This window comes from Doryrhamphus excisus, chromosome 7 (genome assembly GCF_030265055.1).
Source record: "Doryrhamphus excisus isolate RoL2022-K1 chromosome 7, RoL_Dexc_1.0, whole genome shotgun sequence".
Classification (NCBI taxonomy): Eukaryota; Metazoa; Chordata; class Actinopteri; order Syngnathiformes; family Syngnathidae; genus Doryrhamphus; species Doryrhamphus excisus.
The window spans coordinates 13,512,682-13,584,770 of record NC_080472.1 but is presented as its reverse complement, the minus strand read 5'-3'; the positions used below and the strand labels follow the sequence as shown (position 1 = coordinate 13,584,770).

At 42.2% G+C, this 72,089-nt stretch overlaps 3 protein-coding genes, 2 non-coding genes and 2 pseudogenes across 6 annotated transcripts in view; 3 read left to right on the top strand and 4 right to left on the bottom strand.

Moving 5' to 3' along the window:
• Window positions 1–2,476, top strand: part of LOC131132125 (uncharacterized) — a 2,614-nt gene extending 138 nt beyond the window's left edge. Inside the window, exons 1-2 of the mRNA XM_058077438.1 lie at window positions 1–1,850; window positions 1,923–2,476. The exon at window positions 1–1,850 is cut by the window's left edge and continues 138 nt beyond it. Coding sequence (XP_057933421.1) covers window positions 1,391–1,850; window positions 1,923–2,326 — 864 coding nt within the window. The 5' untranslated portion in view covers window positions 1–1,390 and the 3' untranslated portion in view covers window positions 2,327–2,476. The remainder of the gene's footprint in view (window positions 1,851–1,922) is intronic.
• A 4,385-nt stretch (window positions 2,477–6,861) lies between these two features.
• LOC131132250 (uncharacterized) lies at window positions 6,862–9,018 on the bottom strand. Of its 2 annotated transcripts, XM_058077715.1 has the most exons (5): window positions 8,455–9,018; window positions 8,020–8,343; window positions 7,829–7,948; window positions 7,721–7,764; window positions 6,862–7,649 (listed from the first exon to the last, which is right to left on the bottom strand). In XM_058077715.1, exons 1-5 carry the CDS (start codon window positions 8,765–8,767, stop codon window positions 7,497–7,499), a joined length of 954 nt encoding a protein of 317 aa, XP_057933698.1. In that variant the 5' UTR covers window positions 8,768–9,018; the 3' UTR covers window positions 6,862–7,496. The 2 variants fall into 2 exon arrangements, with proteins under 2 accessions (XP_057933698.1, XP_057933697.1); XM_058077714.1 differs by having other exon boundaries at window positions 6,862–7,764.
• Window positions 9,019–26,385: 17,367 nt separating this feature from the next.
• On the bottom strand, window positions 26,386–27,881 carry LOC131132386 (uncharacterized). The gene is made up of 5 exons (XM_058077975.1): window positions 27,857–27,881; window positions 27,742–27,813; window positions 27,469–27,675; window positions 26,519–26,842; window positions 26,386–26,429 (listed from the first exon to the last, which is right to left on the bottom strand). The coding sequence occupies exons 1-5, from the start codon at window positions 27,879–27,881 to the stop codon at window positions 26,386–26,388; spliced, it is 672 nt and encodes a 223-aa protein (XP_057933958.1).
• Window positions 27,882–35,069: 7,188 nt separating this feature from the next.
• Window positions 35,070–52,656, top strand: LOC131132385 (integrin alpha-6-like; annotated as a pseudogene).
• A 9,162-nt stretch (window positions 52,657–61,818) lies between these two features.
• On the bottom strand, window positions 61,819–61,927 carry LOC131133614 (5S ribosomal RNA; annotated as a pseudogene).
• Window positions 61,928–62,133: 206 nt separating this feature from the next.
• Window positions 62,134–62,251, bottom strand: LOC131132948 (5S ribosomal RNA). Its single transcript, XR_009130530.1, has one exon. It is a non-coding gene; the product is annotated as a 5S ribosomal RNA (ribosomal RNA).
• Window positions 62,252–62,860: 609 nt separating this feature from the next.
• On the top strand, window positions 62,861–62,932 carry trnah-gug (transfer RNA histidin (anticodon GUG)). Its single transcript has one exon. It is a non-coding gene; the product is annotated as a tRNA-His (tRNA).
• The last annotated feature ends 9,157 nt before the right edge of the window (window positions 62,933–72,089 follow it).

Below are 72,089 nucleotides of genomic sequence, written 5' to 3'. Positions count from 1 at the left end.
AAATAGAGTTGAGTAAAAACAGAGTAAAAGATGCATTAAAATACAATATCCATAAATAGAAAATGAATGAATGAATGAATATTAGACACACCAACCTGGATGTATGCTGGAGCCTATCCCAGGGATACACCCTGGACTGGTCGCCAGTCAATCTCAGGGCACATATAGACAAACATTTGCAAACATATTCATAACTATATACAATTGTATAGTGTATAAGTGTATTTTTTCGGAATCTTGGTGGAAACTGGAGTACCAGGAGAAAAACCATGTACGTCACATGCAAACTCTAAACCCTGGTCTTCCCGATCTCCTGACTGTGTGTCCAACATGCGAACCACTCACTGTGTGAGTGCCAGATGATCGCCTGATTCTTGCTGTAGATAAAAACCATCAAAAAAACATTGTTTCAATGTACTTTTGTGCTGATCTGTCCACCATGTTTTCTTCTAAACATCAATAGAGTACGTTTATGATCAGTATTCACACTCTTCTGGAGTCGTTGCAACAAAGTCGACGAACTTCTGTGGTCACACCTTTCTTTTTTTTCAAGGTTGAACCGCGATCATTTCCAGGCATTTGTGTCAGTGGGCCTGTAGTGTGTGTGTGTGTGTGTCAGATTGTGTGTCTTTGAGCCCACCTACACTACCTCGTCAGCATGGAACTGAATCTTAGACATTCCGCCATTGTGACCTTCAGGTGCAAAGTGAAATAAAGGTCAATTGAAACAAACAAACAAAAAACAGACTGTACATATATTTATACTGTTTATTCTGTATATTTTGTATCTTCATTCTTTTTTTAATAGATGTGTCGCACCTACTTCACCAAAACAAATTCCTAGTATGTGTTTGATCATACCTGATTTTTATTCCCAATTGAACATTTTTGGTGGTGAGGAACAAATGTGTCAGTTTTTTGTGAAGCTTTTTTTTACATTTGTAAATAAACATAAATGATTTTCTGGTAGTTTGATGTTTTTGTACATAGTGTATGGTTCATGTTTTTTTTTTTTTTATGATTTTTTTTAATGACTATCCTCAAATTTCACCAATAATGATTCAAAAAACTGTAAAAAATACGGCTTGTGAATGTAAATTTTTATTTTTAATGACAAAATGTCACCAGAACAAACTATGGTCAAGCATTAAAAATACATTTAAAAAAAATTAATTAACTTCAAAATAAAAATAAAATGCATTGACACGTACACTTATTGTATCATAGGACTGTTTTTTTTATTTTTCAAATCGATGACAATCTTCTAGGATGTGTATGCTCAGTAAAAATGGGTCAGTAGTTTGAAAGAAAAAGAAACAACATTTCAACCCATCACCAAGGTTTCCAACTTGCAAACCTTCGCCTCCTCGTGAGTGTGAAGAAGATTGCGATGATGGCAGGACTGACTGCACTCGTGCTTATCAGCACATTAGGTGAGTTCAGGTACCTCTATTTTGTATTTTCCACTTTATCAATGTACAAATTGTTTTTTTTAATTTTTTTTACAGCTCTGGTTCAAGCATATGATCTGAAACCGATGTCTTTTGTCGTGGTAGAAGTTGGCGTGAACGTCACATTGGTATGCCCTCACTTACATCATATGAGAGACATATTTTACTGGTATAAGATGAAATTTGGCTCCATGATCCAAACGGTTGCCGCGGGGTATTTTGGAGAAGTATTACTTCAAAGCCCATTCAAGTATGAAAGATTCGCAAGTGCGCTCACTGGGGACAGGTACATTTTAAACATCACCGATGTACGCAAAGACGATGAAGCAATGTACACTTGCCAGGCTGGAACGTCATACAACATGCGCTTCATCAGTGGCACACATCTGGTTGTGAAAGGTAAAATATCCTCGGAATTCTCCGTCGTGGAAAAGCGAGCGTTTGGATTTGACATTTTTATGATTCACGCAGATCAAAAGCACAAGTCCTTCCATGTGAAACAAATTCCACAAAGCAAGTCGGTTGACGAGGGCCAATCTGTGACTATGCAGTGTTCCATCCTCACAGAGAGTAAGGAACATCTCCACCAGTGTCCGGACCAGCACAGCGTCTACTGGTTGAAATCTGGATTGGGAGAGTCTCATCCACATATCATTTACTCCGACGGCGATGAAGAACAAGACAAAAGGAGATGTGTCTATCATCTGTCCTTGAAAATACATAACTCATCCGACATGGGAACATACTACTGCGCTGTGGCCACATGTGGCCAGATCCTCTTTGGCCAAGGAACTCATGTGGAGACTCGTATGTATTCATCTTTTACTTATTTTATCGTTATTGCCCATCATCCACAATCCTTATGTGAGACATGAACACGTCTTTCCCATTTCTGTGTGTTCTAAAGATATAAAAACAGATAAAAGAGGCAAAAAATGGTCTCACTTTACAATAAGTTAGAGTAGTTACTAAAGAACTAATGAGTTAAATAGGTTAATTCCTCATTGACTACAATACATTTTGCAGCTTATCCTCAGTAGGGTCCGGGGGGGGGGGGTATGCTGGAGCCTATCCCAGTTGGTACACCCTTAACTGTTCGCTAGCCAATCACAGAGCGCATATAGACAAATATTCATATCTATGGACAATTTGGAGTCGCCAATTAACCTAGCATGTTTTTGGAATGTGGGAGGAAACCGGAGTACGTGGAGTATCCAGGTTTTCCCGATCTCTTGGCTATGTGGCCAACATGCTAACCAGTCATGTAAAGTAATAATAATAATAATAATAATGGGCGGCACGGCGGTCTAGTGGTTAGCGCGCAGACCTCACAGCTAGGAGACCAGGGTTCAATTCCACCCTAGGCCATCTCTGTGTGGAGTTTGCATGGTCTCCCCGTGCATGCGTGGGTTTTCTCCGGGTACTCCGGTTTCCTCCCACATTCCAAAAACATGCTAGGTTAATTGGCCACTCCAAATTGTCCATAGGTATGAATGTGAGTGTGAATGGTTGTTTGTCTATATGTGCCCTGTGATTGGCTGGCCACCAGTCCAGGGTGTACCCCGCCTCTCGCCCGTAGACAGCTGGGATAGGCTCCAGCACCCCCGCGACCCTCGTGAGGAAAAAGCGGTAGAAAATGAATGAATGAATGAATGAATAATAATAATAATACATTTTATTTGTATAGTGCTTTTCAGAGTACTCAAAGATGCTTTGCAGTAGAGAAAAATAAATCAAAATAGAGTTGAGTAAAAAAAGTAAAAGATACATTAAAATACAATATCCATAAATTAATTCAGAGCTAAAACAAGGCTAAAAGTGGGGCGGGGCACAGCAGTCAGGTATAAAAAGTTAGACATCAAAAACAGATTTAAAGAGGTGGGTTTTTAGTTGGTTTTTGAAGGTGGGAAGGTCAGGGCAAGCACGGAGTGAATGGGGCAAAGAGTTCCAGAGGGTGGGGGGCAGCGATGGAGAAGGCTCTGTCTCCCCAGGTTCGGAGCTTGGTCTTACAAGGGAGTGCCAGGAGGTTGGAGTCTGAGGAGCGAAGGGGACGCAGAGGATTGTGTGGATGGAGGAGGTCTGTGAGATATGGGGGGGGCAGATCGTGGAGGGCTTTGTAAGTTATGAGAAGAACTTTGAAGTGAATGCGTTGGGGGCGGGAAGCCAGTGGAGGTTTTGGAGGACAGGGGTAATGAGGAGCTGAGGAGGCGGGCAGCGGAGTTGTGACTATATTGTAGTTTGTTGAGGGTTTTGGAAGGTGTATCATAAAGAATACTGTTCCAGTAGTCCATTCTGGTTGTGATGAATGCATGGATCAGGGATTCAGCGGCAGAGAATGGAAGTGATGGACGGAGTCGGGCTATGTTCTTAAGATGGAAAAATGCAGTCCGGGTTAACTGTTTGATGTGGGGTTCAAATGAAAGGGTGGGGTCCAGGAGGATACCAAGGTTGCGGATGAGCGGGGATGGAGTGAGGGTGGCGCTGTTGAGTCTGAGATAGAAGTTATGGGTGGATGTTTTGGGGACCGATGATGATAATATCTGTTTTGTCACTTTTAAGTTTAAGAAAATTTTGTTCCATTCAAGTTTTGATATCAGTTAAGCAGTTGGTGAGGGTGGAGTAGATGTTGGAGTAGATGGAGGTGGTGGAGTGTTAGCATTTACATAGTGTGACCTGTATATTGACCAAGATACCTGTGACAATAGCCACGTACACATGGACCCAAATATTCCAATTCCATTCGGGTTATTTGCTCAAACAGAAAGAATGTAACCTTTGTATACACCTCATTCCGAAAGAAAAATGCCAATCCAAATGAATATATAATCGGATTCCCAGAGTGGAATATTCCTTTCCCCAATCCGATTGAGGTATCTTGTACCCGCTCAATCGGATAGTTGTCAGACTGCGTTCTTCTTCGTGGTGTTTTTCTTCTTCTGTTGTTTATTGGCGGTTGGCAAGCAGCTTTCGTGTGCATTAGCGCCATCTGTGGAACAGAATCTAAACCCTTCTATACGCCATTCACAAGTCCAGTTTTATTAAAAAAAGAAAATACATATCTATATAAAACATGTGCTGAGCTTAATTATAAAGTAATAGCAAGATTGAACTTTATCTTTTCCTGTTCCCGGGTGCGTTCTTTCAGCGAATGCTGAGATATGACGTAACACGCAGCTCCAGACGTTCTTCCATTTAAAAAAATGGAGGTGAGCAATCGGCACTGGACTGCTAAGGAAAGTTCATTTTTGATTCAAACTAAATTTCAAGACTGGATGAAGGAAAAACTGGCAATACGGAGTTATTCCAACAAGTGAAAGAAAAACTCAAGGACGTCGGTATCACGTGATATTGGTGTTTACGTTTTACTGGGCATGCCCCATTGACTATGCTGGTGGATTATAGCGGCGCATGTAGACACAGGATTGGAATATTCCTTTCCATGTATACCATTGCTTTCAGAAAGGTCATTGGTAAAGAGAAAAACGTGGCTAATGTTAAGCCTCGCTACCCACACATTCGCTCACACATTTGAACTGCCGTCACTGCTGTGTTTTTGTGCTTGGATTTGGAAAACATAACACAAAGTGTAGCGTTCATTTCCATGTTTCTTGTATTACATGTTATCATGAAATTGTTACTACATGGTTTTTGAAGGTGTTTTAATAGGGTGTTTAATATTTTAGCTGTTTGTATATCTTTAGAACGCAAAGAAAAGAGTAAGACGTGTGTTGTTTCTGATATAAGAATTGCAGATGATTCCTGTTTCAAACTGCGCTTCTTCCTCCTCCTTTTCGGACATGTTGTTCTTTTAGTTGAACAAAAGAAGCTCAGGCGCTATGCACAGGTGCATGTTTTGATGCAAGGGCATCCCTTTTGTCTCGCTGTGCTCTTGCAACTTCCTGTTGCGGTCGGACTCTGCCATCATCTTAACTGCCTGACTGTCTTGCTATGAATATGAAGTTAGCATTTGGCTTTAGCAATAATAACTTCAAAGTACTATTATTCGATTACATGAATCCAAGTGTAAACTGTCTGTCATTTTGTATTGCAATACGAAGTTGTACTGTTTTTGTTTCCCAGGACAAGATGTGAAACTGGCTGCCATTTTGCTTGGGGTTCTGCTCGCGTCCGTCGCCATTGTGGTCACTGTTGTTGTTGCTTAATTCCTTTTGTATAAAGAATATTCAGCATGTGATATAAATGGGAAATACTTCAATGCAGTCATGCTATGCTTATTGTGGCTTAAAGCTAATAAATTAACAGATTTGCATATTCTTTCTTGATCATCAATAGATTTTTGATTTGCTAGATGATAGATGATTTGCTGACAGGTGGCACGGTTGTCAAGTGGTTAGTCACAGCTAGGAGACCAGGGTTCAATTCCACACTCTGCCATCTCTGTGTGGAGTTTGCATGTTGAATGATTTGCTGACATTTTTAATTTCACTTGTAGTTGCAATTTTCCTAACTTGTACCAATACTGCTTTTGTGTGTACATTCACATGCCATACGTGACTTGTTCCCTTTTTTGCTTGTTTTTCAACCAATCTTGCACAAATTTGACTCACAGGTGCTCGTCAATCCCCTAAAAAGGTGTGTACCAAATTTCCTAGTGAAACCTTAAAGTTACAGTACGCACGGAGCTGTGGGAGTAATGAACACATACAGTATATGCTGTATATAGTACATCATTTAAAGTAGGCATTCAAGTGTACTGCATATTTTGAGTGTTCCTTATGCTTTTTTTTTTTAATGAAACTAAAAACCAACTCGGGCCGCACGGTGGTTAGCATGTTGGCTACACAGTCAGGAGATCGGAAGACCTGGGTTCGAATCTCCGATTGTTGTGGAGTTTGTTTGTTCTTCCTGTGCATGCATGCGTTTTCTCCGGGTACTCCGGTTTCCTCCCCGCCTCTGGGAACTGAGATAGGGATAGGCTCCAGCATGAGAATATGGATGGATGAAAACAAACTGATAAAAATAAGACTACTGAATCCCAGAAATAAGTCATAGCAAAGTACAAATGTATCTTTTGTAATATAATTTACATTTACATTCATTGTATATTCTGTAATATAAAGATAGGAAACTTTAACACAGGTTGTAGAGTGAATAGCCACTGATGAGAGTAGAGAGTTTAGTTCTGTTACGAACTACAGGGAAACAATGTAGTCCGTAAAGGTAAAAGTCATGTTAAATAACCTTAAATATTTAAAATAGTACTGTACTTCAAGTACTGTATACAACACACACACACAAAAACTGTTTGTCACTACATTTTATTTTAGAAATCAGTACAAAAATACACAAAAAAAACAATATTTTTCTATTTTTTCTTTAGTTCACCAGTTCAGTTCATTTCAATTTTTTTAGATTAAAAGTGGGAATTAAAGACTTTGTTTTTAAAAGAAAACTACGACATCCATCCCAACTTAAAACTCTTCATTGTTTACAATTAAATACTGTCCTTGTGGTATTGTGGAACAATACTGAATATTATAGTGGTTTTCTTTATTTGTGCTTTTTAGCCTATGCATGTTTATTTCTTCAAAAACAAACAAAAGCCACAACAAATTATAGTATTGTTTCATGGGTCGGAAGCAGGAAGTCAATTGGGAGATCTAGAAAGCTTTCTGTGTGTTATTGTGTGTAGCTGCTCTATAGGAGTCCACAACTCAATACAAAGCACCAAAAATTAGCGTAAAAGCAGAGCATACAAAAAAGTACACACCAAGTACTTTTTTGTACTTGTACACACCAAGTGCTTTTTTGTAACGTTTGGCCCTGACCAGAGTGACAACCGACTACAACTACGATATTTTCCTGAACCTCTGTGTTAAAACTAGCGCTGTTAAATGATTTAAAAAAAAAAAAAATTAATCACATAAAAATACGTTTATTTGATGTTTGGAACGTCCCTGAATGCATCTCGCAAGTGACGGAATAAAGGGAGTAAAGACGAGTGACCATGTGAGGCATAAATTGCGTAAATTACACTTAAACATTGAACTACATTTAAATAAGAGACAACTGAGTTAAACTGAGTTAAAACACATTTTCATTTTGCGCTGCGTCATGACAACAAACATCAGCGTACGTGCTAAATTCGTCTGCTGCCATTGCAGTTTTCTGCCTGGCTTTGCCAGTTTTCCTGCTGACGAATGTCGGCATGGAATAAACCAAAGAGTCCTTGGATATCTGAGGAAGCAAGTCATGAAGGTAAAAATGGAGTAAAGAGGCGCACAAATTTCTACAAACTTTCTTCTTACCTGCTGGATGCAACTGGACCTTTCATCAGGTGTTTGTGGACCAGCTGGAAATTGAAAACAAAGCATGAATAAATCATCTAATGATTGATCATCTGCAGTCTCTATTACCTTTGCAGCAAGAACAGTTTTTTGTCCTGATCTTGTAGACGAGGAAGGCTGACATGATGAAACTTAAAACCAAAGCAGCACTCAAGACAATAATAATGTTTGAATCCGACCTGCTGACATCTACGATAACAAAAGAGTCCATTTATTGCAACTTATGGTGAATTTATCAATACTGATGAATGAATGTTTACCTTTAATGATGACTTTAATTGGATTTCCCGTGAAAATATTCCCACATGTGGCCACGGCACAGATATAAGTTCCAGCATCAGAAGAGCTGATGTTCTTTGAGAAAGTATGGATGCAATTCTGAGTGGACTTATCGTTGACCTTCTTGCATTCGTCATGAGTGGAAACAAAGCTGGGATGGATGTTGTCCGGTCCAGTTCTGAACCAGTGAAGTTTGTATCCATCCTGACAGGTTTCATTCCCAGACTGGGAGAGGACGGAACACTGGAACTTTACGGGTTGTCCTGGTTGGACTTCAGAGACAACAGACACAGAAGGTTCTGGTTCTGGGAAGGGGTGAAGACAAACTGAGTGACATGCTAACCACCGGATGAGAGGTCAAATGATATTTTATCAATAAATAAACCATCAGTAAGAAAAGTATTTATCATATTTACCTGAGACCTGAAGAAATGTTCCATTCAAAAACCTGACTTGTTGTAAATATACTTTGAAACAGTAGTAGACCCCCGTGTCACGCTTCTCGATTTGACTAATGTGCAGATCAAATGTTCCTGGTTGTCTTTTGGCTCTGATGCGATTTCCAGTTTCTGATGGTCCGTAATCTATAGACTCGAAATTTGAACTTCCGCCTAAAACTTCAGGAAAAGTTCCAGAAAGTCGGATCCAAAATGTTTTTTCAATTTGTGAATTTTTCTCAATGGTACATGAGAATGGTACAGAGTGGAAAAGCTGTGAGCTCCTGTACATGCTGAAGAGAAGAAAAAGAAGAGATATTAACAAGAGTCATGTACATCGGAACTGAGCATGGACTTGCCTCCATGTTGGAGCAGGAGCAGCAGATGAAGCACCATCCACATTTTCTTCTGGTTTGACCAAGTGAACAGCAGACCATCTAGACAGCATCATAAGGTTATTGACTTGAATCACATCATACCAAATGGGAGGGAACTATTTCACAGCCATCTCATTGGTCGTCATCTGTCCAATCAACCTCAGTGGAAATATGTCCACCAAAACTTTCCAAACTATTTGTGACCTCTTCTTCTTGTGGCTTATTTGTTTACTGCTTTTCTTCACAATGCAGTATTTCCGTGTCAGAAAAAAATCTGTATGTCGTAGTTTGGCAGATTTGTGTGCATCGATAAACCAATAAAGCATGTAATATTTGGATTGGATTTTACTAAAACAAGAGTTATTTCATTTGTTTTGGCAACATAATTAAATAATCTATATAAGATGCATTGTTCAATTCGATCCTCGGCCATCTCTGTGTGGAGTTTGCATGTTCTCCCAGTGCATGTGTGGGTTTTCTCCGGGTACTCCGGTTTCCTCCCACATTCCAAAAACATGCTAGGTTAATTGGCCACTCCAAATTGTCCATAGGTATGAATGTGAGTGTGAATGGTTGTTTGTCTATATGTGCCCTGTGATTGGCTGGCCACCAGTCCAGGGTGCACCCCATCTCTCGCCCGAAGACAGCTGGGATAGGCTCCAACATACCCCCACGACCCTCGTGAGGATAAGTGGTAGAAAATGAATGAATGAATTCTAGTAGTAAAAGTGTAAAAGTGTCATGCATCCTTCTTATACGTATATGCTTTTGTCCCTTTTTTCAGGAGCACTTTGTAAACAGCAGACCACATCAAATAACCAATTTGATTAAAAAAAAAAAAGATCCCTAAACAATCAAAAGGTTGGCTCAAGCCATGATGCCAGGTTGCATGTTAAGTTTTAAAGAAATACTTTGGAAAAAACGGGCGGGTCGTAGTTTGCCAACCTCTGTTCTACAGCGTTAGAAATCCATCAGACTTCACCACGGCCATTTAAGAACGCTTCCTTATAAGGTAAGTTGGAAAATACTCTGAAACAGAGCGTTGAGAGCCATCCCAAACTTCATTCAGGGCTCACTTCCAAATCCACAAACCTCATGATCTGCAATTTTGGCATCATTTAATATAAGAATACAACATTTATGGGTCAGAAAAGTGGAAAAAGCATAATAGAGAGATGACATTCCATGTGGCCAGAACGGACTGAACCACTAAGGTACTAAGGTACTTTCAGCTAGCACTCATCTCACACTGCACCCTTTGGCCCCTCATTGAGTGGCGAGTCCAGGACAGGGAGGGGCCCATGTTGCCTCTACATGTCAATTTTAGATTTGAGAATATGTTGGTTGAAAAAAATAATAATACAGCCTCACATGCTACATAGCTTGCTAGCTTACTCTCTCACACACACTTCAGGCCTCCAGACATAAAAAGGTAAATGCTGCATGGAAAGTGAAAGCTTGTTGTGGTTGTGGTTGAAAAACAATGTGCGACATTTTCTTCCTGTCCAAGTGTACTTGAACTTCATAAATAATGTTTGCAATGACACCACACAGCAAGAATAGTGAAGAATGTTCCTTACTTTATTTATTGCTTACAGCGGTAAGCATTGCATTAGCATCAGCAAACATGTGTATATTGGAAATAAACATGGCGGACATTTCTAAAGCAGCATAATTATTATTCATTCATTCATTTTCTACCGCTTTTTCCTCACGAGGATTGCGGGGGGTGCTGGAGCCTATCCCAGCTCTGCTCGGGAGTCTCGAGTGCTGCTTTGGCCTTAAGTTTCATCATGTCAGCCTTCCTCATCAGAAAATTCCGGACAAAAAAGTGTTTTTTGCTGCAAAGGTAATAGAAAACATACATTATCAAGCATCATTAGGTGGTTGTTTGACGCTTTGGTTTTCATTTTCAGCTGGTTCACAAACATTTGATGAAACATCCAGTCGCGTCCAACAGGTAAGAAGGACGTCTGTCGAAAAGCTGTGTGCGTCTTTGCTGCATTTTTACCTTCTTATGTTCTTATGCATGACTTGTTTCCTCAGACAGACGAGGACTCTTTGGTTTATTCCATGCCGACCGTCCTCACCAGAGGAATTGAGCACGTACACGGACGTCTGTCTCCGTATTTAAGGCCCTGTCATTCACACTCATGGGATGTGTATATATATATATATATATATATGTATATATATATATATATATGTATACACACATTTATTCATTTTCTACCGCTTTTCCTCACAAGGTTCGCGGGGATGCTGGAGCCTATCCCAGCTGTCTTTGGGTGAGAGGCGGGGTACACCCTGGACTGGTGGCCAGCCAATCACAGGGCACATATAGGGGCACATATAGACTAACAACCATTCACACTCATGGACAATTTGGAGTGGCCAATTAACCTAGCATGTTTTTGGAATGTGGGAGGAAACCGGAGTACCCGGAGAAAACCCACCCATACACGGGGAGAACATGCAAACTCCACACAGAGATGGCTGAGGGTGGAATTGAACCTTGGTCTCCTAGCTGTGAGGTCTGCACGCTAACCACTCGAACGCCGTGCCGCCCGCATAATTATTCATTCATTCATTCATTCATTTTCTACCGCTTTTTCCTCACGAGGGTCGCGGGGGGTGCTGGAGCCTATCCCAGCTGTCTTCGGGCGAGAGGCGGGGTACACCCTGGACTGGTGGCCAGCCAATCACAGGGCACATATAGACAAACAACCATTCACACTCACATTCATACCTATGGACAATTTGGAGTGGCCAATTAACCTAGCATGTTTTTGGAATGTGGGAGGAAACCGGAGTACCCGGAGAAAACCCACGCATGCACGGGGAGAACATGCAAACTCCACACAGAGTTGGCTGAGGGCGGGGACCGAACCCTGGTCTCCTAGCTGTGAGGTCTGCGCACTAACCACCAGACCGCCGTGCCGCCCGCATAATTATTATTTATTCTAAATTATTTAAATTATTGGTGCAATTACTGTTTACGCTGTACATTGTCGTTTATATTTGATGTTATCTATTTATTCACCACATTATTATTATTATTATTATTATTATTATTAAAAATATTATTATACGGGAGCCAGGTAACAACATTTCGTTGGCAATTTCACTGCTGTGATATTGTGCAATGACAATAAAGGAAATCTATCTATCTATAATAAATATTTCTGATGGTATGCCTGACTGTCACGCTGCGCTGTGACATGTGCTTCTACCTTGTGTTGCTGTTTGGGGGTACGTCTGGGTTTTGTGTTATTTGAACCCTTACTGCTCTCCTTATGCTGTTGCAGACGCGGACCTCCCCTGAGTTGGGCGGAGCTACCAGACGGGCGCAGCTGCTGCCAATTCATCCCAATTTCCGGTCTCCCTCATTAGGCACTGAGCTGCGGCAGGAGGGTGCTGGATTATTCCTTTGTGGACGTGACAGACCAGCTCTGAGCTGTTGCCGTGCTCCTGTACCCCTTCAGCACTGCTTACGCCTCTGCCACGCACCCTCCTACCCGTCTGGTAGCCCGCATGCCTGTAGGACTGCGTATTGTCTTTTGAGGTAATTTGTGTTGTGCCTGCCGGCACTTAGTCACGGAGCCCCCTCTTTTGTGCTCCGTCGTTTTTCGTTACTCGTACCTCACTCACTGGACAATTAAAGACTTTAAAGACCTTACCTGAGCCTGCTGTGTCCTGCATCTGGGGATCAAACCGCCGCGCACGCGCCCTAACCCTGACAGAATAATCCAGCCAATATCATGGATCCTGTGGAACATCAGCAGCTTGAGTTTGCCCTCAAGGCCCAGGGGCAGATGATTAGTGACCACGAGCGGACGTTACAGGACCTTTCCACGTTGGTCCGCGACATGCACGCCCGCATGACGAGCACGTCCGTGGCCGCCTCCTCGGACGCCGTTCCGGCACCGGCCACAACATCGTCGGCGCTCCAACTCGTCCCTCGGGAGCCCAATATCCCTCACCCTTCCAGGTATGAGGGAGATTTTGGCGAGTGCAGACTATTCCTCCACCAGTGCTTCCTCGTGTTTAGTCAGCAAGCGCAAACCTACGCCACGGACTCTGCCAAGGTGGCGTATATAGTTGGGCTCCTGACGGGGCGCGCCGCCAAATGGGCCATGGTGGTGAGTGAGAACAAGCCGGAACTCTTCTCCAGCCTCTCCCTATTCGTCGAGGAGCTCAAAAACGTGTTCGACCACCCGGTCAGAGAACGCGAAGCAGGACTGCGCCTCCTGGCCTTGCGCCAAGGCACGAACTCGGTGGCGGATCACTCCATCTCATTCCGCATTCTCGCAGTGGAGAGCGGCTGGGATGAAAAGGCTTTACGGTGCGTCTTCTGGGCCAGCCTTAGTCCCCGTCTGCTGGACGAATTGGCAGCCCGGGATGAGACCCGTTCCCTCGAAGAGCTTATCTCCCTCGCCATCAGACTGGACAACCGTCTGCGGGAGCGCAGTCGGCAGCGTGGTGGGGAACCGCCCCCGTTACTCTCTCTCCCTCACGGAACTCTTGCGCTTCCGCCTCCACCGTCGATCGCTCCACCCACCGAGAGCCTCGGGGAGGCAGTTCCTATGCAGCTGGGAGCCAATCGGATCTCCGCCACGGAAAGACTTCGTCGTCTGCGTCTCCGCCTCTGCCTCTACTGCGGCGCTGCGGACCACCCAGTCTCCCGCTGCTCCAGCCGGCCAGTCGCCCGACGTTCATCTCCCACCAAGAGCTCGTCGGTGGACGGACGTTCCCCCCCTCCCTCCTCCACTGCTTCCGTGGGCCGTCTGCAAGTGGAAGGTACGTTGTCATGGGGAGGGGAGGGGCGCCTTGCTATTTCCGCCCTGGTCGACTCGGGCGCTGACGAGAACTTTATAGACAGTGGCTTGGTAAAAGAACTTAACATCCCTACTGTGTGTGTTGAGAGATGCAAAAAGGTGCGTTCTCAGGATGGACGTCACTTAGCTAGCATCACGCACCAGACACGCCAGGTTTCTCTCCTGTTGTCCGGCAACCACCGGGAGTCCATCTGTTTTTTTGTTATCCCCTCACGCTCCGCTCCTGTAGTTCTGGGTCTCCCTTGGCTGCAACGTCACAGTCCTTATATTGATTGGTCCACTTTTAAAATAGTCAACTGGAGTTCTTTTTGTCATTCTAACTGTCTCCGCTCTGCCTCTCCTCCAGTCTGTCCTTCGAACCCTTCTCCTGTCTCGCCCGACCTCTCTCTGGTACCGGAGGAGTATCACCCCTTTAGGGAGGTCTTTTGTAAAGATCACGCTATGTCTCTTCCCCCCCACCGTCCCTACGATTGTGCCATAGACTTATTGCCCGGGGCGCCGCTTCCTTCCTCTCGACTATATAATATTTCCAAACCTGAACAGAGGGCTCTCGAGGAGTACATCTCCACTTCCCTTGCTGCTGGGCATATCCGGCCCTCCTCCTCCCCCTTGGCAGCGGGGTTCTTTTTCGTCCACAAGAAGGACAGTTCCTTGCGCCCGTGTATAGACTTTCGGTCACTCAATGCCATCACAGTTAAGAATAAGTACCCTCTTCCTCTCCTTGATTCCGCCTTCACTCCACTTCACACTGCCACCATTTTTACTAAATTGGACCTACGTAGTGCCTACCACCTCATTCGTATTCGGAAAGGGGATGAATGGAAGACTGCCTTTAACACGCCTTTAGGACATTTCGAATATTGCGTCATGCCTTTTGGTCTGACTAATGCTCCGGCAGTCTTCCAATGCCTCATCAACGATGTCCTACGCGACATGATTGGCCGCTTTGTTTTTGTGTATCTTGATGACATCCTTATTTACTCCTCATCCACCAAACAACACCTGCAGCACGTTCACCTTGTCCTCCAAAGGCTCTTAGAAAACCGTTTGTTTGTTAAACCTCAAAAGTGCACTTTTCATTCACTGTCGGTGCCCTTTCTGGGGTTTATCGTGGAGAAGGGGCAACTGAAACCCGACCCTGCCAAGATCCAGGCTGTGGGTGACTGGCCCACTCCCACATCTAGGAAGCTGTTACAGAGGTTTCTGGGTTTCGCTAACTTTTACCGGCGCTTTATTCGGGACTTTAGTAAAGTCGCCGATCCTCTGAACAAGCTGACATCTGCCAAGGTTCCGTTTTCCTGGTCAACGGGGGCCGATTCGGCCTTTCGGCGCCTTAAGTCTTTTTTCACCTCTGCACCTGTTCTGATTCACCCGAATCCTTCTCTACCGTTTTTCGTTGAGGTGGATGCGTCCGACACTGGCGTAGGGGCCGTGCTCTCCCAGCGCTCCAGCTCAGACCAGAGGCTGCACCCCTGCGCCTTTTTCTCCAGGCGTCTATCGCCCGCTGAACGCAACTATGATGTTGGCAATCGGGAGCTGTTGGCGGTGGTCCTCGCCCTGCAGGAGTGGAGGCACTGGTTGGAGGGCGCTACACACCCATTTGTTATCTACACTGATCACAGAAACCTGTCGTACATACGCTCTGCCCAGCGCCTCAACCCCCGCCAGGCCCGGTGGGCTCTCTTCCTCACCCGCTTCAACTTTACTTTGACTTATCACCCAGGTTCCCTAAATGGCAAACCGGATGCTCTCTCCCGCATGTTTGCACCGCAAGTTGAAGACCCAGCACCCGAGGCCATCCTTCCCCAGTCCTGCATTGTGGGCGAACTCCAGTGGGAGATCGAGAGGAGAGTGGCTGAGGCCAGCGGGGACACCCCTGTCCCAGCGGGCTGTCCTCCAGACCGACTGTTCGTCCCACGGTCCCTGCGGTCGGAGGTCCTGACCTGGGGCCACTGCTCTAAGATTGCCTGTCACCCCGGAGCCAGACGCACTGCCTTCCTCCTGTCCCAGCGCTTTTGGTGGCCCTCCCTCCACACCGACACAAAGAGCTTTGTTGCTGCCTGCCCCATCTGTGCCAGAAACAAGTCTTCCAACCAGCCACCGGCAGGCCTGCTCCACCCGCTCCCCATCCCCTCTCGCCCTTGGTCACACATCGCCTTGGACTTTGTGACGGGTCTGCCTGCTTCGAGGGGTTTCACCGTTGTTCTTACCATTGTGGATAGGTTCTCTAAGATGGCTCACTTTGTTCCCCTCCGCAGAATCCCCTCCGCCCTGGAGACAGCCAAGCTTCTAGTGCAACATGTGGTCCGCCCCCATGGCATTCCAGTTGATGTGGTGTCCGACAGAGGTCCCCAGTTCGCCTCAGCAACCTGGAGGGCTTTTTGCAAGTCCCTGGGAGCCTCGGTCAGCCTCTCCTCTGGATACCACCCCCAATCCAACGGACAGACGGAGCGGGTAAACCAGGACCTGGAGTCAGCCTTGAGGTGTGTGTGCCACCAACACCCCACGTCCTGGTCTCGGGATCTTCCGTGGGTGGAATACGCCCACAACACCCTGGTGTGTTCTTCCACTGGCCTCTCTCCTTTTCATGTCGTCCACGGCTTCCAGCCTCCACTGTTCCCCCACCAGGAGCCCAGCTCATCAGTTGCTTCGGTGGCTTCGTTGCTCCGCCGGGTCCATCGGGTGTGGCGGGACACACGGACGGCACTATCCCGGACCGCCAAACGCAACCAAAGACTGGCGGATCGCCATCGGAGGCCTGCACCCAACTATCAGCCTGGGCAGAGTGTCTGGCTGTCTTCTCGGGACCTGCCCCTGGCCGTGGAGTCGAAGAAGTTGGCCCCCAGGTTCGTGGGACCATACAAGGTGGTCCGTATGGTCAATCCTGCGTCCGCCAGACTCAAGCTCTCCCCATCTCTCAAGACCTACCCGGTGTTCCATGTGTCCCGCCTGAAGCCGGTTACCCTAAGCGATCTCAATCCACCGCCAGTGCCTCCTCCCCCTCCTCGCCTGGTGGATGGACACCCGGCCTTTACAGCCAGGTCTATCTTGGATGCCAGGAGACGGGGCAGGGGTGTGCAGTACCTTGTGGACTGGGAGGGTTACGGTCCCGAGGACCGCTCATGGGTCTCCACTTAGTCACGGAGCCCCCTCTTTTGTGCTCCGTCGTTTTTCGTTACTCGTACCTCACTCACTGGACAATTAAAGACTTTAAAGACCTTACCTGAGCCTGCTGTGTCCTGCATCTGGGGATCAAACCGTCGCGCACGCGCCCTAACCCTGACACTGACAATGACAACATTTTTGTCAAAAGATGACTTGTTTATATAATGAGTAATGTCATTTCCAGGAGCAGTACTGGTAATGGTACTGGTTTAGTTTCTTTTGAGCGTGATTACCAAATGTATACAGAAGTACACTTGCACAAGCAGTTGCCCATAGTTCACTTCCTGTGTGTTACGTCCCGTAGTGGGTGTGGATCTTTGTGTTTGTTTTCACATTATAATACTTTATTTAATAATGACACAACTGGAGTTCACACAGCATTTCTGACTTAGTCTCTCACACACAGCAATGTTTGGTAGAGCAGGAAGAGAAATGGCACGGATTGCCGTCTGCCTCCTTTATGCCAGCTCCACCTGATTACCAGTCAGGATTACCAATCAGGCACACCTGGGATGCACCTTCCAGGTGTGTCACCACTCTGCAGACGAGAAAACACATAAAGCATCCACACTACTACAGAATGTAACACTAGCCACAGTTACATGAGGAGTTCTTCGTCGCGATGGCGAGATGAAGCCCCAGCTTCATCAATCACAGGGCACATATAGACAAACAACCATTCACACTCACATTCATACCTATGGACAATTTGGAGTGGCTAATTAACCTAGCATGTTTTTGGAATGTGGGAGGAAACCGGAGTACCCGGAGAAAACCCACGCATGCACGGGGAGAACATGCAAACTCCACACAGAGATGGCCGAGGGTGGGATTGAACTCGGGTCTCCTAGCTGTGAGGCCTGCATGCTAACCACTCAACCAACATGCAGCCCTTGGAAATGATTATGTACTACAAAAAATTGTATCACCAAAGGATTAATCTACAAAGTGTAAGATAAAATATACAGTATATATCTGTATATATGTATATGTATATATGTATATACATGTATCATGTGATACATATTTCGCTGAGTGACAGGCAAACATCACGGCAAATTCTGAACCAAATCCGTCACATGGTACGAGGCTTTGGATGTCATCAATTCTGGCCCCTCCCCCCAATGAATCAAGCTTTGGTACATGCTTCGCGGAAGTGCCCACTCTATTACTCGACACATGCTTTGAAGCCCCGGCACCTCTGCATTTAATGTTGCTGGGAAAATCCCATAAAATTCACTCAAAACATGCAAATTCATCTTAAATGACGTGGTGTTTTTGAACGCAACTCATAATAAAATACTTCAAGTCTGATTCAAATAACGTGCTATTAAAAGATCCATCCATTCATCTTCTGTGCCGCGTATCCTCACCAGGGTATGCTATGCTGGAGCCGATCCCAGTTGACTTCAGGCAAGAATTAAATAAAGCAGTGTTAGGTAATTAGATTTTCAGACATGTGTGCCATCTCTTAATTTGATTTAAATGTTGGCGCTACATCTTGGCCATATAATTTGTCTTTCTTTCAATAAAAATATGGTAAAATTGGTATATTTCAGACATAGCGACACATGGTGATTAGTCATGATTAATTATTTTCCCCCAAATCGTGATTAATCTGATTTAATCATTAATCATTTTAATGACAGCCCTAATTATTATTATTATTGTTGTTACATAAACATGTGAATTCATCTTAAATGACGTGGTGTTTTTGAACGCAACTCCTCATTACTAATAATAAAACAGTTCAAGTCTAATTCAACTGCAATTAAAGGATCCATCCATCCATCGTCTGTGCCTCGTATTCTCACCAGGGCATGCTGGAGCCTATCCCAGCTGACTTCAGAGAAGAATTAAATAAAGCAGTGTTAGGTAACTAGATTTTCAGACATGTGGGCCATCTATTAATTTGATTTAAATTTTGGCGCTACGGCCATATAATTTGTCTTTCTTTCAATAAAAATACGGTAAAAATTGTCATATTTTAGACATAGTGAGACATGGTGATTAATCATGATTAACTATTTTGCAAACTGTGATTAATCTGATTAAAACTTTTAATCATTAATCATTTTAATCACAGCCCTAATTATTATTATTGTTGTTACATAAACATGTGAATTAATCTTAAATGACATGGTGTTTTTGAATGCAACTCCTCATTACTCATAATAAAACAGTTCAAGTCTAATTCAACAGCGATTAAAGGATCCATCCATCCATCTTCTGTGCCGCGTATCCTCACCTTGGTATGCTGGAGCCTATCCCAGCTGACGTCAGAGGAGAATTAAATAAAGCAGTGTTAGGTAAATAGAATTTCAGACATGTGGGCCATCTCTTAATTTGATTTCAATTTTGGTGCTATGGCCATATAATTTGTCTTTCTTTCAATAAAAATTGGCATATTTCAGAAATCGTGAGACATGGTGATTAATCATGATTAATTATTTTGGCGGAACCGTGATTAATCTGATTAAACATTTTAATAATTATTAATTTTAATCACAGCCCTAATTATTATTATTGTTACATAAACATGTGAATTAATCTTAAATGATGTGGTGTTGGCGCTCCGGCCATATAATTTGTCTTTCTTTCAATTAAAATACGGTAAAATACGGCATATTTCAGACATAGTGAGACACAGTGGTTAATCATGATTAAATCATTTGAAAACATGAAAATGATTAAAAATTTTATCATTTTAATCACAGCCCTAATTATTACTATTGTGGTTACATAATAGTAACAGATTGTGAATTTGAACTAAGGATGTCCGATATTGGCTTTTTTTGCAGAAAACCGATATGCCGATATTTCCATTTTTCAATTTCCGATACCAATATCAACCAATACCGATATGTGTAACATGATATATCTATTGTTGTGGAATGTACATGTATGTGTTGTATACAGCATCGGTTTTCATGATCGGGAAAAATCAGATACTGATATCAACCGATATTGTATTTTTATGCTGATATTTATCAGTACAGATAATTATCGGACATCCCTAATTAGAACACATTTTAATTTTGCGTTGTGGCGATTGATTTGTGAAGACAGACATCAGCATATGTAGTAAATTCCTGTGTTGATGCTGCATTTGTCTGCCTGGCTTTGCCGGATTTCCTGGCGACGACGGTCGGCATGGAATGTCTGAGGAAACAAATCATGCGTGATGAAGCTAATAACAGAGCTAAGATGCACAGACCTTTTCCTTCTTACCTGCTGGATACAACTGGACCTTTCTTCAAGTGATTGTGGACCAACTGGAAATTGAAGACAAAGCATAAAGCACCCATCTAGTGACTGATCATCTGGATGTGGTCTTACCTTTGCAGCAAGAACAGTGTTTTGTCCTGATCTTGTAGATGAGGAAGGCTGACATGATGAAACTTAAAGCCAAAGCAGCACTCAAGACAAAGGTAATATCTCTTTGAATCAAGCATGTGTTTGAATCCCACCTGTTCATATCTGGATGGGTATGATAAAACAACCATTAATAAATATACCAACACACTTATCATGGATGTGTCAACACTGATGAATGAATGTTTACCTTTAGCGGAGACTTTAATTGGATTTCCCGTGCAAATATTCCCACATGTGGCCACGGCACAGATATAAGTTCCAGCATCAGCAGAGCTGATGTTCTTTGAGAAAGTATGGATGCATTTCTGAGTGGACTTATCGTTGACCTTCTTGCATTCGTCATGAGTGGAAACAAAGCTGGGATGGATGTTGTCCGGTCCAGTTCTGAACCAGTGAAGTTTGTATCCATCCTGACAGATTTCATTCCCAGACTGGGAGAGGACGGAACACTGGAACTTCACAGGTTGTCCTGGTTGGACTTCAGAGACAACAGACACAGAGGGTTCTGGTTCTGGGAAGGGGGAAGACAAATCTTTGATTCTTCTTCATTCATTCATTCATTCATTTTCTACCTCTTTTTCCTCACGAGGGTCTCAGGGGTGCTTGAGCCTATCCCAGCTGTCTTCGACAATTTGGAGTCGCCAATTAACCTAGCATGTTTTTGGAATGTGGGAAGAAACCGGAGTACCCGGAGAAAAACCTACGAGAACATGCAAACTGGGATTGAACTCGGTTCTCCTAGCTGTGAGGTCTGCGTGCTAACCACTCGTCCACCGTGCAGCCCCTTCACTATTGTTGAAATCTTTAAATAAATAACAATAATAAATCGATGCGTAAATAAAGGACCTACACTTCTTGCTGTGTTCTTAGCAATAAAAGTTACATTTGATGGCTGCATTATTGGATGAGTGGCCAAGTAAATGTTATCTATAAACAAACTGTATGTAACATTTCATATTTACCTGTGACGTGAACAAATGTTCATTCAAAAATGTAAATTCATTCAAATCCACTTTGACACAGTAGTAGACCGCCATATCGCTTTTCCCAACTTGGTCAATGTGCAGATCAAATGTTCCTTGTTCTTTTTTGGCTGTGATGCGATGTCCAGTATTTAATGGTCCATAATATATAGAAGCTGACTTGAAAGATGATGTTGCAGCCAAAACCTGAGGAAAGGTTCCAGAAACATGTCGGATCCAAAATAAGTGATTTGCAGTTTCTTCACGGGGACACTTCATGGAGACATCGTGTCCAGGTCTAACAGTCAGAGTGGAAAAGCTGTGAGCTCCTGTACATGCTGAAGAGAAGAAAAAGAAGAGATATTAACAAGAGTCATGTACATCGGAACTGAGCATGGACTTGCCTCCATGTTGGAGCAGGAGCAGCAGATGAAGCACCATCCACATTTTCTTCTGGTTTGACCAAGTGAACAGCAGACCATCTAGACAGCATCATAAGGTTATTGACTTGAATCACATCATACCAAATGGGAGGGAACTATTTCACAGCCATCTCATTGGTCGTCAACCGAGCCAATCAACCTCAGTGGAAATATGTCCACCAAAACTTTCCATACCGTTCCATTTCTCATGGTGGCTTATTTGGCGACTGCTTTTTTTTCACAATGCAGTATTTTTGTGTCAGAAAATACACAGTACATCAATAAACTAATAATCCATGTAGCAGTTATACTGGATTTGACTCAAAGAATACCTAATTTATATATTTTTTTTTATTTTTGTAACCAGTAAACCTCGACTTCTTTGGCCCTAGTTATGGAATAGGTTTTATAAAGGAGAAAAAGCCTAAAAAATGATCTGATGATTTATTTTGCTATTCCCAGACATCAGTGCGCACGTGCGTAGCTTCCTGGTAGCATTTCTTCAAAGTATTTCTTCCCCCGGTCCACAACATTTCGAGTCAAGGTCAGCTACATACCATCCCGACCATACACGCTGCTGACAGTACAACGCTTCCCCCTCCTGAGACGGTGGTGCAGAATCTCCTCAAAGTCATCCAGAAGTCTCCATCACTTCATAGAAACCCTCCTAAATACGACGTTTTTCATCTTGATGGCATCAAGCTTTCGTCATCGAGGACTCTCAGGACTCTTTAAGACAGGGGTCTCAAACATGCGGCCCGTGGGCCAAATGTGGCCCGTAGGACACTAGTTTGAGGCCCCCGCCTTGATATGAAAGTTTAATGTTAGTGCAGCCTGCGCAAGTTTGATATGGATGCTGTATGGTATCGTGTATCGAGAAAAAATTATTACGTTTGATTAATGTTCATGTTAAAGGTTAAATAACTGTTAATAGTTATCCTCCCTATCCGTGTGGAAGTGGTAAGTTTTTGGCTATTTAAGTTTAAAAGAAATAACTTGAAGGCTACCGTTTAGGTCGCTAGTTCTCTAGTTTGCGAGTTAGCATGTGTCTCAAGACCTTACAGTTGCGCAATATGTTGTAAATAAAAAGAGTATAAATGTGACTATAGTCGTGTTTTGTCATGTCTACAGGGCTCTAATAATGCTTTGTTCATTTTAATCTGAAAAAAATAATTTGTCTACCCACCAACTATATGTGGTTTCTTAAGTTTTTATTATTTGCCGTTTTATTATTATTATTATTATTATATTTATTTATTTATTACTGATTGATTGATTTTCTTTATTCTTGATTTGTTTATTTATTATTATTTATCTTATTTTGTGTAGAAAAATAAAAAGTAAGATATTTGAGAACAGTGGAATGTTTTATCAGAGCTATTCTTGTAGAAAATCGGAACCAAAGCAAAGTTTATTCTTTTTTCTGTTTTTAATAAATGCATTTTTTTTTTTTGAAAACCTGATGCGGCCCAGTCTCACCCAGACCCTAGCTCCAGTGGCTACCAAGTAATGAGTTTGAGACCCCTGCTCTAAGGGAATCCAAATAGGGGGTACTCTCCCACCAAAAGGCAACTCTGAACGGAAAGCAAAGGAATGGACATGGTCAACATGAACATAGTCCCTGCTTTCGGTTACCTCCCATCTCACGCTGCACCTTTGGTCTCCTCTTATGAGCGCTGAGCCCATTTGAGGGGGGTGGAAGTTGTCTCTTCAACCTATGACACATCAATTTTATATTTTATATCCCGGAATATTTTTGTTTTCAAAACAATACCCAACACGGATAGCCAGTTGTTTCAATATACTACATGTCTTGTTTGGTTACTTAGCCTCTCTGTGTCTCACACACACATACATGGAATAATTCACTTACTTATGTTACTGCAAAGGTTTATACTTAAATAGGTGCTCATTGATCGTTTGTCATCTGTAAACAAACTGTAATAATTAACGTATGAAACATTGTAGTTTCATACAAGCTTTTCTTTGTAGTAATTGTTATGATATTTACCAGTGACCTGTAGAAATGCTGCTTTCAAATATGTCCTATTATTGAAATATGCAGATATTTTGAAACACTGGTAGTCCCACAAAAAGAGTCTTGAACCAGTCATGATGTGCTATACATATCACTATATTGACACTTACTATGGTACCCATTATGGCATTGGATGCTCATATCACCTTCTACTTCGGTACGAGGTACATTATAAAAAAAAAAAAATCCTTAAACTGTATTATGGAAAGCAGGAAGTGAACAAATGTAACAGTTACTGATTATAAAAGTACCAGATGGAGGGGTAGGATTTAATAAGCTTTGCTTCTTCCTACTCCTTTTGGACATGTGGAACTGGGAACTGATTATGGGATGCATTCAATTGTAATCTGATGCATGTTCAAATGAAATTATACCAAATTTTGCCATGAAAAATGTGTAATTATAACAAAAATGAAAAATGATCGTGGTTTCCTCCCACATTCCAAAAACATGCTAGGTTAATTGGCGACTCCAAATTGTCCATAGGTATGAATGTGAGTGTGAATGGTTGTTTGTCTATATGTGCCCTGTGATTGGCTGGCCACCAGTTAAGGGTGTACCCCGCCTCTCGCTTGACGGCAGCTGGGATAGGCTCCAGCATGTCTGCGACCCTAGTGAGGATAAGCGGCATGGATAGATGGATAGATAAATGGGTTCGGCAGTAGTCCGGAAGTCCTCGGGAGTGTGACGGCCATGGGTGGAATAAATTAAAACAGAGTGTTTTGAAAGCCAAGGAAATACAGCTGAAATTGGTGTAGATTATGGAAGATCTACAAAGCTTTCTATACAGGGTATTGTGTGTAGCTGCTCTATAGGAGTCCACAACTGAATACAGAGGGGCAAAAAATAGCATGGTTCCTTTAAACTATAGTGAAAAAAGTGAAGCTCAAATGCAACCCATTGAAATGGATGGATGCCGACTTCAAACTGGAATTAAAGCTACAGTACGTACAAAGATCATCTATTTCAGTGCTCATGTGAAAAGACACATTTTTGACTCTGATTCTGATTCACTAACCCAGTGATTTTCAACCACTGTGCCGCGGCACACTAGTGTACCTTGAGAAACCGTCAGGTGTGCCGTGAGGAATTATCCAATGTCACTTTTTATAATTAACATGTATTAATCATCATTTGCAAATATTATGTCAATAGCCATTATGTCAATAGTATACATGGACCCAAATATTCCAATTCACTTTGGTTTATTTGCTCAAACGGAATTGAACAGGGATGGAATATTCCTTTAACCAATCCGATTGAGGTATCTTGTACCCGCTCAAACGGAAAGTTGTCAGGGTGCCTTCTTCTTCGTGGTGTTTTTCTTCTTCTGTTGTTTATTGGCGGTTGGCAAGCAGCTTTCGTGTGCATTACCGCCTTCTGTGGAACAGAACCCTTCTATACTTTATTCACAAGTGCAGTTTTATTAAAAAATAAAATATATATCTATATAAAACATGTCCTGAGTTTAATTATAAAATATTAGCAAGATTGAATTTGATCTTTTCCTGTTTAAATTTATCCCGGGTGCGTTCTTTCAGCGCATGCTCAGATATGACGTAACACGCAGATCCAGACGTTCTTCACTTTTAAAAATGGAGGCCAGCAATCGGCACTGGACTAAGCAAAGTTTGTTTTTGATTCAAACTAAATTTCAAGACTGGATGAAGGAAAAACTGGCAATACGGAGTTATTCCAACAAGTGAAAGAAAAACTCGGGGAAGCCGGTACGTGATGTTGATGTTTACGTTTTACTGGGCATGCCCTCTTGACTATTCTGGTTGATTATAGCGGCGCATGTAGACAAGAGATTGGAATATTCCTTTCCATGGATACCATTGTTTCCCGAAAGGTCATTGGGAAAGAGAAAAAGTGGTGATGTAAAAACATGGCTACTGTGGAGTGTCTGTGGTGTAAAGACTGGCAGAGCAATGTAATATTGGTCCGTGTGGCAACACCTACCTTGTTCCTCCCATAGACTTATTGATGCACGTGTGAGGTCGTGGTGACATTTTGTAACATTTTTGGTTAGTGGTGTGCCACAAGATTTTTCCAATGTAAAAAACGTGCCGTGGCTCAAAAAGATTGAAAAACACTGCACTAACCAATTAATTATGATGAATATTTCAAATTAATTAAGATAAACATGGTTTCAGGTCAAATGTCTGAAGATGTACACAACTGTAAAAAGTTTTGAAAAAAAAGTAGCAAAAAGTACTTTATTTTGAACATGATTACAGGAAATAAGTCATAAGTAATTTGTTATAATAAAAGAATATGTATTAGAACACATTTCAATCTTGCGTCTCAAGAATTGAGGCACGAAGACGGACGTCTGCGTATGTGTTAAATTCCTCTGTTGCCTTCAGATTTGTGTGCCTGGCTTTTCCGGTTTTCCTGGTGACGATGGTCGGCATCAAATAAATCAAATTGTTCTCATCTCTCTGAAAAAACAAGTCATGCATGAAATGGGAAGAAGGTGAAAAAATTAAGCAAAGATACACAGAGACTTTCTTCTTACCTGCTGGACGTGATCAGGCGTTTCTTCGAGTGTTTGTGGACCAGCTGAAACATGAAAACGCAGCATAAAATCAAAATCATCATTCCAAGGATGATTGGTAATCTGGATTTTCTATTACCTTTGCAGCAAGAACAGTGTTTTGTCCTGATCTTGTAGATGAGGAAGGCTGACATGATGAAACTTAAAGCCAAAGCAGCACTCAAGACGAATCAAATTTGAATCGAGCATGTGTTTGAATCCCACCTGTTCATATCTGGATGGGTATGATAAAACAACCATTAATAAATACATATACCAACACACTTATCATGGATGTGTCAACACTGATGAATGAATGTTTACCTTCAGCGAAGACTTTAATTGGATTTCCCATGAAAATCCTCCCACATGTGGCCACGGCACAGATATAAGTTCCAGCATCAGAAGAGCTGATGTTCTTTGAGAAAGTATGGATGCATTTCTGAGTGGACTTATCGTTGACCTTCTTGCATTCGTCATGAGTGGAAACAAAGCTGGGATGGATGTTGTCCGGTCCAGTTCTGAACCAGTGAAGTTTGTATCCATCCTGACAGATTTCATTCCCAGACTGGGAGAGGACGGAACACTGGAACTTCACAGGTTGTCCTGGTTGGGCTTCAGAGAGAACAGACACAGAAGGTTCTGGTTCTGGGAAGGGGGAAGACAAATCTTTTTAGGGTCACGGGGGTGCTTGAGCCTATACCAACTGTCTTCAACAATTTGGAGTCACCAATTAACCTAGCATGTTTTTGGAATGTGGGAGGAAACCGGAGTACCCGGAGAAAACCCACGCATGCACGGGGAGAACATGCAAACTGGGATTGAACTCGTTTCTCCTAGCTGTGAGGTCTGTGTGCTAACCACTCGACCGCCGTGCAGCCCCTTCACTATTGTTGAAATCTTTAAATAAATAATAAATAAGACGGAACACTGGAACTTTACGGGTTGTCCGAGTTGGACTTCAGAGACAGCCGACCCAAAAGGTTCTGGGAAGGATTAAAGACAAATTGAACTCTTTGATTCCACAAAGTGACATTCACTACTCAGAATAATGTAATAAAAATTAATAAAAATAATGTAATAAAAAAGAATTAAAAAAAAGAATAATGTGTGGAAATTCAGAGGTTAGATTTCTTAATGTGTCTGTAAAAAATGTGTTCTTAGCGATAAATAGGTTGTCGACATTTGACGACTGCATTATCATTATCAATGTTTCCATCTGTATGTAAAAGCTATAATGTGATGAGGAGACCATCAATTAACTTACTATGTACCTGTGATCTGAAGAAATGCTCCCATTACAAACATCAACGTATGTCCTTGTACTTTTAAACAGTAGTAGACCGCCGCATCACTTTTCTCTACTGGACTTATTTGCAGATCAAATGTTCCTGGTTCTTTTATGGCTTTGATGCGATGTCCAGGATTTAATGGTCCATATTCAATAAAGCCTATCTTGAAAGATGTCGTTGCTGCTAAAACTTGAGGAAAAGTTCCAGAAACAAGTCAGATCCAAAATATGTTGTCGGTCCTGCTATTTCTGTCACAGGGACACTTCATGGAGACATTTTGTCCAGGTCTAACAGTCAGAGTGGAAAAGCTGTGAGCTCCTGTACATGCTGAAGAGAAGAAAAAGAAGAGATATTAACAAGAGTTATGTACATCGGAACTGAGCATGGACCTCCATGTTGGAGCAGGAGCAGCAGATGAAGCACCATCCACATTTTCTTCTGGTTTGACCAAGTGAACAGCAGACCATCTAGACAGCATCATAAGGTTATTGACTTGAATCACATCATACCAAATGGGAGGGAACTATTTCACAGCCATCTCATTGGTCGTCATCTGTATGTCGCCCCGACCTCAGTGGAAATATGTCCACCCAAACTTTCCAGTCTGATTGTGACATTTTTTTCAAGCTACATCATAGAAACACAGATTTAAGCAACTTTTGGATCGCTTTCATTCAACACTTCCTAATTGTCATTACAAAAACATGAGATGCCTTCAGGGACAATCCAAACATCACAAAAGAGCTGTACAATATGTGTGTGTGTGTGTGTGTGTGTGTGTGTGTGTGTGTGTGTGTAAATAAACAGTATAATAATACACCACATAAATCAATTCATAATTCCAAATATCCAAAGGGAGTAGAGAAATATTGGATGACATTTTTAGGTAATTGGTTATTGTTAGCTTTATGCGTTATTTTAGCTGTTTGGAAATTAACTATATTAGAAATAAGGAGTTAGTATGTTCTCTATAGGCGGCATTATGGATTATCCTTACTGACCTTTTTTCAGTACATTTTCGAGTGAATATTGCTTTTATAGTTAGTATCCCAAATCTCCACACAATAAATTAGATATAGTAAAACCTGAGAGTGTGGAATATTTTTCATTTAATATGACACCCAGAAATGTATTTTCACTCACCGATTCTATGTCTACATCCTCTATTTGTATTTGTTATGTGTATGTGTCTTTTCTGGTACCAAACAGCATTATTTTAGTTTTACTTAGGTTCAAGGACAATCTGTTATTATCAAACCATCTTTTTAATATAAACATTTCTTCTCTGACCGTTTTAATGATTTCTTCTGTGCTTCGTCCAGAACAAATGGCAATGGTATCAACCGCAAACAATACCAACTTTTACGTCTTTCGTAACTCTGCTTTAAAGTTGAACAGTTTTGGTCCCAGTATTGACCCCTGGGGTACTCCACATGTCAGATTTCAACTTTCAGATGTGTGTATATTGCGTTCTGTCAGCTAAGTAGCTTTTGAGTCAGTTCAAAACGAATTATCTTATTCCGTACCTTTCTAATTTTGTTATTAGGATGTCATGATCAAAGGCGTTCGTCAGGTATAACATTAGTGATTTCCTCCGTCACGTCAATCAATGGCATGGCGGTTCTGCTAGTAATTCATTTGTGTTAATAAATTTGTCCAACCTTTAAAGTGTGATACTACTGTTCTGCTACTATTAATGAGACAAATTGATTTTTAGACTTGTGTCTTCTTTTAGCGTGATTGATATATTCAGTTCATTTGGGGCTGTTAAAACATACAAATACAAATATACAAATACATACAAGATATATATAATCCTGTCTTGTCATTCATCTTCCTGGTAATGCAGTAAATGACAAATGCAGTAATACATTTCAGACATAATTGCTAGTGGTGATTAATCGTGATTAATTATTTTTAAAACTGTGATTAATCTATATACAAATTTTAATCCTTTGACAGCCCTACTTTTTTTGTAACGCAGTATCGTTCTGCCGTTAATGAATTACTGCAATGAAGTCCCAGGCCTAAATGAAATACAGTACTTAGAATACTACTCTCCCAAATACTGTATAGGTATTGGCAATCAAATGCATGCCATTTTAAGGCACTTCATTTCCATTTTCTTCTGGCTGGTATAGCTATAAACAATATTTTTGCCCGATTGTATCGTCCACTCTGCCATGCCGACTCAGTCTTTGAAAACTTCACATTTCACGTTTTTGACCCAGAATTTTTGAGCAAAAAAATAAATAAAAAGTACGTGCATACACACATTATGTTTATTTCACACTCATATTCTCTTCTGGCGCCGCTCTGGTGGCAGCCTGCTACAGCAGCTCTCGCTCTTCGTTGAGTTCTTTTCTTCTTTATTCTGTCTTTTTCATTCTTTTTCTAGGTTATTCTTAAAGGGATTGCTTCGTAAATGCTCAGTTCAACTGTCCACCATAGTGATAGTGTTGAGCCGGCATTTCTAATATAATTCTAATATAATATAATTTCTCGACGATGTTTTCGACCGCACACCGAAACTCTATTGTTTACAGTAGGGACCAGCTGTTGGCGCTCCGCAACACAGCGGCGCTGCCCCACAAGAGGCTCGAGGTTCCCCGGGAGGTAAAGAGGAGAAGACGGGGAAGCCGCGCCGGAGCCCAATGCCGCGACAAGAGGAGGAGATACAGACCAGTTCTCCCGTCCATCATCATGGGGAACGTAAGATCTCTCCCCAATAAGATGGACGAGCTAGCGGCGCTGACCCGGCATCAGAGGCAGTTCCGGGAGTGTAGCGTCATGTTGTTTACGGAAACGTGGCTGGATACACGGACCCCAGACACGATCGCTACACTACACGGATTCACACTACTGCGGGTGGACAGGACAAAGGAGAGCGGTAAGAGGAAAGGAGGCGGGCTGGCAGTGTTTGTGAATGATAGATGGTGTAACTCTGGGCACATCACTATTAAAGAGCAACTCTGCTGCAAAGACATTGAACTGTTAGCCGTTAGCATGAGACCGTACTATCTTCCGCGGGAATTCTCGCACGTTATCGCGATAGCGGCGTACATTCCCCCCTCTGCTAACGCCGACGCGGCCTGTGACATCATCCACTCTGCTGTGGGCCGGCTACAGACACAACATCCGCAGGCTCTCCTTCTTCTCTCAGGTGATTTCAACCACGTTTCTCCATCCTCCACCCTGCCCACCTTCACCCAGTATGTCACCTGCTGCACCAGAGACAATAAAACACTGGACTTGTGTTATGCCAACACCAAGGAGGCATACAACTCAACAGCACTTCCTCCCCTGGGAAGATCAGACCACAACCTGGTCCATCTCCAGCCTGTGTACAAACCTCTGGTACGCAGGCTGCCAGCTGTGTCCCGCACAGTGAAGAGATGGTCTGATGAAGCCGACGAGGCTCTGAAGGACTGTTTCAACACAACAGTGTGGGAGGAACTCTGCCATCCTCATGGGGACGACATAGACAGTCTCACTGACTGCGTCACGGACTACATAAACTTCTGTGTGGAAAACACTGTACCCACCAGGACTGTACGGTGTTTCTCCAACAACAAACCGTGGATTAATCCGGACATAAAGGCGCTCCTAAAGGAGAAGAAGAGGGTCTTTAAGTCAGGAAATAGGGAAGAGCTGAAGGCTGTGCAGAAGGAGCTGAGGAGGAAAATCAGGGAGGGGAAGGACTGCTACAGGAAAAAGATGGAGGAACAGCTGCAGCAGAACAACGTCAGAGGAGTCTGGAGAGGCCTGAAAACCATCTCTGGCCACAAGGGGCCCGACTCCCAGGCTGCCGGGGACCAGGTAAAGGCTAACGATCTGAATCTATTTTTCAACAGGTTTGATCAACCATCTGCCCATCCCCCGGCCCAGCACCTCCTGCCGAAACTTCTGCCGAAACTCCCCCCATCGACACCTCGAGTGGACAGCCCTACCCCCCCCCCCCCCCTGCACACAGCCATCCCCCACCACTTCTCACCTAATCAGCTCAACCTCCTCACTAACCTCACTAACCTCACTAACCTCCCCCCGCACACAGCCCCCCTGCTCCAACCTGACCCTCACAACATCCCAGGTGAGAAACCAGCTCCGGAAAACCAAGGCGAGGAAGGCGGCGGGAACAGACGGCATCAGCTCCAGGCTCCTGAAGTCCTGCGCGGACGAGCTGTGCGGGATTGATGAGCACATCTTCAACCTGAGCCTGAAGCTGGGGAGGGTGCCACAGCTGTGGAAGACATCCTGCGTGGTTCCTGTCCCCAAGACGCCGCACCCCAAGGACCTCAGCAGCTACAGGCCGGTGGCACTTACATCACACCTGATGAAGACCCTGGAGCGGCTGATCCTTGACCATCTCTGCCCCCTGGTGGGTCCTTCGATGGACCCGCTCCAGTTCGCCTATCAACCTGGCACTGGGGTGGACGACGCCGTCATCTTCCTCCAGCACAGAGCGCTCTCTCACCTGGAGAAACCTGGGAGCACGGTGAGAATCATGTTCTTTGATTTTTCTAGTGCGTTCAACACCATCCAGCCAGCACTTCTGAGGGACAAGCTGGAGAACACAGGGGTGGACCTGCACCTCACATCGTGAATACTGGACTACCTCACCAACCGTCCACAGTATGTGAGGACACGGGACTGTGTGTCCGACACGGTTGTCTGCAGTACGGGGGCTCCGCAGGGAACGGTCCTGGCTCCGTTCCTTTTCACCCTCTACACAGCAGACTTCTCCTACAACACACCAAGCTGCCACCTGCAGAAGTTCTCTGATGACTCTGCAATTGTTGGCCTCATCACAGATGGGGACGACTTGGAGTACAGAGGACTGACACAGGACTTTGTGGACTGGTGCCAGCGAAACTGCCTCCAGATCAACAATCTCCTCCAACACCAGTGAACATTCAGGGAATGGACATTGAGATGGTGACATCTTACAAGTACCTGGGTGTTCATCTCAACAATAGACTGGACTGGACTCATCACACAGAAGCACTTTACAGGAAGGGCATGAGCAGACTCTATCTGCTCAGGAGACTGAGGTCTTTTGGAGTGCAAGGGGCACTCCTCAAGACGTTCTATGACTCTGTTGTGGCTTCAGCCATTTTCCAGGGACGAATAAAGGCATATCTTAATCTTAATCTTAATATTGTTAGACTACAGTCAGTCTTCAAAATACCTTAAACATGATTGGGTCCATTTTGCATTTTGGGAACCACAAACCCTAAAAACACCCCCACACACTTCAGGCCATAAATACTGTCTCACACATACACATAAGTTGCAGAGCTTCCTGCGATGGAAAAAACACAGACCAAATTATAAGTGCATGAGAAGTGTTTGTGGCTTTGTCAGTAGGCACATTTAGTTTCGCAACCATTTCATACTTTGCAGAAGAGCAGACACATCAAAAAGGGAAGGGGACGGTCGACCTACTCTTAGATGACTAAAGTATTTTTAATCAGGTCATTCAAAACTTTTCTTCTGCATATGTAGTCTGTGGGCTATATTTCTCTCAAATATTTTTAAAAACCCAAATAAATTGGGCTTTTCACTGCATCAAAAAGTTTACATTGATGCTCTTGTTGTGAAAATAGGTAGATTTTTACTAGGGATGAACTAGTACACCACTATCTGTATCTGTATCTGTTCACCCATCTAAAGTGTCTGTATTCATATGGGTACCGTGAGTGGGCGGGGCATATACCAAAAGTGGGTGTGGTTTAGTCACAAATTGGCAGTGCTTAAAGCTGTACATTACCTGAAGTTACCTTAAGTCTGAAATTGATTTGGATTGATCAGAAGTTGCTATATGTATTGTTTATGTGTGTGTAAGTGATCCTTGAGACTTTATTCTTTAATTATTTACATACATTATAATTATTATGAAGTTTGTGATTCATGCAAAAATGACAATGTTAGCATTGTTGACTGTATTTTTCTCAAAAGCCCCTCGTTCAATACTACAAGCATTTTTCAACTGACTTAGTATCACTAGCAAACAAGCAGACACAAAAAAACAGTGACTGATGCACGATCGTGCCAGTTGTCTTGTTAAAAACACAGCGTATATCATACTACAAGCAGTTTTCCAACTGACTTAGTATCACTAGCAAGCAAGCAGACGCAAAAAAAAACAGTGACTGATGCACGATCGTGCCACCTGTCTTGTTAACACAGCGTATATCATGAAACAAGTTTAAGATCGCAAGGTTCATACTGCGACGTATAGAGAGGGGTGTAATATTTTAGCCATATTTTTGTAATATTTTATCCATGCATGCAGAATGCTTGATGCCGTCCTTGTGCGGCAACAACCTAATGTTGTGGCCAATCAATACAGGTCTACACAGCGCAGAACAAGTTTACCATGTAACTTTGGATATATAAACCAAACAGTAACAAAAACGGTAACAAAGGTTCCACTGTATTTCCATTTGATTAGATTAGGTTAGATAGAACTGTGTTGGTCCCTTGGGCGTGTGCCCTCAGTAGCAAAGTATGCAGTATAGGGGACAGTAATACTAGTGGCACAAAATGCACAGTAAAAAATAGAACAAATTAAGTAACAATAAAAACAGCTGTATAATAAAAATAAAAATACAGAAAAATGGTGTGACTCCTGGTATATGGTAATGGTAATGGTTTTATTTCATTTGAACATGCATCAGATTACAATTGAATGCATCCCAAAATCAGTTCACAGTTCCACATGTCCAAAAGGAGTAGGAAGAAGCAAAGCTTATTAAATCCTACCCCTCCATCTGGTACTTTTACAATCAGTAACTCTTACATTTGTTCACTTCCTGCTTTCCTAATATAGTTTAAGGTTTTTTTTTTTTTGATACGAGCATCCAATGACATAATGGGTACCATAGTGCATGTCAATATAGTGATATATATAGCACATCATGACTGGTTCAAGACTCTTCATCCTTGTATTTAGCAAACATCAACTGCTTGTATTGTTTCTTAAATTGGCTCATCGTTGTGCATTGTTTGATTTCCTTACTCAATCCATTCCATAGTTTGATTCCACATACTGACATGCTATGGCTAGCATAACGTAGTCCTAGCATAGAAGTGTTTCAAATGTACTTCTTCCCTGAGATCATATTTCTCCTCTCTTGTAGAGAAGTATTGGATGACATTTTTAGCTAATTGGTTATTTTTAGCCTTATGTATTATTTTAGCTGTTTGAAGATGAACTATATCAGCAAGTTGAAGTATTTGTGATTTTAGAAATAAGGAGTAAGTATTTTCTCTGTAGGCGGCATTATGAATTATCCTTACTGACCTTTTTTGCAGTACATTTAGTGAGTGAAGATTGCTTTTATAGTTATTATCCCATATTTCCACACAATAAGTAAGATATGGTAGAACCAGAGAGCAATAAAGAGTGTGGAGTGATTTCTGATTGAGAACAAATTTTGCTTTGTTCAATAATGAAATATTTCTGGCCACCTTATGTTGTATATTTGTAGTATGAGGTTTCCAGCTCATATTTTCATCTATTGTGATCCCCATAAATTTATTTTCCTTCACCCTTTCAATGTCCACACCGTCTATTTGTGGAATGGAATGGAATGGTCTTTATTGTCATTATACAAGATGTACAATGAGATTGAGATTTTGCTTTCATACAGTGTGTCTACATCATGAAGCCGCACGTTGCATTCACAGAAGTGTTTTTATACAGCATCTTTCTATGGAGTTTTAATGTTACTGCTTTCAACCCGGACACCCAGAGTGTCCTGGAGAGAACCGGAGACCCAGGAAGCCTTTTTGGGTTTTCTATTGCCTTCCACCAGCAGCTGAATCCTACCAAAAAAAACTTGTAAGTGATATATTGTGGGGTATGTCATATTACATTTTCAGCGTCTGAAGGGACGATACTCAAGAAAGTAAACTTGGATATACTTTATAAATGTTTGTGTATAGCATATGACGGTATAGATTTAACTCTAGCCATCCTATTTGGCTTATGGGGGGTTGGGCCGCAGGGGGCAGCAGCCCAGACTTCACTGTCCCCAGCTTTATGATCATTTTCTGGCCCATTGTATTGAATTGTGGACTCCTATAGAGCAGTTACACACAATAACCAGCACAGAAAGCTTTCTAGTTCTTCCAGAATCTGCACCTATTTCTTTGGATTTCGTGCTTTCTGTGAAAACGGTCCGTTTGTAATGTATTCCACCCATGGTCCACTCTGCTAATTGTCCCGATCGGGCTTCACCCCCTCGTTTAGTTCCTTTTTTGCCTCTAGTTTTCCCTTCCTAGTTCATGCCCTTATTTTGTATTCACTTCCTTTGTTACTCTGTTCTGTTTTCCGTTGATTTCCATTTTCTCCCGCACCTGTTTTCCATTTGTGATTCCTATTTAGTTCAGGTGCGCGTTCCTTTGTTTGTCGTTCCATTGTCTTTGGTTGAGTTGGACTTGCTAGTCCGTCATCCTGCTGCATAGCATAAATAAATATATTTTTACCTGCATTTGGGTCCTCATCTCTGCATCCTGGGGTCGAACCATAAAACTCACAAGCCGGAACGTGACATCAATGGCTGAAAGGGACTTCTGGTTTGTGCCGCTAGCTGCGAACCCAACTTTATAGGAGATGCAAACCTCATTATTTGAAACTTTGGCATCGTTTGACACGAGAATCCAACATTCTAACTAGGGATAGACCAATATGTTTTTTGGGGGGCCGATGCCGATACAGATTTTTTTCCATCACTCTTAGCCGACGGCCGATTTTGCTTGGGCCGATATTTGACGGCGGGGTACCACGACTACGTTTGTTGCGGGGTCCTCTGCAGCTTTGTGTTGCCCCAGCGGCAGCACAAGTTGCCTGACTGTAAATCATGCCGTGGAAAAATACATTGGCGAACCCACGCATGTATCGGCCGATACCGATACAAGGAAAAAAACGCAAATATCGGCCCGATATATCGGCCAGCCGATGTATCGGTCGATGCTTAATTCTAACTACATTTATAGGTCAGGAAAGTTGGAAAAGCTTAATAGGTCCCCTTTAAGCTCATGACGATAGGTAGCAATGCAGCTCGATCGGCTCGATTCACCACACAGGACTGATGCATCATTGCAGACGCTGCCTGTCAATCTTGAGTTTCATCCTTTCCACACCTGTGAATAGTTTGAGAATTGACGAGAACTGGGACTAATGTTCTGATTCTGTATACATTTTGATTACTAGTTTCAATGGAAGACAAGTGGCTGCAAAATGATGCAGCATTTCTAATACAATGATACATATCATGCGAAGGATATAACAAAGTGCCCCCCGTCTTTGACGTTCAATGCCATGCAATGTTGAATCAGGTCAGGTAATTGCCTGTGTGGTGCTCACACTAAATATTGACACCAAGGACACACTTTTGTTTGTTCACGGCGAAGTATACTTACTTGTATTACCAGCTATTCCGACAATAAATCCACACTGCAGTAAACAGTACACCGAGTTCTCTTAAAACTTGTCAAGACTGTATAGTATTTTCCCTTGAGAAGATACAAAAAAATGGTTTCTGTATGCGGTGTGTTCATTTTCCAATGCATTCTTCCCTTCAGATTGTTGGTAGGAGCCCCGCAATCGAAGCACCCATACCTGGGGAATGTTACAGGCGTCGTCTATCAATGTGAACTTAGTGCATCTTCCCAACGATGTCAGCCCATTGACTTTAAAGATGAAGGTTTGTTTGACTTTTATATCTGTTATACAATATATGACCAATAGTCATAAAACTGTACTATACTGTATATTGCAGAGTTCCTTGAAAGCAGCGGTATAAATGGCCAGTGGATGGGCGTGAGAGTGACGAGCCAAGGTCCTGGTAAAAATGTCATGGTAAGAAAAATATTCCCAATCTCAGACCTCCACACCCAAATCCACAAAAGTTATAGCACCATACATACAAAACATCTAATATTTTGTCTTCCGGGCTGCACGGCGGTCGAGTGGTTAGCACGCAGGCTAACTGGTTAGCTTGCTAGCTATCGGTCGTTTCGAGTCCCTGCAGAGAGTTGGGCATTGTGTGGTAAACAATAAAAAATAGGAGCGTAAAGGTGACTATAGGGGTGTTATTTTATATCCACAGCGCTCTAATAATGTTAAAACCGTATATTTATGAAATCATAAATGGGTTTTCAAGGCTTTAACTATGAAAATATAAATTTTATCGCAAAAATTAATTGCAGAACCAATTATCGGGGGCTGCATGGCGAATTAGTGGTTAGCACGCAGACCTCACAGCTAGGAGACCCGAGTTCAATGCCAGTTTGCATGTTCTTGCATGTTATATTGAAATATAATATTTATAATATTATTGAAAATAAATGTTAATTATTTATAATTTTTTAAACAAAAATGGAAAAATGAAAAACAATAAAATATGTACAATATATATAACTATATATATATAATATATATAACTAGTATATATATTAGTAACTCATTCATTCATACTATATTTAATTATTTATTATTTGTTTTGCCCAACACAAAAGTATGAAAAATAACAATAAATAGTACAATATAATATGTGTTGCATTTCATTGCATTATATTATCTTCCTTTCTCATAATTTTAGCAAAACTATAAAATAAGATATAATAATAAAAATATTGAATTTTGGGCTTCACGGTAGTCGAGTGGTTAACGCAGACCTCACAGCTAGGAGACCCGAGTTCAATTCCACCCTCGGCCATCTCTGTGTGGAGTTTGCATGTTCTCCCCGTGCATGCGTGGGTTTTCTCCGGGTACTCCGGTTTCCTCCCACATTCCAAAAACATGCTAGGTTAATTGGCCACTCCAAATTGTCCATAGGTATGAATGTGAGTGTGAATGGTTGTTTGTCTATATGTGCCCTGTGATTGGCTGGCCACCAGTCCAGGGTGTACGACCCTGGGATAGGCTCCAGCACCCCCTGCAATCCTCGTGAGGATAAGCGGTAGAAGAATGAATGAATGAATGAAATTTGTCTTCCAGACTTGTGCTCATCGGTATCAGCAATGGAGCCCAAGTCCAGGTCTTTACATCCCTCACCTGTTGACCGGCCAGTGTTACATCCTGGCAGATGGCCTGCAGGTCGGGAAAGAGGACCGGACATGGAGAAGAGTGGTTTGTGATTCCGAACACCTGACCAGACGACAGAAAGACCACGAGTGGTTTGCATATTGCCAACAGGGTCACGGTGCATCTTTTGCAAAGGACAACAGATCGCTGGTCTTTGGAGCTCCGGGTGCTTATCAGTGGAAAGGTCGGAAAAAACAGTCTTATTATTCCAAATGTTTTTTTTGTAGTTTTACATGCAGAAAATAATTTGAAATCCCTATGGATAAATTTACATGATCAATGAACATTTAAGGTTGTTTTTATGGTAATAGTAATGGAACTTGGTGGACACTAAAATTTTTGTTGCGCCACTTGCATCAAGCAATTGGCGCAACAAAGATTTTAAACATTTTTGAATTTTCTTGCCGTCACACTCAATTTTTGCCGCCGTTACAGGCCACCACGAGCCAGTTGGGAGGCAGTTTGAGCCACTACACGCCACTAGGCACCTTATTGGTGACACTAGGCACCACAGCAAATTGCATTGGCGCGAACTGACACCAACTGGCGCCGTCCCACTGGACTCCTAGCATCATTGGCACAACTTGGCTCGCTCCATTACATTCCAGTGGATTCCAATAGGCGGATTGTTTGCATTTGGTTCCACTTGGTGGACACTTCGCCCCATTTGCATCAAGCAATTGGCGTGACAAAGATTTTAAACATTTTAAAATTTTCTTGCCGTCACACTCAATTTTTGCCGCTGTTACGGGCCACCACGAGCCAGTTGGGAGGCAGTTTGAGCCACTGCACGCCACGAGGCATCTTATTGTTGACACTAGGCGCCACAGCAGTAATGGACTCTTAGCTTAAGGGGTTTTCGGCCCACAGAATTGCAGAATTGTTGTCATTGAGCCACCTTGGACCACCTTTTTTAAGGTCATGCCACTGCATCTCAATAAGATTCAGGTCTTTGACTAGGTGTTGGAATAATTGTACATAAAGTTATCCTATTTTTACTATATTCTTATGACCTATTTTTACTATATTCTTATGACCTATTTTTCTTATGACCTACAAACATTTCGTATCACCCACATAACAAAGTAAGATTAACGCTGTACATGTGTTTCATATCACTCACATAACAATGTCAGATTAATGCTGTGACGCCTGCACTTGTGGTGTACATCATGATTAAGGGAAAACAGAACATGACAGAACATTCCTTAGCAGATAGTTTTAACACCCTCAGGGGACATAGGCACGGGTCAGAGGTAGATATGACCTCAAAGGGTATGTGTGTGTGTGTCCGGAGAATCACATGCCAAGGATGAGATATCTACACATATGGATAACATGTTGTGCAAAGAAACTGGTTTCAACTAGAATGATTAAACCCCCCTTCCCTCAGCTAGTTGATTGTACAGGGCCTTCCTTCAATAAAAAGGCAAGAGGGCAGGAACTGCTTCAGAGTGAGGTGGCGAATTGTTACTGAACGGTTCCTGATCACTCTCCTTGCAAGTAAAAAGAAACTCATCTCTCTGCGTCTTCCTTTGTACAGGCAGTGTTTTTCTACAAGTGTCGGGGTTTAAACCTGACACTAGGCCAGTCCAAAGTCATTCAGAGGTGGACTTGCTGGTGTGTTGCTGCTGCAGAACCCAAGTTGGTTTGAGCTTGGATCCTGGTCTGTTGGACTGTATATTGGAGCAATTAATGCCTGTGCAGTGTGCAATATGTCTGGATTCTGCTCATCATCATGGCAATCAAACGCCTGCAGGGCGTACTACGGAGCTGACAGTCCTATGCATTGTGTCCTTGGCCAAAATCATACATGTGATTAACTCGCTGTAGCGACTCCAGACAGGGAAAAAGCTCAAAGTGAAAAAAAAATGTTTTCTTTCAAAAGGAATTGTGCAAATGGAGCCGCTGGACAATCTGGACATCTCAAGTGAGGATACTCGAGAAACTGGCGATATCGACCGCTTTGACTCCAAACTCATTCCGCTCCAAAGAGATAGCTACTTGGGTGAGTGGGAGGAGAAAAATACATTATATTCCTGTTGGAAGTTAATCTTTGCAGTTTTATGGTCCTACCAGGATTCTCCACTGACTCTGGGATGGCCCTCCTCAGGAGAGGTGAACTTACCATCGTATCAGGAGCACCCAGAGGAGGATACAGTGTTCAGGTGACTTTTCTTAAGGCGGACCCTTCAGCAAAAAGAAGCTTGTCTGTAGAGTTGGTCCTCTCTGGTCCTGGACTGGCCTCCTCCTTTGGATACGATGTGGCTGTGGTGGATCTCAACAGTGATGGGTTAAGTTATTCCTCTTATTCAACCTTAATTCTAAAATATTTCATTTTAATGCTGTAAACCCTTTAAAACAGGGGTCTCAAACTCAATTTACCTGGGGGCCACTGGAACTAGGGTCTGGGCAAGGCTGGGATTTCCAAAAAAAAAACGCATTTATTAAAAACAGAAAAATATACAAATGTTTTAAGTGCTTTGGTTCCGATTTTCTACAATAAAAGCTCTGATAAAACATTCCACTCCATTCCATTCAAATATCTTAATTTTTATTTTTCTGCACAAAATAAGATGAAATTAAATAAACAAATCAAGAATAAAGAAAATCAATCAATCAGTAATAAATGAATATAATAATAATAATGAAACGGCAAATAATAAAAACTTAAGAAACCACATATAGTTGGTGGGTAGACAAATTATTTTTTTCAGATTAAAATGAACAAAGCATTATTAGAGCCCTGTAGACATGACAAAACACGACTATAGTCACATTTATACTTTTTTTTTTTACATATTGTATTTTATTTACATATTTACATATTAAATGTTACATATAACATATGTTACATGTAACATATTGCGCAACTGCAGGGTCTTGAGACACATGCTAACTCGCAAACTAGAGAGCTAGCGACCTAAACGGTAGCCTTCAAGTTATTTCCTTTAAACTTAAATAGCCAAAAACTTACCACTTCCACACGGATAGGGAGGATAACTATTAACAGTTATTTAACCTTTAACATGAACATTAATCAAACGTAATCATTTTTTCTGGGTACATGATACCATACAACATCCATATCAAACTTGCGCGGGCCGCACTAACATTAAACTTTCATATCCAGGCGGGGGCCTCAAAGTAGTGTCCTGCGGGCCACATTTGGCCCACGGGCCGCGTGTTTGAGACCCCTGCTTTAAAATATGCTATAAAATATTTGCCTGAACTGTGGATTCTTTTATATTGACTTCATAGCACTACTTTTTAGTGTTGACTGTAATAAAATATTCATTTTGAAGTACTTTCTATACCACCAGGTGGGATGACCTCGCTGTGGGAGCGCCGGAATTCTTTGTTAAAGATGGTTTAATCGGAGGAGCAGTGTATGTCTTCATTAACGACAAAGGGAAAAACTGGGAAAAGATTCATCCCATTCAACTAACTGGAGGGAAAGATTCCATGTTTGGACTTGCAGTGGAAAACATTGGAGATGTCAATCAAGATGGCTATGGAGGTGACGGCACACTACAACTACAAATATAGACATTCAGTCGTCCCTCTTCTATGGCGGATAATTGGTTCATTTATTCATTCATTTTCTACCGCTCATACACACAAGGGTTGAGGGGGTGCTGGAGCCTATCCCAGCTGTCTTTGTACACCCTGGACTGGTGGCCAGCCAATCACAGGGCACATATAGACAAACAACCATTCACACTCACATTCATACCTATAGACAATTTGGAGTCGCCAATTAACCTAGCATGTTTTTGGAATGTGGGAGGAAACCGGAGTACCCGGAGAAAACCCACACATGCACGGGGAGAACATGCAAACTCCACACAGAGATGGCCGAGGGTGGAATTGAACTCGGGTCTCCTAGCTGTGAGGTCTGCACGCTAACCACTCGACTACCGTGCAGCCCAAAATTTAATATGTACATTTTTTTTATATCTTATTTTATAGTTTTGCAAAAATTGTGAAAAAGGAAGATAATAGAATGCAATGAAATGCAACACTTATTATATTGTACTATTTATTGTTATTTTTCATTCTTTTGTTTTGGGTAAAACAAATAATAAATAATAAAATATAATATGAATGAATGAATTACTAGTATACGTATATATACTAGTTATAATATATTGTACATATTTTATTGATTTACATTTTTACATTTTCATTTAAAAATTATAAATAATAATACAATTATTTATCATATTAATAATTAATATAATATTGATTAATTAATATATAATAATTGTATTATTTTCAATAATATTATAAATATTATATTTCAATATAACATGCAAGAACATGCAAACTGGGATTGAACTCAGGTCTCCTAGATGTGAGGTCTGCGTGTTAACCACTCCACCATTCTCCAATTATTTTTTACCATAAAGGATTCATGTGAAAAAAATAATATTTTCATAGTTCAAGCCTTTAAAACCCATTTATGATTTTCTAAATATGGTATACGGTTTGAACATTATTAGAGCGCTGTAGACATAAAATAACACCCCTATAGTCACCTTTATGCTTGTTTACCACACAATGCCCAACTCTCTGCAGGGACTCGAAACGGCCGATAGCTAGCAAGCTAACCAGTTAGCCAAGAATTTATTTCTTCTAAAACTAAGAAGGCAAAAACTGACCTCTTATGAACCGACCCCGCTCATGTAATCTACCTTACCTTGAGAAGGGCCTGCCAGGTCAGCCTTCGAGTCTTCCTCCTCACATGGAGTCTTGACATAACCACTTCCACATGGAATGGGAGGAGCTTTTTTCACTGTATCATGTTGGACATGCTGTGGCTGACTTCATTGGTAATGTTATGTAAGATTATGTGACCAGAATACTAGATATCACTTGTATTTCAATATGTTTTGACTCATAATACCGCATAGTCTACCATGAAATTATTAATTCATTTCTTATATTGTGAGGGAGGATTGTATTGATGATCACTTTTATGCTATTACCCACTTATGATACTTTATATTTGTAATGTTTTAATGTATTTATTTATGTATTAAATACTACATAAACTGATTCTGATAGACATTGCAGTGGGCGCACCTTATGACGGGTCTGGTCGAGTGTTTCTCTACTGTGGATCACCAAGCGGCATCAATAAAAAGGCAGCACAGGTGAGCTTTAGAATCACATTTGTGGAAAATAGCTCCACAATTGTCCGTGATTTAAGTGTCAATCATCTATGAGTGGTTTCTTTACTCATAGGTGCTCTCGCCAGGATCCAGTAAAGTCACTTTATTTGGATATTCTCTGTCCGGTACCTTGGATATTGACGATAATCAATACCCCGATTTGGCAGTTGGGTCACTCTCGGATACAGTCTTTGTTTACAGGTAACACCAGGGGGGTCCGAACCTTTGGCTATACAGGATACAGGAAAATTGAAGGATGCAGAGGCCATTTTGACACACTATATATTTCATATATTAAAAATAATCCAAGGTACAGTGCTTAAAAGGTATTTATTACACCAAATATTTCTAATGCTTAAAATCTTATTTATTGGGCAAAATCAAACAGATAAACATTGTCTGTGGCTTTTAGGTTGAGGATTAAGTTTACATTGAGGATATTAATAAATAAATACAAATTATAATGCATGTTACTCATATTTAAGAGGGTTTTTTGGGGGGTGGGGAACAATATTAAAAAGGCTAAAGAAGACATTATATTTATTTAAAAATAAACTCTGTGTCAGCTTTGGGTTTGTAGCGTAGGCTTTTACCAAAGGTATCAAAACGATTACAAATAGGAACAATGGTTGGGCGCCAGACAGGGAAAAGATAAACTGACCTGTCAATTAACAAGATAACCTTTGGATTTATTCATCCGGCTAGCCTAACCTGTGCTACAGAAGTGAATAAAAAAAATACATAAGATACTCAAAGTCAATATAACTTATATATTCAAATCCAGAAAAAGAAGAATTATTCAAATCATCATTTGCATTTCATGTAATCACAAAAAAAATCCCTCAAATTCTCATAATGAAAAAATTCACATTCACAAAATAATCTACTGCAAACTCAAAAGCGGATTCACAAAAAATAAATTAAATGTCCATTAATTAAATTCGATAAATTAGGAACCCAGATCTGTTCTCTCCGTGAGGCGTGGGAGTGTGTGTGTGTATGTGTGTGTGTAGTGTTTGCAGGGGGTTAAATAGTTCACAAGTCCTTTCACAATCAGTTCAGTCCAGTTCGATATGAAAGAAGGGGCAATGATTAGTGTAGGTGTATGGGTTGGGAGCTGTAATGTTCCAGGAGCTGAGGAAACCAGAAGGTAAGGGGAATGTGAGGAGAAAGGAAAATGGAGGAAGCCAGGAGAGTCGAAGGAAGGAGACCAGACTTAGCTTTTGCCGACAAAAGAGGAGGGACAAAACAGCCACGGACAGCCGGTCCAACAGAGCCTCAGATCCAACCTGCTTCAAGAAACTTTCTTCTTTACCGCTGATAAGTTGTCTTGTCTCAGTTTCTCCTTCAGTTTCCACATTTACTTGAGTTCATTCCTTTTTCGATTAGTGTCTTGAATGACTTAAAAATAATCTGCTCTTAGTTCTGATCGTCTCCTTTCTTTTCCACTCTCACTTCACACACTGAATCTCCTTTTACTCTGCCCTTTGTTCTCTTCATGCTCACAGGTGTTCCCTAATTAAATCACTTCCCCCTCCTTCTCCTGCTCAGGTGGCCAGAATTATTTGAGGTTTCCTCTCTTCTCTGCCACAGGTTATAAGTGGTACTTTTAGTCTTAATAGTACCAAAATGTAGACTTCTTCTGAGTTTTAAAGGCGCAGTATTATAATTTTAGTCGATGCTGTGGTTTTAAGTCATATTTTAATTATCTACATTTGTACTTCTGCACCAAAATGCATTATTATTACACTCTGGAAGTGTTTCCACATTTTTTAACCAATTCAAAACTTCAAAAATTCTGACTTTTTTCCATAAGTCCACATTTTTCACATTCCACATTGAAATTATTCAAACATGGGAATATTCATCTTATTAAGAGCATGTTAGCTATCCATCCATCCATTTTCTATACCGCTTATCTTCACTAGGGTTGCGGGGGTATGCTGGAGCCTATCCCAGCTGCCTTGACCCTGGAGTGGTCGCCAGCCAATCACAGGGCACATATAGACAAACAACCTTTCACACTCACATTCATACCTATGGACAATTTGGAGTCGCCAATTAACCTAGCATGTTTTTGGAATGTGGGAGGAAACCACAATCATTTTTCATTTTATTTTCAACAGTTCACAGTTCCACATGTCCAAAAGGAGTAGGAAGAAGCAAAGCTTATTAAATCCTACCCCTCTATCTGGTACTTTTACAATCAGTAACTGTTACATTTGTTCACTTCCTGCTTTCCTAATATAGTTTAAGGTTTTTTTTTTGGTTTTTTTCATTTTTTGTCCCGTACCGAAGTAGGAGGTGATATGAGCATCCAATGCCATAATGTGTACCATAGTGCGTGTCAATATAGTGATATATATAGCACATCATGACTGGTTCAAGACTCTTCATCCTTGTATTTAGCAAACATCAACTGCTTGTATTGTTTCTTGAATTGGCTCATCGTTGTGCATTGTTTGATTTCCTTACTCAATCCATTCCATAGTTTGATTCCACATACTGAAATGCTATGGCTAGCATAACATAGTCCTAGCATAGAAGTGATTCAAATGTACTTCATCCCTGAGATCATATTTCTCCTCTCTTGTAGAGAAGTATTGGATGACATTTTTAGCTAATTGGTTATTTTTAGCCTTATGCATTATTTTAGCTGTTTGAAGATGAACTATATCAGCAAGTTGAAGTATTTGTGATTTTAGAAATAAGGAGTTAGTATGTTCTCTGTAGGCGGCATTATGAATTATCCTTACTGACCTTTTTTGCAGTACATTTAGTGAATGAAGATTGCTTTTATAGTTATTAGCCCATATTTCCACACAATAAGTGAGATATGGTGTGTAAAAGCCAATTTTTCCCATAATTCCACAGTTTCCATGTCAGATAATGCCATTAAAATGTAACAAATCTAAAAGAGTGTTTTGCGTATTCCAGAGCAAGGCCGGTCGTCAGCATCATCAACACTTTAACCGTCACACCAAATGAGATAGACGTGGAGGAGTGTGATAGACGCACATGGTAAGATGCCCACAAACAAAACTGAGAAGAAAATATATCCGCTTTTATCTTTTTTTTTTCTTTCCACCTCAGTTATTTTGCAGTGCAGGCATGTTTGAGCTACACAGCCCACCCAGCATCCTTCAACCCTAAACTGAGTACGTTTTAAGGAATATTTGACAATGAATGTGTCATATTTATTACTTGATGTCGATATTGTGTGTGTGTGTGTGTGTGTTGAACTGTGCCTCCGCAGCAATCAGCTACTCATTTGAAGCTGATGCAGAGAGACGGAAATCCCGACTTCCACCCCGTGTGGACTTTATGGGTCCATCTCATGGGACATTGGAGCTGCCTGGTCAGGGGAGGAAAAGCTGTGCCAAGACCAATCTCCGACTTCTGGTACTGTCCAGGATAGCCTGGTGTTTTTGTACGCTTTACCCTCCTTGTGACAGGTTTACATGTCCCCTGCAGCGGGACATGAGAGACAAGCTTCACAGCATCACTGTCTCCGTCAATCGGTCTCTGACGAGCTCCAGTCAGGAGGCGAGGATACGTCTTCCCAATAATTACCCCGTAGTCAACCTCTATCAGGAAAAAAGGACAGTCGCAAAGGTTTGAACATCCGCGTGGAGGCTGTAGCTACTTTTTAAGTCCTGAAAGACAATTAACTGTTTTGATTTATTAGATAAAGTTCATCAACAAGGGCTGCGGCTGGGACAACGTTTGCCAAAGCAACCTGAAGCTTCACTACAGGTTCTGTGCCAGGAAAATTCAAAACCATGAAGATGTTTTCACATCGCTGGTCAGGTGAGGCTAGGAACTCAAAGTGCATCAAGGAGGAAATGTCCTAAATACCTAAATACAAGGATGAAGAGTCTTGAACCAGTCATGATGTGCTATATATATCACTATATTGACACTTACTATGGTACACATTATGGCATTGGATGCTCATATCACCTCCTACTTCGGTATGAGGTACATTATTTTCATTCATTCATTCATTGTCTACCGCTTTTCCTCATGAGGAAGCCTATCCCAGCTGTCTTTGGGCGAGAGGCGGGGTACAGGGTGTACCATCACAACCAGAATGGACTACTGGAACAGTATTCTTTATGGTACACCTTCCAAAACCCTCAACAAACTACAATATATTCACAACTCCACTGCCCGCCTCCTCAGCTCCTCATTACCCCTGTCCTCCAAAGCCTCCACTGGCTTCCCGTCCCCCAACGCATTCACTTCAAAGTTCTTCTCATAACCTACAAAGCCCTCCACGATCTGACCCCCCCATATCTCACAGACCGCCTCCATCTACACAATCCCCCGCGTCCCCTTCGCTCCTCAGACTCCAACCTCCTAGCACTCCCCTGTAAGACCAAGCTCCGAACCTGGGGAGACAGAGCCTTCTCCATCGCTGCCCCCCACCCTCTGGAACTCTTTGCCCCATTCACTCCGTGCTTGCCCTGACCTTCCCACCTTCAAAAACCAACTAAAAACCCACCTCTTTAAATCTGTTTTTAATGTCTAACTTTTTATACCTGACTGCTGTGCCCCGCCCCACTTTTAGCCTTGTTTTAGCTCTGAATTAATTTATGGATATTGTATTTTAATGTATTTAATATAAAATGTATTATTATTATAATTATTCATTCATTCATTCATTCATTCATTTTCTACCGCTTTTTCCTCACGAGGGTCGCGGGGGTGCTGGAGCCTATCCCAGCTGTCTTCGGGCGAGAGACGGGGTACACCCTGGACTGGTGGCCAGCCAATCACAGGGCACATATAGACAAACAACCATTCACACTCACATTCATACCTATGGACAATTTGGAGTGGCCAATTAACCTAGCATGTTTTTGGAATGTGGGAGGAAACCACAATAATTTTTAATTTTTGTTATAATTACACATTTTTCATGGAAAAATTTGGTAATGGTAATGGTAATGGTTTAATTTCATTTGAACATGCATCAGATTACAATTGAATGCATCCCATAATCAGTTCACAGTTCCACATGTCCAAAAGGAGTAGGAAGAAGCAAAGCTTATTAAATCCTACCCCTCCATCTGGTACTTTTACAATCAGTAACTGTTACATTTGTTCACTTCTTGCTTTCCTAATATAGTTTAAGGGTTTTTGTTTTTGTTTTTCACGTACCGAAGTAGGAGGTGATATGACCATCCAATGACATAATGGGTACCATAGTAAGTGTCCCACGCATGCACGGGGAGAACATGCAAACTCCATATTTGTATTTATTTATTAATATCCTCAAGGTAAACTTAATCGTCAACCTAAAAGCCACAGAGAGATGGCCGAGGGTGGAATTGAACCCTGGTCTCCTATCTGCGAGGTCTGCGTGCTAACCACTCGACCGCCGTGCCGCCCATACATTATTTTGAAAAAAAAAAACAAAACAAAACAAAACTTAAACTATATTATGGAAAGCAGGAAGTGAACAAATGTAACAGTTACTGATTGTAAAAGTACCAGATGGAAGGGTAGGATTTAATAAGCTTTGTTTCTTCCTACTCCTTTTGGACATGTGGAACTGTGAACTGATTATGGGATGCATTCAATTGTAATCTGATGCATGTTCAAATGAAATTAAACCATTACCATCACCATTACCTTTGAGTCCTCGTTAGAGAGGACGGCCTTGCAGTCATCACTCCTTCTGGTGAGGACGTCGCCTTGGAGATGACTGTGAGCAACATGGACGGGGAGGACGCACACCAGAGTCGTATACTCATCCAGCTACCTGACCTTCTGCACTACTCTTCTGTTGTCTACACCTCAGAATCCGTAAGTCAGCTCTTCTGTGACAGAGATTGTTCATTTCAAATGTTGATGGATGGATACTACAATATTGATACCAATACCAGAGTATCAATACTTATACAGTACTACAATATCATTAAATAGTTGGATGGATATCGGGTAATTGTTGTATTTGTATGTTGTATTTGACTATAGGTGTGCTATTTCATGTTTAAGGGGCTCTAATCATGTTAAAAAAAACATATTAAGGAGGTCGTATGATAATACGTATTTGATTTATAAATAAAGAATCGTACTTAGCAGAAATTCACTTCAAACTTATCTTTGAAACCAGTTTACTACGATAAACGAGGAATGGATGATGCAGATGCACAGAACACATTTTGTGATTATCAGGGGCGAGTGGTTAGCGCGCAAGCCACTCAGCTAGGAGACTCGATTCCCCGCTCGGGCATCTCTGAGTGGAGTTTGCATGGGTTTTCTCCGGGTACTCCAGTTTCCTCCCACATTACAAAAACATGCTAGGTTAATTAGCGACTCCAAATTGGCCATAGGTATGAATGTGAGTGGGAATGGTTGTTTGTCTATATGTGCCCTGTGATTGGCTCTTCTCGCCCGAAGACAGCTGGGATAGGTTCCAGCATGCTTGCGACCCTTGTGAGGATAAGCGGTACAGAAAATGGATGGATGCGATTATAGTATATATTATATAAGGCTTCTGGCATATAAGGCTTCTTTCAGTGCTGAAAAATGCTTTTACAGTATATGGAATTTTTTTATTGCATTATTTCAGCCAAACAGAATGGACTAATGTTATGTTTCCAGGTATCACAGGTGTCATGCTCGGCTAATAAGAAGGGGACAGTGATTGATTGCGGGCTGGGAAACCCTCTACGGAGAGATGCACACGTGAGTTTGTATGCATCCTAATGTCGACAGCGATATTTCATACACAAATTATAGCTAAATGAACACTGTACACAGAACACAGAATGAAGAATATATATAAATACAGTCATACATGTGTTCATTAAATACAAGAATACACTGAAAAAGTGAATGAAAATGATATTTTTGTACTGTAGAGTCAAATTACCAGTTTAATAACGACTCATAAAATATATGTACTGTATATTTGTATTGTATATGTTGGCTATTTGCCTTTCAGGTTACATTTTATGTCATGCTGACAACAACTGGCATCTCACTGAGCACAGAATCTGTCAATATCACACTACAACTTCAGACGTAAGTGTTTTGGCCATAAAGTTGCAGATGAGCATAATGTTTGCGACATGTTATCCTCCTGCATTTCTTGTGCTGCAGTACAAGTGTGCAGACATTAGAAGCGGTCGAGGCTACAGCCAAAGTGGTTTTTAAACTGGGGCTGCAAATATACGGGTAAGCATGTAACTCCACAGTACACCACTACTAATGAGATCCAATACATAATTCCGGTCACTGAATTCAATTGAATGCCACCATGCAGCCCTATGACTGTACCTATTTTGACTATTTTTAAATACTTTTAACAAAGTTTTGTGGTCATAATTATTTATATTTTTGTTTTTTTATATATTGAAAAAAATATATATACATTTTATAATTATATATATTTTTATATGCTTGATGAGAGACATCTTTGAGGTAATGCTAGAAGTTACCAGTATCCTACGATTTAATACTATTAAAAAAGTAAAATTTAATTAAATAAAAAATATAAAGAAAAATACTAAAATACTATTTAATACATAAAAATCAATAAAAATGTCAAATAATTATTTTTTAATTTAATTTGTCTTATTTTTTATTGTGTGTGTATGTATATATATATATATATATATATATATATATATATATATATATATATATATATATATGTTTTAATTTACTTTTTTAATGTTTTTATTTTTTGTCTACCCCTTGTTTCGTGGGATGTCCTGGTGTTGTGCGAGCCTTTACACTCCAATGAAATGGGAAATGGGAAAATGGGGGAAAAAAATCAATATATAAATCATTTTAAAAAAATGTAATTTTTATTTTAACACAATTTCATACTTTTTTGGCCACTTTTTTGTGTCATTTCCAGTCATGAGAGGCACAACAGTATACACAGCATATAAAGTTTGAGTTTTACTGTATACAGTATATACTATTGTTTCTTAGGCTTGCCAGGCCGTCTTAAGTGTCAGTCAGTCCAAGCTTAATGAGTGAAAGAGCCATGAAAACAGTGGATGACATTGGAGCTGCCATTCAGTATGAATTTAAGGTAACATGATGTTCATCAAAATACATTTCCTAGCTTATGTTCAAGTCTAAATGAGCTATGCTAACAGATACCAAATATGGGCCGATCACTAAAGTCATTTGCCAACGCATCCCTGGATATCGACTGGCCAGAAGAGAATTCCAACGGGAAACGGCTGCTCTACTTGACTCACATCACAAGTACAGGAATGCATTATGGCTCCTGCTCACCCGCTGATCGAATTGATCCTCTTAAGCAAGTGAAGGTAATCCAGATTTCTGTTGTTTTAATTGCTATTTTGTAACATGGATTGACTGATTTGGCCTCATGGGTTGGCGCGGTGCCTCAAGGCAGAGACGCGAGGCAGAATACGACGCGCTCTCCACGGATGGATTCCCATTTCTTCCACTAAGAAGGAAATATAAAACCCTGGTGAGAAATCCAAATACTTGATTCTTGAATATGGCAGTGATTGTATTATTATTACTGTAACCGTTTGAACCCCTCAGGCGTGCTCTGACAGACTCAAGTGTGTGGGGTTACGCTGTCCTCTAGTGGGGTTGGACAATACTGCACTAGTTGTTCTACATGCCCGTCTTTGGAACAGCACTCTCACACAGGTGCTCAGTTTATCATCTTATAATGTATCTTTACCGGACTAAATTAGTCATATTTTGTTTCCTATATAGGATTACAGCTCTTTCAATTACTTGGATATTGTCGTGGATGCTGCTCTCAGTCTAAGCAACTCTCCTGAGAACATCGGACTCAAGGAAGAAAAGCCTCAGACCAAAGTAAAACACACACAACTAGAAATTTGTTAATATGCGGGTATGCAAATTGTGTAGCCAGCCATTTAGACAACAGTAATGGATGTCATCGTTTATTCATTCATTTTCTACCGCTTTCCCTCACGAGGGTCACAGGGGGTGCTGGAGCCTATCCCAGCTGTCGAGAGGCGGGGTACACCCTGGACTGGTGGCCAGCCAATCACAGGGCACATATAGACAAACAACCATTCACACTCACATTCATACCTATGGACAATTTGGAGTGGCCAATTAACCTAGCATGTTTTTGGAATGTCCAATTAATTTTCGCGATAAAGGATTCATGTTAAAAAAAATTACATTTTCATAGTTAAAGCCTTAAAACCCATTTATGATTTTCTACATATGGTATACGGTTTTAACATTATTAGAGCACTGTGGACATAAAATAACACCCCTATAGTCACCTTTATGCTCCTGTTATTTATTGTTTACCACACAATGCCCAACCATTCACACTCACATTCATAAATATGGACAATTTGGAGTCGACAATTAACCTAGCATGTTTTTGCAATGAGGGAGGAAACCGGAGTACCTGGAGAAAACCCACGCATGCACAGGGACATGCAAACTCCACACAGAGATGGCCGTGCAGCCTGGCTTACTTTCATTCATTCATTCATTTTCTACCGCTTATCCTCACAAGGGTCGCGGGGGTGCTGGAGCCTATCCCAGCTGTCTTCGGGCGAGAGGCGGGGTACACCCTGGACTGGTCGCCAGCCAATACAGCTGTCTAATCTTTGAACATGAACTGATGAAGATGACAGATGAAACGTCCTCTAAGACAACTTGAATAGTCCGTTTGCGATCGATTCACTGCCCCAAGATTTATACAGTTGAGATCAATTAAATGCCCCAAGATTACGATACATAGGACAGTTCTAGTCTGAGTTTTCTGAGCTCTAGTACCATCTAGTCTTTGAACCTGAACTGATGAAGCCTGCCTGGATGACAGATGAAACGTCCACTAAGACAACTTGAATAGTCCGTTTGCGATCGGTTCCCTGCCCCAAGATTTATACAGAATAGTGACACAGAAAAAAAATGTCTTTGTCTACCTTTTTCTTCTAGGGCAATTTGAACAGTCCATTTGGGATCAATTCGATGCCCAAAGATTACAATACAGTTCTAGTTACGGACAGTTCTAGCCTGAGTTTCTGAGCTCTCGTCCTGCCTGGTCTTTGAATGTGAACTGATGAAGTCTACTTAGTTTAAAGGCGAAATATCTTCTCAGACAACCGTCAAACAAAAGTCCAGTCCAGTTGCGATCGGTAATATCGGCAATATTAGCTCTGGATCAGACTAGAGTTCAAACAGCTCAGACTACAGCTGTCTAGTCTTTGAACATGAACTGATGAAGCCTGCTCGGATGACAGATGAAACGTCTTCTAAGACAACTTCAATAGTCTGTTTGCGATCGATTCACTGCCCCAAGATTTATACAGTTGAGATCAATTAAATGCCCCAAGATTACAATACATAGTACAGTTCTAGTCTGAGTTTTCTGAGCTCTAGTAGTGTCTGGTATTTGAACGTGAACTGATGAAGTCTACTCAGTCTAAAGGCGAAATGTCTTCTAAGACAACCGTCAAACAACAGTCCAGTCCAGTTGCGATCGGTAATATCGGTAATATTAGCTCTGTACCAGACTAGACAGATTAAACGTCTTCTAAGACAACTTGAATAGTCTGTGATCGATTCACTGCCCCACGATTTATACAGAATCGTGACACAGAAAAAAATGTTGATGCCCAAAGATTACAATAGATACTAGATAGAGTCCTATCCAGTCTTCAACATGAAACGAGTAAATGTGCTCGGGTGAAAGGCGAAATGTCTTCTACCTCAACCTGACCAGTCCAGTCCAATCGATCAATGCTGAGATTACAATGACCTAGATAGATAGATCGGATTCAATCTCGAACTTTGGATCGATTTCCCAAGTACAGACAAAAGTGGACAGTCTAAGCTAAGTTTAACCTTATCCTTACCAGTCGGTCCAAGTTGGTGCCTGCAGCAGTGGTGGGTTTTTCCTCCGGGGTGTAGGTGCGGAAAGGCCTCCTGTTGCCCCCCGACTCCTTTGGTGAGCGCTTGGATCGTCCCGGAAGCGGTCTGGGGTTTCCAAAAGCTTGGAAGACCTACAGGAACAATATCAATTTCAGACTCAGAGTCCGTGGTCGAAAGTTTGGTGCAGCAATCACCGAAATCCAAGGTGATGGTTTTACTGCCGTTGTCACGTCACACTTTCTTTCTCTTTATCAGAGAAAAAAGCCAAGCTGTGAAGGAAAGAACTCCCTGTTCCTTGAAGCGCTGCCAAGTATTGAGGAGGACGTGGGTGCTTCTCAGGTGGACTGGCTTGCCAGGTTTCAGTCTCACAGTACGAACATCATGCTGTGTGTGGGAACGCTGCAGTGTCGCTACATGTTGTCTCAGGAAGGACATTCAAATGAGACAATAATCATCATCCAATTAAGTGGAAATGGGTCTTGAACTTTAGAGTGTTTAGTCGAATCATAGTGAAATTGGACTCAATAAGTCATTGACCATATGTCAACTGATGCTAAAACTTCGTCAACTTCCTTGCCTTGGTGGAGATGCTGACGCTGTTTTCTTGCATGTGCATGATGGCTTCGGACACTTTGACGGAGATGGAATCTGCCGCCAACTCCATGTTGAACGGACCCTCCAACTTCTCTGCAACCTGTTGGAGAGCGTCTGATGGGGGAGAGAGCATGTGAGCCCACAAGTTGAAGTTACAAGGCAAATGCTGATTATAACTGATTAGCTTGAAAAAGGACAGATATTTCACATAATACAATATTTTTACTTAATTAGCTAAAAATGTCATCCAATACTTCTCTACAAGAAAGGAGAAATATGATCTCAGGGAAGAAGTACATTTGAAACACTTCTATGCTAGGACTACGTTAAAAAAGCCAAAGCATTTCAGTATGTGGAATCAAACAATGGAATGGATTGAGTAAGACCCTCAAAAAATGCACAACGATGAGCCAATTCAAGAAAACAGTTGATGTTTACTAAATACAAGGATGAAGAGTCTTGAACCAGTCATGATGTGCTATACAGACATAGACATAGACCATAAAAAGCTAACAGCATCTGGTATTCCCAGGCGGTCTCCCATCCAAGTACTAACCAGGCTCGCCCCTGCTTAGCTTCCGAGATCGGACGAGATCGGGCGTTTTGGGGGGGGGGGGGATCTTTTAATATGGAAAATTCAATAAATACAAAAAAAAACAGTTTACACAGCACAAGACAACAAGAAAATATGTACACTATTTACAACACAGACACAATCCACAAAACACAAACTAACACATAGGGATTATTTACAATATTTACAATGACAAGAACAACAAGACAACACACACAAGGATATTTTAAAGGAATACATGAGGCAGAGGGAACAGACAATAGAACACTAGACAGTTTTTTTTTGTTGTTTTTGTTGTTTTTGAATCGTGCTTAGTGAGTCCAATTGTCCTAGGTAAAAGAGTCCGGGATGGATTGATCAGATGAGGGGGCAGTGAGTCCATGATTGCCAGGATGGAAGTCTTTATACAGTTTAAATGTTCATGTCCAGAGTGTCATTCGGATGGATGGAGAAAAGTGACTGATTGGGGGTGAAGGTGGTGATGAAGCGATGTTTCTGAGCCGAGTGCAGGTGTCATAGGTGGACGGTGAGAAGACGGGTGAAGATGGGCCAGTGGCGGGCGGTGCGGTGGTCAAAGTGGTGGATGTTCCTGACAATGTAGACAGGACAGGATGAGATGACAGACGTGGCGGTTCGCTCCAGAGCGGCTGATGGAGGGCCCAAAGAGGAGAAGCCATGATTCCTGGTCGCCTCCGCCAAGAGAGGCCGGCGGTGGAAGTTTCCAAGACAGTCTCCGGGCGAGCAGATCCTGCACCCGGGTCCAGAAGGGGCGGACGGCCGGGCACGTGATGAAGAGGTGATGGAGATCCTCGTAAGACCCACCACACACCGGACAATCTCTGCCATACCTGTCTGGGTATATAGTGTGCAGTGTACCGCGTGTGTAAATCAGTCTATGTTTCATTTTGAACTCGAAATTTGCGAGCTGGGGTGAGGTGTACCATTGGAATGTCTTGGCCCAGATGGGTGTGATGTCATGAGTATGGTATGAACGGGACCAGGCATGTTCAGCTGCAGGAGCCCTGACCACACGATCCAACAGTAACCGGTAGAAGGTACGAGTGTGCAGGGAGGTGAAACGCCTGACTGAACCATTAAAATGTATATCAAAATCAAGGGGGGCGAAGCCCACATCAGGAGGTTTGCCACCTGTTAGCAGGGTGCCCCACCATCTGAACAGGTGCTCTTTAAATGAGTTTAACAACACCAAAACTGATTTTCTTCTAAACACAACAAACAACAAATTTTCTACGGACAAAGTCAATGTTCCAATCCCCAAAAGGTGAAAAAATATCCTTTACAACTGTTAACCCAGCTCTCTCCATAGACTCTCCCATCATCTTTCTCCTCTCTTTGGAGGGAGAAGAGAGGAGGTCTGGATTGAATCGGAGAGGCATTTTACACAAATCAATCCATGAGCCGGGAGCTGCCACAGCAAAAGGCCTCAAAGCGGCCCACGCCTGTAAGGCTTCCCTTACAAAGTTCGGGAGGACCCCGAGCACTGGGCTGGGGGGCAACAGACAAAGATTAAATGCACCAAAATTATTTAATACACCCAGATCCTTCAAGAAAAACTCCTTCCAGGGAGCCCGACAATCTGGATCCAGAAATTTTCTAAGCACGTTTAGTCTCAGTGCCTGTTTCTTCAAGACTAAATCAATTAAATTCAGACCTCCCTTGTCAACATCATTGATCATTACATTGTGTTTGACCAGACAACGACCATTACCCCAGAGAAACTTCGATAAAATTACACTAATCCTATTTGCACAGTCTCCTGGCAGCTCGCTCACAGTTAAAGCATGGGTCAGTTTTGACAGACACAAAGCATTCACCACTAAAACTTTTCCTCTCAGTCCTAAATGTCGAAATTTTAGGAAATTCAATTTAGCTACTAGCTTTCTGATTAAATCTTCCCACATTTTCCGATTTGACTCCACACTATCTTTACCTACAAGCACCCCTAAGACCCTGTAAATGCTCCCTGCTTCCTTAAAATGTACTGACAAAGGCTGGGGAGTTACATTTCCACAAAATGCAACAGACGTTTTTTCAAAGTTTATTTTTGCCTCTGAGGTCAGACCATAAATTTTCAACACATGCAAGGCTGCCTCAAGACTTTCGGTGTCTCGCAAAAATAAATTGGTGTTGTCTGCGAACTGTAACACCTTATACTCAGCTCCTGCAGGGGAGAGTATGCCCCTGACACTACACTCTGACATCAACATGGCAGCCAGAGGCTCAGCCATGAGGCTATAAAGAAAAGCAGAGAGGGGGCATCCCTGACGGATAGAACGCTTCACAGGAAAGACATCTGTCATGGCACCATTACATTTGACCCTGCTCAAAGCAGATCCATATAATAACTTTATCCAGTTTACAAAATTCGAACCAAAACCCATTTTTTCTAATACAGCAAAAAGAAAGCTGTGCTCTACTCTATCAAAAGCTTTATTAAAGTCTACACTTGCATGAATTCCACCTGTTTTATGCATCACGTTTAGTAAATATTTTATTGACAAAATTGAGTCTGAAATGTCCCGGCCAGGGACACTGTAAGCCTGGGCAGATAGAATAACCGACTCCATTACACCTCTGATACGGCCTGCTAGAATTTTGGCAAGAATTTTATAATCTACATTTAATAAGCTGATTGGCCTGTAATTTTCCAATTTATTTCTTTCTCCCTTCTTGAACGCAAGGGACACTACACCCAAAGCAAAGGAGCTTGAGGCTCTCCCCTCTCTCTCCATCTCCTGAAAAAGTCGAAGGAGAATGGGCGCCACTCTGGACGTGAAGTACCTGTAAAATTCGCTGGTGAGCCCATCCTCACCTGGGGCTTTACTTAGCAGCTTTACTGCAGACCTGACCTCCTCTAACAAAATAGGTGCATCACACGCCTCAGCCTCAGCATTCGACAACCTACCACTTAATGAATTAACTACCTCATCAAAGCGACTAACTGAGACACCCTCCGAACTAAACAAAGCACAAATTTTCCAACAACACCCAACACATCATCACTATCTGAAACCTCCTTCCCCTCACTGTTTATCAGTTTTTCAATATACATTTTATTTTGCCTCACCTTCTCCATTGCAAAGAAAAAACCTGTAGATCGCTCACCCTGCACAGTATACTGTGCTCTTGCACGCAGCATGGCACCTCTACATTTAGAGATCTCAATATTATCCAGTTGAGCTTTAATTTCTAAATACTCAGGATTTACTGGACCACTAGTAAAAGCTGACCTGCTCACAATGTCCCTCAGCCTATGTTTTAACTGAGTCTCCTCGGCCTTTAACAACCAGTTTTTCTGTTTGCTAAAATTTACTGAAAGGCGCTTTATTCTTTTCTTTGCCTCCTCCCACCAGTCCACAATTGACTCAATACATTCTATTTCCATATCAAAAGAATCAAACAACCTATTCATTTTTTGCAATAATTTTCATCTTCAAGCAAAGAATTATTTAAAATCCAAGGACCCCGTGCGCTGCCCTTTAAAAGGGCTAAAATCTACACGCAGTGGAGAATGGTCAATTAACCAAGCGTCATCATAGAAAATTGAGGCCGTTCGCCTCAAGAGGCCCTCAGACATCAAACATAAATCAATTCGGGACTGTTTTAATGCCCCTAAGACAACTTGCCGTCTGGAAAAAACTCTCTTGTTAAAATTCAGAGCTCTCCAGCCTTCAATCATATCATATCGGGACATGAGGTCTAACAAGTGCGTCCTAGACACGTCATTTCTATACACATTGTTAGCACTTAAGTCTATTTCTGTAAAGGCTACATTGAAATCACCAATAACAATACTTTCTAAATTGACATAAGTAAAGACAGAGGAAAAGATAATCTTCCTTTCCTGCTCCTCATTCGGAGCATAAATATTGATAAGCCTAAATGAAAAAGGCTGGACAAAATCAACAACAACAAAAGCACCTCCCGGATCCGCATGGACTAGTGTGGGTGTCCCAAAAAAGTCAGTTTTTACAATAGTAGCTACACCACGCGAACGTGCAGAGCCAAGAGCACAAAAGACAGTTCCCACGCCCATTGCCTGCACCGTACGCACATGAGATGGCTCCCAATGAGTCTCCTGCAAACACAGCACACCCCAGCTTAATGAGTGGAGCGCACTGTGCATGCGGACGGGGCTCCGCAGCCCACCTGTGTTAAGGGACACAAGGGAAAAAGCCATGAGCATAAGGAGGTGCACACAACAAACATTATTTAGACTTTTTAGAAATCTCCTTCCCATCACTATCACTTAGCCTTTTATTAGACTGCACTTCCAGGTCCATCGGGACTTCCTCAGCAGCTCCAGACTTCCCAGAGCTGGATGAAACAGTGGGGGATGCGCCAGAGGCTGGTGTACTGGGCACAGGGATACGGGACTGATCCTGGGTCGCGCCGCCCGCACCACGCGCACCACGCCCCCGAGACCTGCTGCGTTCCCTGGCCTCATTGACTGCCTTTTTTGAGCCAGTTTTTTGCTCAGGCTGATTGTCTCCTCCTGGACATTTGGCTGTGCACTCTCAGTGCTCTCTCTGCGCTCTTCCGGTCTAGAGAATTGGGCCGCAGCTGGCACCAACCTCTCTCCTTCGGAGGTAAAGTGAGGAAGCAGCCCACCACTCATCCTCCTCCCGAGTTCGACCGCCCCCACTGTGGCCTTAGGAGTGAGGTCTTCACAGGCCTCCTCCCCCTGGTCAGGAGCAGAGCACGCGGCCCCCTCCTTCCCAGGCGCCTCAGTATCAGACAAGATGAAGTTTGGTATTTCATCTAAGGAGTCAGAAGCGATCAAAGGCTGTGAAGTAAGGCTGGAGTCGTCAGTCGCCTGAACCTCCTACTGAACTGGGTGGTGACCCTGCTCTGCCTCACTCCCACCACTTTCCCCCCCGTGACCCCTGTCCTCATCAGATTCCAACCCATTACACACACACAGATGCAGGAATGCACGGCAGTCCCTGCACTTTCGCGCCCTTGGCTCCACACACTCACGAGCATAGTGTCCCTGTTTTCCACAATTATTGCACAGAAAGTCTGGACAATCACGCAAAATATGGTCAGGCTGTAAACACCCCCTGCACACTCGCACCTGTCGGTCATGTATAACTCTACAGTAATCCGGGCCTGCAGCTGTGTTAAAGCGGACAGAGTATGGCAGAGATTGTACAGTGTCAGTGAATCTTACCTTCACATACCGCGTCCCGTCCGCCACAGTTGTCCCCGGCCACATTCTCCGCCGCACCTCAGAGACTGCAGAGACTCCCCAGGAGAGGAGCTTCGCAAGAATCTCCTCATCCTCAATGTAAGCCGGCAATCCCATGAAGGAGACGACCAGCTCATCAATGGAGACGTCACGGGCGTGAACCCTTGCCTCTCCGACACGAAAACCATCCATCAGCCGCTCCTTTGCTTTTGTGCAGGTTACTGTTAGTTCAAATTTCAGCTTGTTTATCTGTCTGCATGCTATGATCTGTCCACACACTTCCTTGGCAGCTCTCATAAGCACAATGGGCACCATTTCCTCCACTCCCTCAATGTCCAGCACAACAGTTAATTCCTTGTCATAAGTCCGGTTTCTTTCACTCACTTTAGTCCATCCATATTCTTATTTTGTCCATTGTTCAAAGGAGTAGTCCGGGGGCAAGCAGGGTTCGAAGCCATGATGACAATCCAAAGAGCCAAGGCTCAAAAAGGGAGAAACCAAAATCACTCCTCCACAGCAGGAGTGCTGGGAGGAGGAAAAAACCCAAAAACAAAGAGGGGAAACCAAAATAAAATAAGAAACAAAAGATAACAGCCACACAAACAAACAGCTCCTCTCCACTTTCCCTCCAAAATGCTTCCTCGTTAGGACACACCTACTGGGCGTTTTCAGGGTAGTATGGCCATAAGCTGCCAGGTCAACTGAAAAGATCCTATTTGAAGGCGAAGCAGGCCAAACTAGACTCCAGCAAAAAGTGTCAAACAGCGCCCTCTGCTGTCAGGCAAGAGCAGAAAGCATAAAAAGCTTACAGCACCTGGTATTCCCAGGCGGTCTCCCATCCAAGTACTAACTAGGCCCGCCCCTGCTTAGCTTCCGAGATCAGACCTTTTCAGGGAAGGATGGCCGTAAGCTGCCAGGTCAAGTGAAAAGATAACCAGGCCCACCCCTGCTTAGCTTCCGAGATCGGACGAGATCGGGCGTTTTCAGGGTAGTATGTCCGCAAACTGCCAGGTCAACTGAAAAGATCCTATTTGAAGGCGACGCAGGCCAAACTAGACTCCAGCAAATAGTGTCAAACAGCGCCCTCTGCTGTCAGGCAAGAGCAGAAACCATAAAAAGCTTACAGCACCTGGTATTCCCAGGCGGTCTCCCATCCAAGTACTAACCAGGCCCCCCCTGCTTAGCTGCCGAGATCGGACGAGATCGGGCGTTTTCAGGGTAGTATGGCCGTAAGCTGCCAGGTCAACTGAAAAGATCCTATTTGAAGGCGACGCAGGCCAAACTAGACTCCAGCAAAAAGTGTCAAACAGCGCCCTCTGCTGTCAGGCAAGAGCAGAAACCATAAAACGCTTACAGCACCTGGTATTCCCAGGCGGTCTCCCATCCAAGTACTAACCAGGCCCTCCCCTGCTTAGCTTCCGAGATCTCAGAATTGGCAGAATTACTTTTTGGGCATGTGTTCTTATCTTGGCACATTTTTGCATGATGAACAGGAACATCTACTCACTGCTGTCGTTCCCAGGCACTTCCAAGACCAGTGGTGCTGGGAGTAGCTGGTCAGGCTCACAGAATGTTCCTGCTTCAAAACACTCAAAACTCTCTTTCTATTGTCTATGTAAACGGATATAAGGGTGATCACTATAATAAGTGAATTTACATTTTATTCTAACACCACACAAGTGGACAGACAATCTTGTCTTGTCAGACAATACAATTACAAAAGCAACATACACCTGCCATGACCCGGATTAGAACTGTTGATGCTGCAACCCCAACGCAGAGTGCAAACCACGATACAATTACAGCTATAAGCTATTATTTCAAAAAAGGGTGACGCTGTCAAAGCCGTGATTGTATAGTGGTTAGTACTCTGTGTTGTGGTCGCAGCAACCCCGGTTCGAATCCGGGTCATGGCATGTGAGTGTTGCTTTTGTTATTGTATTGTCTGAAAAGACTTCTTTCTGGACCCAAATTTTGTCTTTGCAAATGAGTGACAATCCAGAACCGAACCTGAAACTCCAGGGACTTTTGTTGCACTGCTAGTGGCGCACTGCATAATTTTACTCTTTGCGAAAAGGTGACAATCAAGAACCTAACCTTAAACTACAGGTCCTTTTGCTGTACGAATAGTGGGGCAAAGGATAACACATCTGACTCCAGATCAGAAGATTCTAGTTTCAACTCCCGGCTAGCTTACCAACCTTTTCAATTAACCTGACTCTAAAATTCAAGTTTTGCTCGCAGACTAATTGGAAGCAACTGGGAGCAGCAACCCGCACCGCTGCGTCAGAATTTTTGGTTCTTACCCGGAAAAGGATAACTCTGCTCTCCATGAGGTGCTTGGGTGTGTTGTACAATTTGACAGAAATAATGGGCTTTTCTGGAACAAGCCTGTTCTGAATTCCCATTTGGCCAATCGACACCACATCAACTCAGCAGCAGTCCTCATTAGTATAGTGGACAGTACCTGTACCACCTGTCACTTGGAAGACCAACTGTGGGATTTCAACCAATGTTACAACTAATTTAACAAATTTATATTCCCACAAGAACACCCACATTTAGTGGACACTCAGCAGAGGAGGGGAAAAATATAAAAGATTCTCTGCATGGGAGCCCTGCCAGCATTACACTCTGTCAGGAAAAGCTTTACAAAATGAGAAGCAAAAATATGACCAGAGTCCAGGAGGCTCTGGAAGTCATCTTTGATCATGACAATGAAATACAGGAAGATTTCTTTGAAGATGACGACTATCTTGAGCTAAATACTGATCCTAATGATTCTGATTTTGAACCAGATGAGGGAATTGATATTCCTTTTCCTCCAAGCAAGACATTCATGTAAAAAACTGGTGAAATACAGTGGTCTTCATCGTCCAATACCATGTGTCAGGCAAAACTGTCTGCAGAAAAAAATAATAAAAATAGTGCCAGGGCCCACGAGGATGGCAGTGACTGAAATCAAGTCAGCTTTTGAGCTGGTCATGCCTAATTCAATACAGAAAATCATTCTGGAAATTACTAATCTAGAAATGAGGCATGTTTTTGGGGAGAAGTGGAAAGAGTTGGACAAAACCCATTTCGATGCATATTTGGGGCTCCTCATCCTGGCTGGGATCGACGAGTGAAAGGATGAATCGACAGCAAGTCTGTGGGATGCAGCGACAGGCAGAGAGAGCTATATTTCGAGCCACAATGTCTCTTGAGACTTCTCACATTTTCTCCAGAGTGATCCGATTTGATAATCAAGAAACATTGGCTGGTAGACAGGAGAAAGACAAGCTGGCAGCCATTAGGACAGTGTGGGACAAGTGGGTAGAGCAGCTTTCACTTCTCTATAACCCAGGCCCTAATATCACAGTGGATGAAAGGCTGGTGGCATTCAGAGGTCGCTGCCCATTTAGGCAATACATACCTTCCAAACCAGCTAAATACGGGATAAATATCTGGGCAGCGTGTGATGCAAACACTCGGTCTTTCAGAAGTAACAAAGTGGCGAAACAATAAAAAACAGTTTGGATATGTATTTTTTGATGAAAAACAAGTGAAGTATCCTAATTAAGATAAGATAAGATATGCCTTTATTCGTCCCTCAGTGGGGAAATTTGCAGTACAGAATCAGTTAAGCAGTACAAAATACACAATATAGAAAAATAAACAATAGAAACAGCCCAAGTATTAACAAAATCAACAGTTTTTCCCAGATTTATATACAATATATGTATGTAGTAATATGAAACGAGATGAGATATATGACCAGTCTATACACTGAGATCTTGTAAGAGAGTTAATATGAGGCATTATGGAAATACTTCACATAGAACTTAGTATATTGCATTTAGAGCCCTTAATGTTGCACATTGAGGTTGATCAGATATTGTACAGTGAATGGGGTCAGGAGTAACAATACTGACTATAAAAGCAAGTATTACACATTGAAATTTGTTTTATTTTGGTGACTTCCTGTAAGGAAGGCACTCACTGTAGTTTCGCGGTACTCTCCTCAGACGGCGCGAGATCCCGCTGAGGAGAGGTAAGTTCATATAGTCGCTCTTGTCTTCAGAGCTAAAACACAGTAAAAAAAACATTCATGAGTTGTATAAATTTGTATTGTTAAGCTCACATGCATTGTATGAAAAGAAGGTGTGCTTTGTGCTGACTTTTTGAGGCACTTTATGTAACGTACAGTAGCGGTATCCACATGCTAGTTACCGATGTTAAGCTAGGCTAAGAGAAGAGCATGTGCGGGGTTTCTCATGCACTCTGCATGTTTCTCGTCTTTCTTTTAGAGGTATGCCTGTTGAAATCCAGACGAGTTGCTGTACTGATTTTATTTTATTCACACAGTTATGTGAGCTCATGGTTTTTTGTTCATTTATGTTATAATGTTCATGATAAAACATAAAAATTGCCACTGTTGAATGTGAAAATGTATTTTAAGGAACCTTGTTGCCAGAATGCACAAACAAAAATTTTTAACTTTACGATCAGACAAACATTGAAAAGTATTTGTGTTTCCAAATGTTACGTTGAATGAATTATGCGAATTTATAGAAACGTGCATTAACTGAGACGGCGCGAGATCCCGCTGAGGAGAGAGGTGTGCCTGTTGAAATCCAGACGAGTTGCTGTACTGATTTTATTTTATTCACACAGCTGGTTTCAAATAAATCCTGCTCCAGTGGCAAGACAGCGGTGATCCCCGTCTCATCTATTCGCACAACACAACGCAGAGTTTTATCCCAGTGAGACAAGAGAGGGTCGGCTAGATCGGCTACACACAGATGTACATCGCGGTGTAGAAGTCTATTGGTAGCAGTGCTGGTTGTACAGCCTGACAGCTGCAGGAAGAAAGGACCTGCGATATCGCTCCTTCACACACTTGGGGTGAAGCAGTCTATCGCTGAAGGAGCTCTCTATTGCTGTTAAAATGTCCTGCAGGGAGTGGGAGTCGTTCTCCAACATGGATGATAGCTTAGCCAACATCCTGCTCTGGGATGGACAACCTCCACTGGGTCAAGAGTGCAACCCAGGGCAGAGCTGGCCTTCTTGATGATCTTATCCAGTCTCTTCCTATCTCCAGCCGAAATGCTGCTGCCCCAGCAGACCACTCCCTGGAAAATGGCTGAAGCCACAACAGAGTCATAGAACGTCTTGAGGAGTGCCCCTTGCACTCCAAAAGACCTCAGTCTCCTGAGCAGATAGAGTCTGCTCATGCCCTTCCTAAAAGTAAAGTGCTTCTGTGTGATGAGTCCAGTCCAGTCTATTGTTGAGATGAACACCCAGGTACTTGTAAGATGTCACCATCTCAATGTCCATTCCCTGAATGTTCACTGGTGTTGGAGGAGAGTGGATGCGCCTGCGGAAATCCACCACCAGGGCCCCGTTTCACGAAGCAGGTTACTCTGAGTATGTTAACCCTGAAATGAGGGAAACTCTGAGTTTTCCGTTTCAAAAAGGGAGGTAAGTCAAACCAGAGACAGAGGAGTAACTCCAGCCTGTTTCACAGAGAGAGGTAACTTAACCTCGGTGTCAGTTACTATGGCAACAGACTCTGTGAACATAACCTGGTCGGGACCAGGTTTTCTTCAATGAACCTCAAGTTTCTTTCTGTCTCCGCCCTCTTACGCTACACAGGTGTGATTCATTCATTGTCGCGCGTGTTTAAAGCCAGTTTGGTCGTTTTTCTTCAAGGTGTGCTGTGTGTCGCATTGTTTTTTGAACCATGGCATGTCCGTTTGTAGAAGACCCTGTAGACGAAGAGGCACGACTACTCAGAAGAGAGCTCCGCATTCGTAGGGAAGTTATCCACAGGCCGAGATTGGACACGCTATCATTTCCGGATAATTTTCTTTTCGAACGGTACCGCTTCACTTCACCGACCATCACTTACATCCATAATCTCATCCGTCAGGACATTCAAAACATCACCAACCGTGGACGTCCACTGTCATCCACCCAGATTCTGTGTGTTGCTCTTCGGTTTTTTGCCAACAGACGTTTTTTATATAATATAGGTGATGCAGAAAACATTAGCAAGGCCACCGTCTGCAGAGCTGTGAGAAAAGTGTCCCTAGCACTAAAAAGACGCATCAACTCCCTCGTTGTGTTCCCGGGACATAAACCCGTGGGGGTCATCAAGGAGGAATTCCACAGAATTGCAGGTGAATGTAGAAATCAGTTAAAATGTATGATTATAAATCATATTCAGTTGACATGACATGGTGCTGCAACCTCACACTGGGATTTGTCATTTTAATTTCTTTTAGGATTCCCTGGTGTGGTAGGGTGCATCGATGGGACGCACATTCCCATCGTTGCTCCTTCAGAAAATGAAGGAGACTATGTGAACAGAAGATCCATTCACAGCATCAATGTGCAGGTAGATTGAATGTCAGACTGCATCAAACTGCAAAAACTCAAAATCATACGTACCAACAATATTTGTCTTATTTCTAGTCAAAATGTCTAATTTCTGATCAAAACGAATCACACCTAAAAGTAAAAAATAGTTTTTAGACAATGTTCACGTGTTTCAATCACATTTCACTTAAAAAAATAATTTGAAAAATCTGTCAGTGGAGCAAGTTTGTTATTTCTACTTATTTCAATTGAAAATGTGTGTGAAACAAGTGAAAATTGCCTGAAAACCAGTTACTTTTTATGTGGTGTCTTAAGTGTAAAGACATTTGATGAGAAATGTAGACCAACTAACATCTGTCATTCTCTGCACTGTCAAGATCATATGTGATGCAGCCGACATAATTACAAATGTGGAGGCCAAGTGGCCCGGTTCAGTGCACAACTCACGGATGTATCGTGAGTCCAATATCAGTAACATATTGGAACATGGTGAGCAGCCTAAAGTTTTGCACAATCACTTGTCTTCCTCCTTTAATGCACTCACATATATCCACTATTCATTACAGGAGGATTTGATGGCTGTCTGCTGGGTGACAGGGGTTACCCCTGTCAGCCAACACTGATGACCCCCTTACCCTGACCCTGACCCAGGCCCTCAACAGAACTTCAACCTGGCTCATTGCAGGACGAGAGCCAGGGTGGAGATGACCATAGGCCTGCTGAAAGCCCGTTTCCAGTGCCTGCGTTACCTCAGGGTGACCCCTGAGAGGGCCTGTGATATAACTGTGGCATGTGTTGTTCTCCATAATATTGCCACTGTTAGAGGAGAGAAACACCCTGCCCTACAAATGGAGGAGCATGATGACAACCCCATCCACCCCGCAGAGATGCAGGACGGAAGAACAGTCAGAGACAGCATATGCAATAATCATTTCACCGTTTAAAATCATAATCACCATCACCAACAGCAGTAAAATAAACAGAAAGACAAAAATTGTTTTATTTGGTCTTCTTTATTTCCTACAAATAAGAAAAAAAATGGTTTCTTACTTTTTAATTGTTACAATCATCAACACAATTCACCTATGACCATGCACCCACCTCTAACTTGTGTTTTAATAATTCAATTTCCAGATCCGTTTTAGTTATCTGGCGGTCCAGCAGCACCTTTTCTTTTTCTGTTTTTTGGACTGTTTTTAATAAATGCACTTTGTAGATTTATTTTAGTGGTAGCTGGGAACACATAAGGATGACATTATACAGTTGCACATGAATTCCACTGAATTAACCTCTGGAATTTACTGACTATCTCACTGTGTCAATCTGTGCTGTGGAGGTTGAGGGACCCTCTTCCTGCTGCCCAGCCATGCTCTGTTAAAATGGATAAGAATCCGTTAATACTTCAGTGTAGGCTAAAAGTCACTATAATCCACAAAAGCATGTAAAGACATGTGAATGGAGAGGAAATCAGTAACATCAAGATTTTACCTCTGTAGGCCTCTCAGGCTCCCTCTCAGACACCACAGAGAAGGCAGCAGACATTGTGGTCCCATCATCTTCATCATCCTGTTTAGAGTGTTGTGTTTCACTATGCTATACTTTAAATATGGCATCATCTCTGGACTATTGGCTACTTACAGTTAAAGTGGCACATGGATCCACTAGACCAAGTACGCCTTCAGAATCTGTTGAGACAAAAGAAAAACACATGATAGGGAAATTAACATTGAACTATAGGCCCAAAAGAAGTTTGAGGCCTAGGCCTATTACATCTTATCAAGGCTGGTGGCTCCTGTGTAATCATGTCCGAGGATGAGGTTCCTCCAGGGATCCCCTCTGCGACTGGCCTCCCGACAGTCTGACTCATGGCCAGCTCCTCTGCCTCAGTCAGACGTGGTGGGGGTGGTCCTCCGCCAGTTTTGCGGGCAGATGCCCGCTTTCTGTTGGCTGAGTAGAAGTTAGATGTTGCTTTTCATATGTCTGATTTAACTGTATACAGGCGAGGACATTTATGTGTGTGAAAACAATATTATGTTGGAGATTATGCACACTGAAACAGCCGCTGAATGATATTTAGTGGTAAACATGATTAAAAAGAGGCACCCTGACTGTTATGCTGAGGGCTTACCTGTTTGAACAATGTTTTTATATTTCATCTTCAGCTGCTTCCACGTTCTTTTTTCGCCGGTGGGATTACATCTAAGTGACATAAATTGTAGCTGTAACACCATTCTACTTGTTTGCATCTGTAGCCTAATATTATTGTGATTGCATAAATGTATATAATAAATTTAAACTTACGCATTGACTCGAGCACTAATCTTTTCCCACGCCGACTCGCGTTCTTTCGCTGCTGCAGCCGTGTTGCTTTTCTTTTTAAAAACGCTTTCAATGTTGCTTTTCTTTTTAAAAACGCTTTCAAATTCGCCGTATGACCGCATTAATATATCCAGTTCCAGAGGACTGAAATATGACGATCTTTTCTTATCACTCGTTGCCATGGTGAATCGAGGGAACGGGGCTCCATTGATGAGGGCTTTTTAAAGTCGTGGTGCACGCGCTTAACTCAGAGTGAACAAACTCTGTGTTGATTGAACCAAATGAAATCACCTGTTCTGAAACCCGTAACTCAGAGTTTCCTGTCTCAGAGTAGATCAACTCAGAGTTCAGGGTTAGACTCAGAGTTGGTTGAACCTGCTTCGTGAAACGGGGCCCAGGGCGCCCAGAGGCTCCCAAAAAGCGCATAAAACGCCAGTATTTCAGGGCGTTGATTTTTGACAAAAAACGTAAGTATGTCGTTTTTTTTCATTTTTTCAACTTAGTAAAAATGCACTTTTCTGGTCAAAAAACACCAGAAACCTCACACACACTCACCAGGGGACCCAGAAGCACCCAAAAAGTGCATAAAACGCCAGTGTTTGAGGGCGTTGATTTTAGAAAAAAAACGTAAGGGGTTAGTATGTCGTTTTCTTTTTCATTTTTTCAACTTAGTAAAAATGGACTTTTCTGGTAAAAAAAAAAAACACCAGAAACCTCACACACACTCACCAGGGGGCTCAGAAGCACCCAAAAAGTGCATAAAACGCCAGTATTTCAGGGCGTTGATTTTTGAAAAAAAAAAACGTAAGGGGTTAGTATGTCGTTTTTTTTTTCATTTTTTCAACTTAGTAAAAATGGACTTTTCTGGTAAAAAAAAAAACACCAGAAACCTCACACACACTCACCAGGGGGCTCAGAAGCACCCAAAAAGTGCATAAAACGCCAGTATTTCAGGGCGTTGATTTTTGGAAAAAAAAAACGTAAGGGGTTAGTATGTCGTTTTTTTTCATCTTTTCAAATTGCTGAAAATGCACTTTTCTGGTCAAAAAAACACCAGAAACCTCACACACACTCACCAGGGGGCCCAGAAGCACCCAAAAAGTGCATAAAATGACAGAATTTCAGGGCGTTGATTTTTGAAAAAAAACGTAAGGGGTTAGTATGTCGTTTTTTTTTTCATTTTTTCAACTTAGTAAAAATGGACTTTTCTGGTAAAAAAACAAAACACCAGAAACCTCACACACACTCACCAGGGGGCTCAGAAGCACCCAAAAAGTGCATAAAACGCCAGTATTTCAGGGCGTTGATTTTTGAAAAAAAAAAAACGTAAGGGGTTAGTATGTCGTTTTTTTTCATCTTTTCAACTTGCTGAAAATGCACTTTTCTGGTCAAAAAACACCAGAAACCTCACACACACTCACCAGGGGGCCCAGAAGCACCCAAAAAGTGCATAAAACGCCAGTATTTCAGGGCGTTGATTTTTGACAAAAAACGTAAGGGGTTAGCATGTCGTTTTTTTTTTCATTTTTTCAACTTGCTGAAAATGCACTTTTCTGGTCAAAAACCCCCCAGAAACCTCACACACACTCACCAGGGGGCCCAGAGGCATCCAAAAAGCGCATAAAATGCCAGTGTTTGAGGGCGTTGATTTTTGAAAAAAAAAAAAACGTAAGGGGTTAGCGTTTTTTTTTTTTTCTTCATTTTTTCAACTTAGTAAAAATGAACTTTTCTGGTCAAAAAACCACCAGAAACCTCACACACACTCACCAGGGGACCCAGAGGCAGCCAAAAAGCGCATAAAACGCCAGTATTTCAGGGCGTGGATTTTTGAAATGAGAAAATGTATTTCTCTCGCTGTGATAATGTATTTCAAGCACCCTATAGGCTTTGTGGTAAAAAATTTCTCCATATATGGCACATGTGTGCCACGTCCAAAAAAGCACTCCACTCGCTCAGAGAAGGCCTCCGAAGCGCGTTTTGGCACTTATGGAACACATTTAGTGTGATGTGCTTTATTGCTTGGCACACACAACCATTGTTCGAAAATGCACTTTATTCGCTCTCAAACACATTGTGAGCAAAGCATGATACGTCATGTCATTGTGAGCCAGCGGAGGCTCATTTCAAGTGTGCCTGACGCAGCTTCGCACCCCGTTCTATCTGCAACAGTTTCAGGTGGCTGAGAAGCACTGCTGTGGAGTTACAGCTAAAATGAGAAAATGTGTTTCTCTCGCTGTGATAATGTATTTCAAGCACCCTATAGGTTTTGTGGTAAAAAAAACTTTCCATATATGGCACGTGTGCCACGTCCAAAAAAGCACTCCACTCGCTCAGAGAAGGCCTCCCAAGCGCGTTTTGGTACTTATGGAACACACTGTCATGTCATTGTGA

Excerpts from the sequence above, each read along its gene's own strand:
- LOC131132386 (XM_058077975.1), bottom strand. The coding sequence starts at position 27,881 with ATGGAGGTCCATGCTCAGTTCCGAT. Across the intron at positions 27,676-27,741 it reads TGTCTCCATGAAGTGTCCCT|TTTTAGCAGCAACGACATCT; the intron begins GTGACAGAAATA and ends CTTTTCCTCAAG. Across the intron at positions 26,843-27,468 it reads AGCATTTCTTCAGATCACAG|AACCAGAACCTTCTGTGTCT; the intron begins GTACATAGTAAG and ends CCCCCTTCCCAG.
- LOC131132250 (XM_058077714.1), bottom strand. The coding sequence starts at position 8,767 with ATGTACAGGAGCTCACAGCTTTTCCACTCTGTACCATTCTCATGTACC. Across the intron at positions 8,344-8,454 it reads AACATTTCTTCAGGTCTCAG|AACCAGAACCTTCTGTGTCT; the intron begins GTAAATATGATA and ends ACCCCTTCCCAG. Across the intron at positions 7,949-8,019 it reads AATTAAAGTCATCATTAAAG|ATGTCAGCAGGTCGGATTCA; the intron begins GTAAACATTCAT and ends TTGTTATCGTAG.